This window comes from Theropithecus gelada, chromosome 9 (genome assembly GCF_003255815.1).
Source record: "Theropithecus gelada isolate Dixy chromosome 9, Tgel_1.0, whole genome shotgun sequence".
Taxonomy (NCBI): domain Eukaryota; kingdom Metazoa; phylum Chordata; class Mammalia; order Primates; family Cercopithecidae; genus Theropithecus; species Theropithecus gelada.
The window spans coordinates 7,963,976-8,036,064 of NC_037677.1; the positions used below are offsets into that span (position 1 = coordinate 7,963,976).

Sequence of the window (72,089 nt, forward strand, 5' to 3'; positions counted from 1 at the left end):
CCTGTGTTTTCTTTAATTCCTTTGGGACCGGGCCATAGGCAAAAATGCTCCTTTTAGCTTGTGTTTCATTGCTAGTCTACACTCTTGCTTTTCCTATCTATCATCTATTATCTATCTATCTGTCTATCTGTCTATCTATCAATCATCTATCTAATCTCTTTATCTCTATCTATCCATCCTTCCACCCATCTATCAATTATCTATTAATCAGTTATCTATAATCTATCTAATCTATCTATTATCTCTATCTATCCATCCCTCCACCCATCTATCAATCATCTGTCTATCTATTATCTATCTATCTATCTATCTATCTATCTATCTATCTGTCTGTCTGTCTGTCTGTCTGTCTGTCTGTCTATCTATCTATCTATCTTTCCATCATCTATCATCTATCTATCTAATCTATTATCTACATCTATCTGTCCATCCATCCACCCATCTATCAATTATCTATCTATCTCTCTATCTCTCTATCTATCTATCTATCTATCTATCTATCTATCTATCTATATCTATCTATCTATCTTAGAGGCGGGATGTTGCTAGGATGCCCAGGCTGGACTCAAATTCCTGGGCTCAAGCAATCCTCCTGCCTTAGCTTCTCTCTTGGTAGTATCCTGTGGTCAATGACCGAGTTTCCTACATGTGAAAAGGACTTGAGGACCAAATGCTATTAGGGAGCTGGTGAAAGTTATGAAGTACATGCACAGAATCATGACTTTCGATGGAAGGAATGTATTTTTGTTGGCATTTGCATGTCATCCGGTGTTGCTATAGGAAGGAAGAAATGACTTCCTGCTCCAGGTGGCTCTGCTCGCCCCCATCTTTTAGTCTGCCCTAGCTGTTGTGCTTGCCTTCACTGTCTTCAGGAAGGTTGCTTTTCTCTGTAGAGCTTTTGCACTAATGATGTTCCCTAGAAGGTGGTCATTTAGGCATTGCCTGGTCATGTTACCATAGACATGAGACTAGTTAGGACACATGTACAGAAAAAATATGAATTTTCAACCCCAATATTTTTTTTTTGAGACAGAATCTTACTCTGTCACCCAGGCTGGAGGGCAGTGGTGTGATCTTGGCTCACTGCAACCTCTGCCTCCCAGGTTCAAGCGATTCTTATGCCTCAGCCTCCCAAGTAGCTGGGATTACAGGTGCCCACCATCACCCTTGGCTAAATTTTGTATTTTTAGTAGACACAGGGTTTTACCATGTTGGCCAGGCTGGCCTCAAACTCCTGACCTCAGGTGATTTGCCCACCTTGGTCTCCCAAAGTGCTGGGATTACAGGCATGAGCCACAGCACCAGCCCAACCCAAGTCTTTAAAACAAAGCTGAGAGATAGCTAATGGGTTAGTGAGAAGATACTTAGATGATGGTAGAGCTATGCATTTCCAAAGAAAGTCTTCAGGAACTCCATTTCACTCCTAGGTGCATTCTTACTCTGAAATCCAGATACATAAAAAAGAACTAGCTGGGTGCAGTGGCTCACCTGTAATCTCAGCACTATGGCAGGCTAAGGCAAGAGGATGGCTTGAGCCCAGGAGTTCAAGACCAGCCTGGGCAACAGAGTGATACCCTGTCTCTACAAACAAACACAAAAATTAGGCATGATGGCACTTGCCTGTAGTCCCCGCTACTTGGGAAACTGAGGTGGAAGGATTTCTTGAACCTGGGAGGTCAAGGCTGTAATGAGGCATGTTCGTGCCACTGCACTATAGCCTGGGCAACAGAACAAGACCTTGTCTCAAAAAAAAAAAAAAAAAAAAAAAAAAAAGGCACTGGACCACAAGAAATGAACATGAAATCTTGCCTTATTTTTGTTTTTTTTGTAGGTGCTGCCTGACATACATGAAAATGAATGAAGGGGAGTTTGACTCTGAAGTCAGCCTCAGGCTTTGGGCATTGCATGGCTCCATCTACACCAAACACCACAGTGAATGTGGGAAGTTAATGCAGATGAATTACCGAGAAGTGGCTCTAGTGTGCTCCAGTCAGTGGTCGGAGCTATTTTAGTTGTTTTAGTGATTGAATCAAATGACCCCATTTGCTTGCATTGTTTGATTGCTGGTTAGTCTGGAAATTGTCAATTTTATAGGGAATTAACAAGTCTTAACAGGAACTACGGTAATAGGCAAACCAAATGGATGTAATATTTCAGATAAGGAATTTGAGTATTGCAACATGATTTTTCACAAGATCCATCAAGGAATGTTATATAGAAATTTAAAAAATTTTACTTTAAAATGGACATAGGACAAAACACAAATGTTTATTTGCTTAAAGTGCAAACAACTGTCTTCTATATTAAACAAGAGGGAGGCTAAGAGGTTTTCCAAGGAACCAAAGAAGTCACACATGTAAGAGTTTGTATCATTATATAATTGAAAATAGGAGAGTTTATTCTATTTGAGTTGAGATTTTGGTCTAGCAGTCTTGTTAATACTTATTTTGTTTCTATGCTTTCTCACCATAGGGCTGATACTATGCAAATAAAAAGAAGCAACCCAGGAAATCAAAGAAATCTACTCTATCTCCCAGCATCTAATTTCTAAATGTTTTAATATTTCTGTCAAGACTGTTTGCTTAAGCAAATGAGTGGATGGTGATTTCCTTGAATGAGATGATGACAGGAAGATAGGCTAAGATGGGAAAATCAAAAGTTGTCATTTATTTCTTTTCTTTCCTTTTTTTTTTTGAGAAGGGATCACACTCTGTCACCCACACTGGAGTGCAGTGGTGGTGAACCTCTGCCTCTTGGATTCAAGCAATTCTCATGCCTCAGCCTCCTGAGTAGCTGGGACCTTACACCCCGATGCCTGGCTAATTTTTGTTTTATTTTGTAGAGACAGGGTTTTGCCATGTTGGCCAGGCTGGTCTCGAACTCCTGACCTCAGGTGACCCACCTGCCTCAGCCTCCCAAAGTGCTGGGATTACAGGTGTGAGTCACTGTGGTTGGCCTTTTTTTTTTTTTTTTTTTTTTTTTTTAGAGACAGGGTCTTGCTACGTTGCCCAACCTAGAGTGCAGTGGCTCTTCATAGGTGTGATCATGGCGCATTGGAACCTTCAACTCTTGGGCCCATGAGATCCTCCCACTGCAGCCACGAGAAGTAATTGGGACTATAAGTGCAAGCCACTGTGAGCAGCTCGTGAGTTGTCATTTGAACACATTAATCTTGAGTGTGTTTAAGACATCCAATTGGAATTGGATAGGAAGCGGGGGCTAGAGATCTGATTTTGGGAGCCATCACCATGTAGGTGATATTGAAAACGAAAACTCTGTATCAGAACACCCAGGAAGAGATGTGGTAAAGGAAAGAACACCTAGGACTCGTCTGACTTCAGTCTTCTTCTTCAGATAGCATAACATACCTCCTGTGACTACAAGGATGCAAGATGGAGAAACACAGCTCTAGAGGCCTGGGCTTACCCTGCCTGGTCTTGTTCAGTCTCTTTCGAGGCCATTTGTCAGAGTGAGCTCACGATAGAATCTCCAAGTGTGTCAATGACAGGGGGCTCTTTTGGACGGCAAAATGCTATGGGAATAAGAGCAGGGAGAGCCCAGGGGAGTGCAAGGAGGCAGAAAAGCAGCAGGTTGTGCTACTCTGTGGACAAGAGGAAGTGAATGAATCTGGGAGACAGACCAAAGTGGAGTTACAGAAATCTTGACCCTGAGTTCTCACGTAGCAACCTGAATCGCAGTCCAGGACCACTCTGAGACTCCTGAATGACAAGTAATCAATCCACAAGATACTGATTTATTTACTGGGCACCTGGTGGATGTTCAGGTATTGAGTCTTTCCTGGTTCCACCAGAAGAGTTTTGAGAACAAAATAGACACCCTCATTCGTGCTTTGGCAAAAAAAAGGTTCATTTCTTTTTCTGTCTTCTATTTTTTTCGTTGATTTTTTTTTTTTTTTTTAAATAAGAGATGGAGGTTTCGCTATGTTGACCAGGCCGGTCTCAAACTCCTGATCTCAACTGATCCTCCCATCTCGGCCTCCCAAAGTGCTGGGATTACAGGCATGAACCATCGCATCCCACCTCATTTCTTGAATATATTGTGGGATTCCAGTTGTCCTAGAATTGGAGAAGGCCAGAGAAGGACAAACACAAATATGGAAGTGTAATTTTGGTGACATTTGGCCCGCTCATCAAAGGGATATGTTTCTGAAGTTCAGAGCGTCAACACTAGAGTATTTGCATTGTGTTTTAGATGGTTCTGATGTTACCATGCAGATATATTGCTGTTTTTTCTTTTAACAGCTGAATTGAGAATATTTTGTTGCTTACGAGGAACATAAAACTCTTAAGATCACTATTAAGATTAAATGCTTAAGCACTTACCTGTTCACCAAACTCATTCTGTTAGCTTCCTTCAGACACGTAGTAGGTGCACAATGTATGTAGGGTGAACAAAGTAATGACAAGCTAGGTTGGTCAAAATCATTTTGTTTGGACAGAGTCTTTGCCTGAAAATGTTAGAAAACATAACAATATTGGGATGAAGCAATGTAAAAGAAAAAAAAACCAGAAAATAGCACAGAAACATATTAAATGAAGAAACTAACACTGTAAATCCCAGCATTCTGGGAGGCCAGTTGGGGAGGATTGCTTCAGGACCAGCCTGGGCAACATAGTGAGACCCCTTCCCTGAAAAAAAAATTAGCCAGGAGTGGTGGCACACACCTGCAGCCCAGCCTACTTGAGAGGCTGAAATGAGGGGATTACTTGAGCCCAGGAGACTGAGGTTGGCATGAGCTATAATCATGCTACTGCACTCTAGCCTGGGTGACAGAGGGAGAACTTGTCTCAAAAAAAAAAAAAAGTTTCTTTTCTTTTTCCATTTTTTTTTCCTTCTTCACAAACAGCATTCCCATTAAGCCTAAGTGCAGGGAAAACTGCACATTATATCACGGTGAATTCCAGAAGAAGATTCCCCAGAACAGAAAGGGTAGAATGGGAGAATTGGCTAGCCATGTTTCTGTGAGGCTGGGAAGCCTTTCTGGAGAAGTCCAGATTTTAGGAGCTTCTTGAATAAACATCCAGTGCACTTTATTTTGATTTCTGATCTGGTGACTGGTTTCCAAGAATTGGGTCAGGTTATCCCGCCACGCACTTCTCTCCTTGGACATACTCATATCTGTTTCCTTGTTGGGTTCTTCCGTTGATCAGATGTAAGTCCTCTGTTTTCACTCTAATCACACATCTTGAATTTCTGCTCTCCTTGCACCGTATCCTGTTTTCTGTTTCTACTTTATGATGACCAGTTCTTTATTGCCCAGTGGCCATTCAGGTTTCATGTGTGCCAACGTGTGGCAATAACGCCGGCTGAAATTTACCTAGTACCCTATCTCAGAAGAGATCAAAGTACTTTTACAAACAGTATCTTGCTAATCTTCCATACACCACTGTAGAGTAAATAGGAAACAGCTATTATTATCCTTATTTTACACATGAGGAAATGGGAGCTCAAAGTGGTGACATCGTTGGCTCTGTGGTACAAGTACACAGTGGGCTAGGTGTGGTGCCATGCGTGTTCATTGGTAGGTTCTTGTGACTTTCTAGTCAGATAGTCTTTCTTGATAAAGCTGTATAGAGAGACAAGAACATCAGAGCTTGTTTTCCTTTTTTCCCATTAGATTCGTACTACATTTTTTTGTAGTCTTTGGCCTATTGCCTTAGGTGGTGTTTATTTTTCAGGGGAGCTGTTTATAGTATGAGCTTGGACTCGAATATTGCTGAGATGTGAGCAAGTTGCATGTCAGAATCGAATCCACAGCTACGACTTATTTTTGGTTTGGGAGATCTCTGAGAAAAGCGTGATTCTTCGTCAGAAAGTGATTCTCTTGAGAGGCAGGAATGGGAGAAATTGTCTCTCATAGTTCCCCGTACCTTTATGCTTTTTGGACTCGTAATAGCACTTTGGGGTGAATTTCAGTGGGTGAATACCCTTGTGACAGAGATATTTAATGGGAAATTGTGATCCTGAGCTTTCTGTTGGCAATGGGTTGTAGCTTATCAAATCACTGGCTTGTTTGTTATGGCTGCTTAATTACGTTTTTGGAGAAATTCAGGACCTGCTTTGCCTGAGGACTTTTAAAACAGTGCGAAAAGTCGAAGGAGCTTTATCTTGAAATGTTTTATTGGACGTTCTGAAACACCCTTATGCAAGAATGATGAAGGCCAGGTATGTGTAGGGTAAGGCGTGGTCTTCATACAGTTGCCAAGCGAGACTTGCTTTTTTCTTTTTTTAAGTTTTGTTGAGACTTGGGCAATCATGATCTGGTTTTCTTCCAGGTCAGTCTGCAACGTACTCCCTGAATAATCTTGCAGTCTCTTGGGGCTGTGGCACTTCACTTGGACTATGTAGATCTGATAACACATTCAGACTGAGCTGTCATTCTCGAGTAAGAGGGCACAGTCATGTATCCCCAAGAGGTCTGTGGGGATGGTACTCAACATTGGCTACTCCAAGAATGGGGAGTACTGAATTTTCCAACTCTTCCATGAGCCATTGGTAGGCTGCTTTTACAAATCTGGGATCATGTCAGCTGGATTTCAGATAACTGGATTGATTATCCAGTAAAATAGATAAAAAGTGAACTGGGGAGAAAGTGAGTGTGTCAATCGGCTCTGTAGTTGGCTATGAAAGGCTAGTAACAGAATGGAAATATCACAGCGGCTTTACCACTCTCCTGGGCGAGCTGCTTAGGTTCCAAAGCCTCAGTTTCTTCTTTCATAAGTGGAAATTCCTGTGCTTCTTATTGGGCAGGAAATGTGAGGATTAGATGATACTACATGTGAAAGTCCCTCGTACACTGATAAAGCTCTGTGGAGATCACTGATGATATCTGTAAAATAGGATTAAAGATATCCAGTTGGTAGAATTGTTGCAAAGACTAAATGAGGTAACTTATATAATGCTCCTAGCATATTGCTTTACACATGGCAATAAACAACATGTAGCCTCCCCAACAACTTCTTTTTTTTTTCCTTTTCAAAACTCTGATGTTTATTATTTTTACCCTCATTTTGACTGTTCTTTGAACTCTAGGAGAAGCTAGAATTTGTAGTTCAGTCCTTGACTTGGGTTTCTCCTTCCGTGGGTTCGTTTCCTTTGGTTTCCTGCATTGGATCAGGCCTCGGTTCTCACATACGGATATTCAGGGCTTCAGTTCCTATGCTGCTGGATCTCCTGGCTCCAGAGTTTCCCTATCAGGTACCAGTGCCTCCTGGCAGAGCCGTCACCGCTGAGATCAATCACTCTTTCTTCTACGATCTCATGATGCATACAGAGACTTTTAGAATGTAGCCCTTATTTTATCTTGTCTAATTTTTTTTTTTTTTTTGGAGACATGGTCTCACCATCACCCAGGCTGGAGTTCAGTGGTGCAATCTCGGCTCACTGCAGCCTCGGCCTCCTGAGCTCAAGCGATCCTTCTCCATCAGCCTCCCAAGTAACTGGGATTACAGACGCGCACCACCATGCTCGGCTAATTTTTTTGTATTTTTTGTAGAGACAGAGTTCCATCATGTTGTCCAGGTGAATTCCTGTGCTCCAGCGATCCTCCCACTCCAGCCTCCCAAAGTGCTGGGATTATAGGTGTGAGCCACTGTGCCTGGTCTATCCTATCTAACGTGTATCTAATCTCTAACTTTATATTGTAAACTCCATGATGGCAGGGACTATGTTTATTTTTAAACGACACACGGCATCTAGCTTAGTTTCTGGCACACAACAGGCATGCAATACAAATGAATGGGTAAATGCAGGAGTGAATGAAACTAGCAACTATCAACCCCCTCAATGTGGTTGCTTGTAGATATCACTTTCTGGGATATTCGGCTAAAGCCAGTGACAGGCTCTATTTATGTTTTTCAGTCATGCAATCTGTTGGTGGCTAAGGGAGGGTCTCATCACAAAGATCTCTTGAAACGGTAATATTCCGATCACCTGCTATTTTGAATAGTGTCCCATAACTTCTGTTCCGGTGACTCATTATGACTTAGTCTCTATCCCGCCAGAAAAGTTAGTTTCATTCGTTGAAAAAAAATGAGTCCAATTGGTGACTCAGATCCGTCCGACTAGTTACTTGGTTGCATGTAGGTGAAAAGAACTGGTCGACTGAGTTTTCCATTTTTGAACTGGTGGTTTTGATCTTGGCATAGGTAGACTCCATGTGACTCGAAGTGGCAGGATTAGAAAGAAGCAGGAGGACACTTGAATTATACATCCAACCCAGCCACCACCTGGCCTTAGGCAGGTTATGCAAATTTCCTTGTGAGATATTTCCTGAAATAGAAAAGGGAAGTGGTGGATGGGATAATAGCAATACTGAGAATCTGTGCCCCGCTGTGGGTATAAGGTGTACCTCTTGCTCAGGGACATGGTAAAATACTCTGAAGTGCTGCAGTGCTGTGAAAGGAACGGGGCTCTGTTTCTCACCTCTTTACTCCTTAACTTGCACTCGCGTACTCCCCCTGCTTGCCACTTTCGCTGGGTTCCAGGACCACTAGGCTACTTAAAGTACTTAGAAAGAATCTTTATCTGAGGCTGGTCCGAGTGCAGGGGTGTTTACAACCAGTTGATCACAACCAGTTGCAGATCTCTTTTCTTTTCTTTTTTCTTTTCTTTTCTCTTTTCTTTTCTTTACTTTTCTTCTTTTCTTTCTTTTTTTTTTGATTTCAGACAGGATCTTGCTCTGTTGCCCAGGATGGAGTGCAGTGGCACGATCACAGATCACTGAGGCCTCAACCTCCTGACCTCAAGCTGTCCTCCTGCGTCAGCCTCCCTAGTAGCTGAGACTACAGGCATTCGCCACCATGCTTGGCTGGTTTTTTAATTTTTAGTAGAGATGAAGTCTCACTGTGTAACCCAAGCTGGTCTTGAACTCCTGAGGTTAAGGGATCCTCCCACCTTGGCCTCACCAAGTGCTGGGGTTAGAGGCGTGAGCCACCGCACCCTGCCCATTACAGGTTTCTTTGTTCCTTCTTTATGCCTACTGTATCACTTGACTAGCCAAAAAACAAAACAAAACAAAAACAAACAGCAAAGAAATGAACTTTATTTGAAAAATAATGTATGTGACGGAGTAATATTGTGTCCTTATTTAGGAAAAAATATCTTTATTTGAAAGCTTTTCTTTTCTTTTTTTTTTTTTTTTTTTCCATTTTTTTGAGACAGAATCTCATTCTGTTGCCCAGGCTGGAGTACAGTGGCGCGATCTCGGCTCACTGCAACCTCTGCCTCCCAGGTTCAAGTGATTCTAGTGCCTCAGCTTCCCAAGTGGCTGGGACTATAGGCATGTGCCATCGCACCCAGCTAATTTTTGTGTTTTTTGTAGAGACGAGGTTTCACCATGTTGGCCAGGTTGGTCTCGAACTCCTGACCTCAGATGATTCGCCCCCCTTGGTCTCCCAAAGTGCTGGGATTCTAGGAGTGAGCCACTGTGCCCAGCTGGAAGCTCTTATTGTCTGATATGCCACCATTATGACAAGTATGCCAGGGTGCTGTGCTTACAAAAGCATTATTATACATAATGTATTGCTGAAGACCCTGTTTTGAATGCTCACAGATAACTGTCATTTAAACTGCCGTAGTTAGTAGATAGCTTGAGGAAAAAAGGAAGGAAGAGAAACAAAAATGAAAACAAAGATTCACCCATGTTTTGGTTTTTTAGAGACTTAAGCTCTGAGCTTTCATCTCGGAGAATAAGCCATTTTGGAGGTTCCCTCCAGCCTTCTTCTCTTCCCTTCCCCAATCTTTTTTTTTTCTTCTACTCTATTTCTTCCCTTCATCTTTTTCTCCTCCTGTTATCTTTCTTTTTCCTTCTCTTGGGGTAATTGGAGAGGGAGGATGTGGTCAGAATTGATGAGGTGAGAACGATTCCAGTTCCCTTTTTCCTCCACCTCAAACCCTTAGCAGATGTGAAGCTTAATCACATCATCTCAGCCCAGACCACGAATGGAAACTCCAGAAACCTCAGTCTAGGGACATTATGGCCACAACCACACTCTCAGTGGCAGAATCATTCTAGAAAGCATTCTGACCATAAATGTCGGTCACATCGGTTAGAAATTCATCTACAGAGCAGCAAAGAAGGCACCACAAGAATTTGCCGGTGTTCGTTGATCACAACGGCATGGGAATAAACCATCCTGATCTGGTAGAGGAGCAGAGTCCTCAAAGCCGAGAGTCTTAGCGTGCTGTTATTCACTACTGTTTCCGTCCACTCCTTGCTTTCTAGTTTGAGTGCCGTTGTTTGTGTGGTGACACCAAAAAGGGAAACTGTGTACTTGGGAAGGGACCGGTCTTAGAAATAATGATATTTCTTAGCTCAGTGTAACTTGCGTGGTGACTTGGATCCTATAATCTTGAAGAAGGTGATCACTGTGTAGTTTTCTAATTGACCAAAAGACAGGAAGATGATGAGGACAGAAGGCCGTGAGATGTGCCTGTGTAATACACCAGCTTATCATTGAGATTTGGGTTCATTTTCATCACTTTTATTCATACTAATTTCCAAGCTCAGGGCAGCTTATGCTCATTTCCAAGAGAGAGCATTGCTTCTGACGTGATCATGTCTAGAACCAAGAAACTGGTCTCATCAACATCCTCACAGGAGATCAGTGATCTGGCAATGTATTTTGGTATCGGTTGATCTGGGCATTGAACGTATATTGATTTGGATCAGAGAGCTGTAGTGTAATTCATTCTTGGAGAGACCTCAGGTGACAGATGGAGAAACAGTGTCACCAAAGGATACTCTTTACGACGACTTGCTTTTCATTCCTGAAAGCAAGTTTGAGCTTGATGGTAAGGCTCCTAATTTTATAAAACAAGGAATTTGCAATAGATTAGGTCATTTCCAACCATGGTTGAGGAATTCAATTTAATGCAACTAACATTAGAATACTGCAATAGGAAAGAATAGAAAAATGTCAAAGTTCCTCAAATGTAAGAACAGTATATAGGCTCTTTCTTGAGATTTTTCACTCCGTCACATACATACCCATAGGTAGGTACTAAATCAATATTGACTTTCTTATGGTGGAAAAACGTTGTGGGTTACCATGACAGGTGATTACTTTATTCTCTCTAGATCATTAGAGCCATGAGGAAGACAATTTCAGTTAGAGGACCAAGTTTGTCCTTGGTTTATTTAGTACAATATGTTCCTTTCTACAGAAGAAGAGAAACAGCACTTAAAAATAACGTTCTTTTCTTTTACTGAAAGAAATATACGCTTATCTTAGAAACCATAGAGAATATAGATAAGCACAAAGAAAAATAAATAAAAAATTTCTCTCACAACCTGGAGATAACTATGTATAAGCAGGTTTTGATGTGCATCCTCTCACTTTTTTAGGATGTGTGTGTGTGTGTGTATGTGTTAGATGGGATTAGAGTACATATAATTTCGTAAACTGTGCTTTTCAAATAACCATGTATTATGAGCATATGAAGTATATGTTTCTAAAATGCCACTTAAAATGGTGGAATTGGTGGGGCCCTGTGGCTCACGCCTGTAATCTCAGCACTTTGGGAGGCCGAGGCAGGTGGATCACCTGAGGTCAGGAGTTCGAGACCAGCCTGGCCAACATGGTGAAACCCCATCTCTACCAAAAATACAAAAATTAGCCAGGTGTGGTGGCAGGTGCCTGTAATCCCAGCTACTCTGGAGGCTGAGGCAGGAGAATAGCTTGAACCTGGGAGGCGGAGGTTGCAGTGAGCCGAGATTGCGCCATCGCACTCCAGCCTGGGGGACAAGAACGAGACTCCGTCTCAAATAAATAAATAAAATAAAATAAAATAAAAATAAAATGGTGGAATTGCACTCAGTTTAGGTACTTTTTAAAGGCAATCGACACGTGGAGACGTGAAGTGTGGATTTAGAGGACGTCGCCAGCCGTTGTGGCACCTGGTTCTTGTGAATGGAAAATGTCAAGATGGGTCCAAAGACAGACAGAAGCAGCAGCACGAGTGCTCTTAGGGAGAGGGTCATGTTTTGGGAAAACCAAAATCTGACATACCATAACAGGAGTAAAAGAGATAATACTTCCTATTCTCTCACACTTTGATGTGGAAGAGCCCGTAGATACCAAGAAGTGCCAAAAAATGTATTTTCTACGTTGTTTATCACCCAGGCTGGAATGCGATCACAGCTCACTGCAGCCTCACACTCCCGGGCTCAAGCAATCCTCCTACCTCAGCCTCCTGAGTAGCTGGGACTACAGGCATGCACCACCATGCCTGCCTAATATTTTCTATTAGTTTTTTTTTTGTAGAGATGGGGTCTCACTATGTTGCCCAGGCTGGTCTCAAACTTCTGGGTTCAAGCAATCTTCCTGCCTTGGCCTCCCGAAATGTTGGGATTACAGGCATAAGCCCCTGTGCCCAGTCAAGAAATTTATTTTTCATTCAGGTGGACACAAAGTGAACTCCAAGGACATGAACAACTTACTTCAAATGGGGTAAAAGTTATACTGGATTTTAGAACCTTCTTAGGCTGTTTGTCACAAGCACATGACCCATACGGTTTTATAATGTTTCAAAGCTCTCTCTCTCTCTCTTTTTTTTTTTTGAAACAGAGTCTCACTCTATTACCCAGGCTGGAGTGCAGTGGTGCGATCTCAGTTCACTGCAACCTCTGTCTCCTGGGTTCAAGTGAGTCTCCTGCCTGAGCCTCCTGAGTAGCTGGGATCACAGGTGTGCATCACCGTGCCCAGCTATTGTTTTTGTATTTTTAGTAGAGACAGGGTTTCATTCACCACGTTGGCCAGGCTGGTCTCGAACTCCCTACCTCAAACGATCCACCCACTTCGGCCTCCCAAAGTTCTGGGATTACAGGTGTGAGCCACTGCGCCCATCCCAAAGCTCTTCTCAAGAAATGATCTCATTTGGACTTCATGAGAGCCCTGGATGGAGAAGTAGGGTAGTCATTGTTATATGTATTTTACAGACAACTATACTGAGACTGGGTGAGATGAGGTATTGTTCTTCCACCATCATCAAGATGCAGATAAAGTCATTGAATATAGAGTCCATGGCTTCTGGTTCCTGGTGTGGCTTTCACTGTGTGGCACCAGCCATCAAACCCATTTTCACCATCATCTGTGAACGCCATTTGGCTCTGCATTGGGATTTTTGGCTCTTCGAGGAAAACAGTAAGACTTAGTTGAATGAGACCTCGACCTCTTATTTCTAGGAGCTTCTAATCTGAGATAAACAATTGTTGTGATTATCTAGAGAATGACAATGAAGAATTCTTAGCTTTTGAAATGGAGCTGAGGGAAAATAACACACGAGTGAAACTTCTTTATAAAACTGTGGTGTTTGTCTGCTTTGTGGTTGATGTTTCCTTATAACAACAACGTCGAATGCCTCATGCAATCAATGCTCCCCCGATGGGAGGGATTAAGGCTGGACCTCTCTAAAGAGTGCCGCTTTCCAAAGAAGAGAGGGCATTTCCACTGGGGTAGTTTCATAGTCCCATGAATAGAATCTTCTTCTTATTTAAGGACCTCCCTAACGCATCTGTAGAAATGGACAGAATATTGAAACCCCACCAGAAGAGTAACCTCTGCTTTTTTCATGCTTTCAGTGTGCTCACTTGCTTTTTTTTGGGTTCTCAAATGATGCAATCTGATAGTGCAGCAGCTTCCTGTTTGAGGGTTAATTATTTCTTTTTATGTCTATATTTAAGATGCTTAAATTTGTGATTCATTCTTTATAATTAGATCTAATGCTTAGAATATATCCACATACATCACATTAACATTTTTCCTTTAAGGGTGATTATTTTCCCCTCTGAGCCGTTGCCAGTGGATGTAGATCATGAAAACAGGTTGATAAATGCGGCCGTCTCAGCGCAATCTGAAATTTGCAGTTGTTGTGGCCATGAGTCAAGACAGCGCCAGCTCTGTCCACGTGGGAAATCGCCATTCCCCCAAGGTTGCTTCACATCTGTGTCCCTGGACGATGCACACCTTTTGAGTTGAACTAGGGCTCTGTTGTAGTCCAATGGCTCTGTTTTGGGTAATAATCCAGCTCTCAAAAGTTCCACCTTTTTGGCTTCTTTGCCTCAAAAGGGAAACCAAGAAATGACTTACAGGGTGGGAAGGAGAGCAGAAAATACAGTGTCTCCCATGGGAGGGAAGGGCCGGGAAGAGTTGGAAGTTCATTTGAGGTGGCGAAAAACCATGTTCCCCCTTTCTCCTTCCTTGGCTCTGTTCAAATAAGCAGAAGCTTTACCAAGTTCTCAGAACTGAGCCCGTTTCTATTTCATCCGTGCCTGTTGTTCCAGAATCAGCGGATCCTTGCGACGGAGAAAGTGGCACTTTCTATTCCCCAGCAGCGAGACCGTGATGAGGGAAGGAAGAGAGCGAGAAGAAAAGGAGAGAAGCAGGAACCAGGAGGAGAAAAAAAGAGGAAGTGACCAGGAGTGGGAAGGAAGGAGGTGAAGAGGCTGAGAGAGAGACGGAGCCGCGCGCCTCGGAGGGAACACCTTGCCTTCTTGGCCTTGCCAGCAGCTTCATGGCTGTCCCTTTCGTGCCTGGGACTTCCTCTTCTCCAGACACTGAGTTGCTGTCTCACTGGTAACAATAAGTTAATTGAACAGCCTGTGGACAGATGAGCACACAGTGGCTCTCAGCTCTGGACTGTTTGTTCTACTTGTACGTGAGAAAGTCTGAAATAGCTCCTATCTCTTAAGAGCGCATGTGCTTGCACACAGATGTGCATGGACACACACACGTGCATGCACACACTCATGCATGCAGACACACACGTGCGTGCACACACTCATGCATGCGGACACACATAAGTGCACACACACGTGCACACACGCACCACCACCTTTCTTTCTTTCTTTTCTTTTCTTTTTTTTTTTTTTTTTAGATAGAGTCTTGCTCTGTCGCCCAGGCTGGAGTACAGTGGTATGATCTTGGCTCACGTCAACCTCTCCCTCCTGGATTCAAGTGATTCTCCTGCGTCAGCCTCCTGAGTAGTTGGGATTACAGGTGTGCACCACCACACCTGGCTAATATTTTGTGTTTTTAGTAGAGATGGGCTTTTCCCATGTTGTCCAGGCTGGTCTCGAACTCCTGACCTCAGGTGATCCACCTGCCTCTGCCTCCTGAAGTGCTTGGATTACAGGCGAGAGCCAGTGTACCCGGCCTTCGCACCACCTTACACCAGGCCCCTTCTCTGTCCTCTGTGTGATCTCAGGCTTTCACAATTCAGCCTTTCCAATGCTTTCAGAAGTCATGGTGTATTTCTAAGTGAGCAGTATTTCCATTTGAGCTGTTAGGATACTTCATGAGGGATAAAGACTCAGAATTTGTGCCACTGAAGATCTGGTTATAAAGGAGGAATGGATGTACTCTACTGCAATGCTGAAATGAATTAATTACGTCCTGAGGCTCAAATCTCTCTCTTTTCATCTGTTTTTGTGTGTTTCACCCTCTGTACAGTGCTGAAGTGTAAACCCATCTCTCCTTGGACACATGTTGCACCCTTACCACTTCTTTTCATTTGCATCACATAGCACTTCCCAGGCAAGTTCCACTGTTTTGCAGGTGGACAGAGGATGAGGGCTTTCAGCTATGAGTGGCAGAGCCCACTACGTTCGGTCTTCATCTCTTTCTTTGTCCTGATGCCCTGTCACAAAGCAACATATCCCAGGCTGGGCCTGTGTGCATTACCTGTTTGACTGATTTGACTGAATGGACGGGTCAACTGCTCTGTGGTTTAGTAAAGATAAGACAAAGCAACGGTCCCAGAGAAAACATGACCATCCAATAGATTAAAATGAAACAAACTCTTCTGTGTCCTATAGCCTCCTTTTCCCTCCCCTTATCCTAACATAGAAGACCGGGGCTGGATGGCCCAGTATGCCCCACCCTCCACACACCTGTGGAGCTTGTTCCACCTGGGCAAGGGTTGGGGACTCCACCATTGCCTCTCCCAGGCAAACAATGAGTGCAAGATGTGCCAGGAATTGCTGGCCCCCTTGCCCCTGTGTGGTCACCTTAGGAAGGCTGAATTGATGATCAGGGAGGCCCGGAGGTTATGTGTGAAGAGTTCAGGGCAAGGGCATCTCACCTTAGCAGTTAGTAGGAGGCCATTCATGTACACGATGTAGTTGCTAAGGGACTTGTAACCACTTCCATATTCCTCCTTCAGTCAAAGGTCACCTCCCTCTTACCCAGAAAAGTCTCAAGGCAGTGAAAATAGAGTTGAATTAATGCCTCGGTAAACTCCAATGCACAGGAGACTCATCTCAGAAGCTTGTTACAGGGTGCAGGTTGGGTGTGGTGGCTGATGCCTGTAATCTCAGCACTTTGGGAAGCCAAAGCAGGAGGATTGCTTGGGTCCAGGGGTTTGAGACCAGCCTGGGCAACATACAAAGACTCCATCTCTACAAAGGGGAAAAGAAAAGAAAAAAAAAAAAAGAAAAATGCACCGGGCATGGTGGGGTGCGCCTGTAGTCCCAGCTATTTGGGAGGCTGAGGTGGGAGGATCGCTTGAGCCTAGGAGGTTGAGGCTGCAGTGAGCTATGATTGTACCACTGTACTCCAGCCTGGGTAGCAGAGCAAGACCTCATCTCAAAAAAAAAAAAAAAAAAAAAAAAAAAGTAGAGTGTTAGGATCCGCCTTACCCTGATGTGTTCTGAGCCAGCAGGTCTTGGGTTTGGCTGAAGAATCTGCATTTTGAGTAAGGCCTTTTGGACATTCTGATGCATGTGGACACAAGACCTCATTTTGGGAACCATTGGAAAGAAGTTTTTTGCTCTTGGAGCCAGCATTTCCCAAATGCTTCCCTCAGACAATCAGCAAACCCCAACACAATGAACCCCAAGGAAGCACTGTACATCGTATTAGGTCCTGATGAGAGAGACAGAGAAATGTCAACTCTGCTCTTTGCCCCCTGAGAAGTAGCCCCTTTGAAGTGTCTGTGCAGCCCTCACAGGACAGCAGAAGACAATGACTGCGTTGAAGGAAGCTCCTAAATCAAGGAGAATGGTGGGAGGGAAAGAGCATGCTTCACTGATCCCACGCCATTGAGATCTGGAGTCAAATCCAGTGCCGACTAAGCCCTGACTTCTTGATACCACTCACGCAGTGGAATAATGAGATGGTGGTTTGACTCACCAGCTGTCTAGAAAGCTTTATCACATCCTAAAGTAGAGACGCCGCTTAGTAAGGTGGGTTTCAAACAAAGAGGATCTTCTGGCCTCAGGACACTCCTGGGGAAATGTGGGGTGAAGGAGCAGGGCATGGGACCCCATGCGCCCTCAGCGTCAGTACAGGAATTCAGGGACGGTGAAAGCCTCGTCCTGTGGGAACTGGTGTGGCCTGGGTTTTCTTCCAGTTGCTTCGGAAGGAAATGCTGGAGCCTCGGGGGAAAGGTCACCCAGGCAGTACGTCAGTGCTCCCACCTGAGGGAAGACAGGAGCTGGGGTGGGGACAGGGAAAGATTTGTCAGTGGCATTGGAATCTTTGCTTCTTGAGGCCAAGTTCTCCCTTAGGAGCCAGGGATGGGTGGAAAAGCAGTCACTGTTGGCAAGGAGGTGTGGGAGGCCTGCGTGTGTCCCAGGAGGACAGGACACTGGGAGAGCTTGTCCTTGGAGGGGCAAGACTGAGGCCACTGCTGCTCTTCAGGCTGACGCATGGTGGAGGAAAGCCCCTGGAGGAGAAGAAACAAGGCCAAGGCCAGTGAAAGGCAGGCAAGAGCCAAGACCTGTTCTACCTACTTCAGGAAGCTTCCTGGGAAGGAGGCTGGGTGCAAGAAGGGGAGACTGGGTACAAAAGCTTGAGCTCATTTCTGTTTCTTGCAACTTAAAAACAAGCTGTGTTTCTACCCACAGTGGAGTCTGGTGTTGCCTTCCCAGCTCTGTGCCCATGAGAAGGGACAGAGAGACTGAGGGAGAGTGGCCACCACTGGAAGGGTCCCGGGGTGGGGCTGGGCTGAAAGCTGCTTCTGGAGCACAAGTGATCCCAGGCCAGGTGAGAAAGGAATGCAGGTGGCTTCTGGGACTTGTGAGCCAATGTGGCTGGGGAGGTGCCCAGTCTCTCTTTGGGGCTCTGCAAGTCTTTGTAGCGCAGTGACTGGCATTTGCCTCATCTCACCAAAAGCTGCCACCAGAGTGACAGAAAGAGTCCTAGCGAGTGTCCACGCATAGGTTCCCTCTCCTTGTACCTGGACAAAGTGAGGACCATCTTTGGAGCAAGAAGCACATTTTTAAGAACCAGCCACAAACTAGGTCAGTTTCAGGGGTGGAGTGTCGCAATGCTTCCAGTGAGAGGCACATGGGTGTTGTCACTAGGGAGGGGCGAACAGGTTCCGGAAAAATGCCCCCCACCCCACCCCCATCCCTACCTCCACTCTGCTTAACTTTCTTGTTTCATATTAGAGCTAAGCAGTGGTTCTTTTTTTTTAAGGATTTTTTTTTTTTTTTTTTAATGAGTGAGACTGTTTTTCCCCTTGCACCCCTTTTGATTTGGTTTTCAGGAGTAGTTTGGAGTTTAGCAACCATGGCTTCTAACTCTTTGGACTCTGATGCCTGTGAGGCTTCTCAGATGGTGATTTAGAGTCAAGGAACATGCAGTGCTGGGGCTGGAAAGGGCCTCGCAGATCACCCTTGACTGACGGCAGAGCTGAGACACTGAGGTTTGCCCACCGTCTGGGAACGAAGTCGCTGCCTCTATGTTAAGCTGCTTCAGAGAAATGACTATAGACATCTTTCTGAAAACCCTTCAGAGAAGCAGATCCATCATTTTCTGAGACAGGGCGCTTCAGCGTTAACCATTTCTGAAGCTCAGGAAGTGGTTTTTATTTTATTTTATTTTTCAAAGAGTGTAGGGGCCTGGGGAAGAGGGTTGTTCCAACTTGTTCCAATATAATTGTAGGAAGATTTGACGTTGCCATCTTTTTGGCCAAGGAGCTGGGACCAGAGAAGTGTGGCAAGGCTATGTTTTTCCAGAACTTTCAGGATTTGAGTCTGGTGAGTTTCAGAGCTGGTTATAAATCAAACTTATAAATCAAACTTATAAACAAAATGTATAATCATCTCTAGCTTGTAGACATGTGTACCAGGCAAACTATCATCTCTTCCTGCTTTGAATGCCCATTACATTTTCCGTGTATCACTTTTGTAGTATACATATATATATATACACACACAACACACACACACACACATATATATATATATATATATATATATATATATATTTTGAGATGGGGTCTCACTCTATCACCCCACCTGGAGTACAGTGGTATGATCACAGCTCACTGCAGTCTTGACCTGCTGGGCTCAAGCCATCCTCTTCCCTCAGCCTCCTGAGTATCTGGGATTGCAGGCTCATGCCACCATGCTGGGCTAGTTTTTGTAGAGGTGGGATTTTGCCATGCTTCCCAGGCTGGTATTGAACTCCTGGGCTCAAGCGATCCTCCCACCTCAGCCTCCCAAATTGAGAGGATTAGATGCATGAGCCACTGAGCCTTGGTTTTGTGATATTTCTAATACTTGTTACTTTGCTACAGTCATTCATTTAATACATCATCGCTTCTGTACTGAATGTGAAGAGCTCTGAAGGCCTGAACTGTGTCCGGTCAATGCCTTGCACTTGGTAGGTCTTTGAAACACGATGTTGGGTCAATGATGCTCCCCACCATGGCAGAGGCCATCGTTTGTAACCTGGCATCCACCAGTGATAGATGAACCTCATTTTGGAGGTCACGAGTCTCTATCATTGTTGTTTAGTTTCTTTTACATCTCTTTGCACAGAAAATGCAATTTAAAATACAAATGAATGGGTCACATTTTTAAAAGATTTTTTAATGGAGGCAATATTGCAAAAAACATGTTAATAGGCTATCAGTGTTGAGGTATCAAGATTCCAGCCTAAGAGGACACAGGGGTTGACTTACAGAACACTTGCCCTTACTCCATGCCTCCCGAAGGGGTTCTGAATGTGTGGGGCTGGGGGATGTGGGGACAGGAAGCCTGTCTCAGGTTCAGAGGGTTAATGACGTCATCCTCTTGGAGGCAAATTTCTGTGGGAGGTACTGCCCTGCATCCAAAGAACCTAGCCATGATAGGTTTGAAATCTATTTGGGCTCGGAGGGAAGTACGACCTGTCAACATCTCCTTTCTATCGTCATTCATCTGATTTCTTTTTTTATTGTAAGCCATGAAAAAAGGATGCTTCAGTGTTTCCTTTCAGGAAGAAGAATCGGAATTTCATGGTAGGAAGTGAGCAGTCCTTTGAGCTTGCTGGCAGCCTCTGACCATGAGCTGCATTCAAAAATGCTTCCCAGGTCTAGGTCTGCATTTTTTAATGACGAAGTGACCTCCGTCTATTTCCTTCCAAGATGGTGCCCAAAGGCCTGGGGGCTTTGAGTCAGGGAGTCAGCATTCTGACAAACAGGTCCTAGCTGAGCTGAGCTGAGCGTGTACACTGTAATGGCCACCTGGAAGGGACTCGAAGAGGACACAACGTTCAGATCAGTTTCCAAAGCTGTAGGTGCTTTTGGCTCCTGGGATCTGGGTTGGTGCTTAAGTCCTCAGAAATGTCTGTCACAGGCCACACTTGGCCTTACTGAGCCCATGGCTGGCCCCTCAGTGACATGGACCCCAACAGCGTATCTGTTTGCTCATTTGTTTGGGGAGAGGAGGTTTGGTATGAGGGGCAGTTGGCGGAAAACAAAGAGCAAGAAGACAATTTCCATTCAATTCCTAGTGGAACAATGAATTACTTGGGAGTGAATTGATGTGGGGAAAATACCAAATATTTTAAAGCAAAAGGAGTCACCGAAAGATCATTAAATCTACCTTTATTCTGCTACACAGAAAGATTATGAAGAAATGCCTCTTTGTGGCCGTTCGCGTTTAGAAATTCCTTGAAGTTGCCTGGAAGTTACCACTGCAGCAAGTCACAGCTGCTACGAGTTATTTCCGGGAGGTGTGCCTTTCTGCTGAGGCCCCAGCTCTGTAGTTTTGAAAGTTTTCCATTTGTAGACAGATGCTCCATTAGTTCTCTATGCTTCTGTTAAAACTCAGGAAAAACAAAGGGACCTCATTCTTTTTGTAACAAAACACAAGTCGTTCTGATTATGATTGCTTCTATTCCTGCAAAATCACGCTGATTCTTGATAAAATGCGGCAATCACACAGTATGGTTCATTCTGCTTCACGAAGGGCTTGCAAACCTTTACGCATGAAAGCCCACCATGCTGTAGCAGGCTGGGTAGATGGGGAAAAGATCAGAAGCAGAAGTTGTTCTGGTTTGTTGGCTGAAATGGAAAGGTCTGTATAGTTGGATTCTCATATGCAAGATTGTAGAGTCACTTTTCCTTCTCATCAGGCGTCCTCATGATGCAAGAGAGCATTTTCTGTAGCAGTGTCAACAAAGGGAACATCAGCAGATAGTGCTGTTCTGAGATGTTTTCTCAAGGCCTGAGCTGGATTTGCTCTTAAGCACCTCCAGTTCTCTCTCCTGCCACAAGAACTAGTAAACCCAATAAACGTTTGTCCGGTTCCAGACTGTACACAGCCAGTGCTGTATAAAGGCACGGAGAGAGACAAAGTGGGTTACATCTAGTCCAAGCTCCCTGGGTGCCTGTTGGGAAGTAAGATTCTCATACAAGAAGACTAACATGGTCACAGAAAGGACAGAGTCACTATATATACTGAGGACCCAGTGGATGACACAGACAGACTGCTGTCAGAGTTCAGAGAAAACCAAACTGCAACTCGGTAGGACTTGATGGTCCAGAAGCCTTGGTTCCGGAGGAAAGAAGCCCACCCTTTAGCTAGAGGTGTGATCTTCTCTTTCACTTCTTTCTCTTCTCTGGGTTCATAAACATATATGAGGATCTGGATTGTAACTTGCCTTTAACTTGCAGTGCATGCTAGAAAATGGAAGTGCTTACCTTGACCACTCTTGAGTAAATGCTGCCTTAGTTAGAAAACGGACGTTTTCTTAGGGATTGCTAGGAATAGGTCCAAAATCACACATGGAAAATCAGTGTTCTCTAGCACCAAAGTCAGTCAGGAGGGTTGTAAAGAAAAAGTATGGGGTCTGCAGGCCTCTACTTCTGTCTCTGTCCCAGACTGGAAGTTTCATTTTAAGCAAATGGTCATCTTTGAACAACAATGACAATGATGACAATAATGACAAAAGTCTAAATAAAAGAATATCTTGTTGTAACGATTGTTGTACGATGGGAAATACTAGGATCCCATTATCCTCAAAGAACTTCTCGGTTCTTTCCTGTTGGATTCTCCAACTTTATCCGTCGGTTTTTTTCTTTTTTTTCTGTCAATCATTTGGGCTTGTAAAAGGCAGAGGGCTTTGGAATGAGACAGTTTGGGTTTGTAATTTGGCTCTGCCACTTAGTAACTGTGGACTTGGGTGAGTCACTCGCCATCTGGGACCCTCAGTTTCCCCATCCAGACATGATGGTAATATGCCTACTTCTTAGGATTGCTGGAAGATTCACTGAGATTGATCCTTGTGAAATGCATAGCAGAGAACTGGCATGTGCTGAGGACTCAATAATAGCATCTCTTGTGCTTTAAGGATCTGTTTCATGGCTGTGACCAGCTTTAGGGGATCCACGCTGGTGGTCTGCTGTCCTGAAGAAAAGTGGGAATGTACTTCCCCACCTCTGCAAGGCTGGGGCAACCCTGGCCTGCAAGAGTGGCTCGAAGGGTGTCAGTCCCGTTTGCTTTAGATGCCCTCGTTTTTGGTGATTGGATATTGGTCACACTGATTTCATGCTGCACCTGGGGTGCTTGGTTTATCCCATCTACCAACTGATGTTTGGTAGCAGAAAGGACACAGCCCAAGCCAGGCACAGCAAAGAATCAGGGGTGATAAATCTGGACTATTGAAAGTGCTGGAACTGGGCAGTTGGACCTCATCCTATGACGTCCTACCTCCCTCTTCTTTGAGAGGTCTGGCTTAGTACTCCCAAGGGAGAAATGGGGAGTGAAGCCTTGCAACTAGGGGTGGAGGTGAGATGCCTAAGTGTATACAGGCAATGTGGCTGGAACCTCTGTACCCCTCCTGGCTCTATCACTTCCCAGTTAGGCCATCCTGAGCCCGTTATCTCACCTCTTGGTGCCCTGGTTTGCTCATCTCTAAAATGAGAAGAATCATACCTACTTCATGAGGTTGCTATTGGATTAAAGGACTTAATAGACACAAAGCAATAAACAGTTCCCAGCACATGATAAATAAATGTTAACGCACCGATGCTCAATAAATGTTAACTATTTTAATTCATTATCCAACTCACTGACATTCGAGTGGAATTACAGTCAGTTCCCCGAGGAAGGCAGCTGGTTTTCTGTCCCTGTGGCCATTGGCTATTACAAATTTTAATAAAGATACCATTCCCTCCCCTTGTACTAGATTTTCCTCCGTCATTACAGCTTCCCGCCACTGACACATCATTGCTGTGATTAGTAGGTGTAGGAAAAACGTTGTGGTCTGGTCTATGTCGTGAAAATATTTGCGGGAGGCCCCTTTGATTAGCTTTGTTATTGCTTTTAATGCACTACACATGGCCAGTAACACCTGTTTGGAAAGAGGCCATATTGCCTTTCAAGACAGATGATCACAAACTAGCTTTCATTCATTTGTGGAGTCAAGGAATCCCAGCAAACGTTCCTAAGAACGGCCACTAGATATTCGCTGGTATTCTCCCTGTGACCGCCAACGTTCCTTATAATCTTTCCCTGCTCTATACATTCTGCCCTGGGTCTCTCAATGATGCAGATATAAAATAACATCTGAATTTTAATAGTTTTGATTTTATTTTTATCAAAGTTGCACATGTACATAATTTAGAGAGTCAGATTATGAAGCTTATGAAAAATGGTGATCCCTTGCCCAAAACCCTCCTACACTTTCCTAATCTCCAGAGAATATCACCTTTTTTTTCTGATGAAGTCTCACTATGTTGTCCAGGCTGGTCTTGAACTCCAGGGCTCAAGGGACACTCTTGCCTCAGCCTCCTGAGTAGCTGGGACTGCAGGCATGCTATTCAACAATTTTAATTGTTCCTTTGGTATTAACCTCGGTTATCTCTAAGTAACATGTTTTGAGTGCTATTTCTTGAATTTCACCATTAGGCATTTTCTATTTTCTTTCCACTGCTGGAGATGAAACTTACTTTCTCTTTCACCAAATCTGCCCCTCAGGTACCTCTGATTACCTCTCAACATTCACTCCCCGCTCCCCATTCTCCCACTACGGTTATGTAGTAAATGTGGTCATGCTATTTTATGTTAGTGTTAATCACAACCAAGACTTTAAAAACACTATGATTACCCTGTTTTCTTACAAAGTTTTCACTTTCTTGGAGTTAATAATTGTCTTATATTTATTTAGTTTTTAAAAATAATGATCAGGGCTAGGCGCAGTGGCTCAAGCTTGTAATCCCAGCACTTTGGGAGGCTGAGGTGAGTGGATCACCTGAGGTCAGGAGTTTGAGACCAGCATGGCCAACATGGTGAAACCCTGTCTCTACTAAAAATACAAAAATTAGCCAGGTGTGGTGGCACACACCTGTAATCCCAGCTACTCAGGAGGCTGAGGCAAGACAATAGCTTGAACCCGGGAGACGGAGGTTGAAGTGAGCTGAGCTAGCACCATTGCCCTCCAGCCTGGGTGACAGAGGGAAACTCTGTCTCAAATATAAATAAAATAAAATCAAGATAAATAAGCCCTAAACGTCTGCTTGTTTTAGTCTCTGCTCCATGTGTTCAGATTCATCTGGTGTGCAATACATTTATGTTTTGGAAAGTTCCTTGCGTGTGATTGATAACCTGGTGATTGCTCTCTGGCCTTGAAATCTCCCTTCCCCTCATCCTAAAGATACTCCTTGGCCTTTAAGGGGTTGGAGCCCTGTTTCCTGGTTCCTGTGTCTTCATATCTTCCCCCTCCTTTCCTCACTTCACTTGCTGGAGAACCTCCCCTGGTTTTCTGTTTTCTCCCCTCAATATTTCAGTATCTTGTCTTTGTCTCCAGTGATTAAAGCGTCACAAAGCTCTATCTTGGTGTATGTCTCTTTTCATTCATTCTCTGGGGCCACTCAAGCTTTTACAATCTGGAAACCCACGTGCTTAAATTCTGAGAAAATTTCTTGAATAATGTATTTGATAATCTCCCTCCACCTTTCTTTTTTCTTTGTTTTGGAGTTCTAAAACAGATCTCTAATTTTTTTTTTTTTTTTTTTTTTTTCTGCCCAGGCTGGAGTACGGTGGTGCAATCATAGCTTACTGCAGACTCGACCTCCTGGACTCAAGGAATACTTGCATGACCCTTGAGTGCTAAGTGTAGTTACTATCTAAGCAATCTCTGCAAGTTGACTGGTCTTCACGAGATGAACGTTCCATGCAGTAGAAGGGTGGAAATGGTCCCTCTTCTCTTAACCTTTTCGCCTAATCTATCAATTCAAGCTTCTGCTAATTCAACAAGCAGTTGGAGGTGGCGGGAGACCCTAGACAGTGTTTCTCTTTATAATACCCATACTGCTCAAGTCTCTTAAACTTTCCAAAGATAGTACTTACTCAAAGCCAGTTTTCACCTTAGATCTGGAAGTGTTTATAAAAATGGTTTCGTTCACATTTATAGATGATATACAAAGGCCAAAACTGTGAACTGGCTTGCCCAAGGTCACACAGGCAATATGAGGGACAAGACCTTAATTCCAGCCACAAATGGAAAAAAAGCAGTTTTGTCTATTTTTAAGGACAGTTTGGCCGATTATAGACTGCTTGGAATCTTTATAAGTGCATAGGTCCTTCTGTTTCTGTCTATGGCTAGGGAAACGGAGAGCTGTTTATTTTTAGTTTGGAAAAGTGACAATGTAGGCTGGGCACAGTGTCTCATGCCTGTAATTCCAGCATTTTGGGAGGCCAAGGTGCCAAGGTGGGGGGATTACTGGAGCCCAGGATTTCGAGACCAGCCTGGGCAACATAGTGAGACTCTGTCTCTACTAAAAATAAAGAAAATGAGCGTGATGTGGTGACACATGCCTGTGGTCCCAGCTACTTGGGAGGTTGAAGCAAGAAGATCACTTACTTCATCCCAGGAGTTCGAGGCTGCAGTGAGCTATGATCTTGCCTCTGCACTTCAACCTGGGTGACAGAGCAAGACCTTGTCTCAAAAAAGTAAAAATAAAAATAAGAAAAGTGAAGATGTGAATAGGATATAAAATCATACATAAAAGTTGAATCCCAGGCCAGGTGCAGTGGCTCACGCCTGTAATCTCAGCACTTGGGAGGCTGAGATGGGATGATTGAGTGAGCCTGGGAGTTTGAGACCAGCCTCGGCAACAGAGCAAGGCCTCATTTCAATTTTTTTTTAAAAATGAAAAAATAAAAAAAATTGAAATTAGGTAACAAAGAAAAATATATAGAAAATAATTAGAAGTAAATGAGAGAGAGAGGGAGAGAGAGAGAGAGAGAAAGGATTTTCTAGCTCACTTTCAGCTTACATCCTTATGAGCAAGGCATATCTCCCTGGGAGCCAGGTTCAGAGGACAGCAGTTGTACTTAGTATCACGAGTAGCGGTTGCTCAAATGTGGAAACCATAAAGAAGATCCTTAGTTGGAAAACTCTGATTTTCAGATGAAAACCATCGCTGCCTTCCTCCTGTTTCAGCTAGGTGCCTTAGCGTGCCCGCTGATGTTGAGGAGGGGACAAAAGCCCTCCCTGGTCACCCTCTTAGGCAGCAGATGCACCTGCAAGATGGTAGCATTCCTCTTAGGGTTTATGGTCCTCCTTCCTCCTACTTGGGGGCCAGTGAGCAGGCTAAAGAACGAAAATGAGCAGAACAGTCAGACCCTCGTTGATCTGGGGTCTGAAGCAATCTGCAGCCTCAGAGCTATGGCAAAATGCACAAGGTCTGACTGAAGTACTTAGTGCAGTTAGCTGACCAAACCACCAATGTGGTTGGGAAAAGAAACTGAGTTGGATGGACTTGCTCGATTCATAAAACTGGTTCGAGCCTGTGGGGGCGCAGCCCTTATCTCGCTGTTTCTAACTGCACTTACCAGCAGGGATGACTTTGATTTGTATAATATAAGAAAAAAGCAGCTCAATAAAAACGCACTTGGTTCTGTGTCTTTACATGAGCGGCTAACAAATTAGCACAAGGGAAGCTTTTGCAAATGAGAGATTAAATTTCCTTGTTTATGTTGGAAATCTCCCCTCCGTCTCTGTCAGCAAATGTGCTATAACATTCTTTCCGTGCTGGGCAGCTTTCAGTTCGTTTGTTATTTTTACTTCTTTTGTTCTTGCTGTTAGGCTTCAGAGTGACCATCTCTGTAGGGTAGATAGAAACTCTTGTCTGGGCTTAGGGAAGGCTTCCTGGGAGGCGGTGGGGGGTGGGAGTGGAATGGCGAGAAGATTGGCAGACAACCGACAGGATGCTCAGTGCCAGGAGTGGCGTTGGAGTGGAGTTTATTTTTTCTAAGCATAAGTATGCCCCAAACATTGCATGGGATGTACTTATACTAAAAAAAGTACCCTTGTTTATCTGACATTCAAATGGGACTGAGGGCCTGTGTTTTTATTTGTGAAATTCAGGGAGCCACAGAGCCTCTTTGGTGAGGGGAGGAAGGGCCTGTGGGGCTGAGACATTCCCAGGGCTGTAGGGAGGGAGCTGCTCTTCCCATTGTCCTTTTCTTTCCCTAGACAGAAAGAAGACTAGGTTTTTTTTTTTTAAATTTAAATTATTTTTTATTTTTTATTTTTGTGGGGACAGGGTCTTGCTGTTGCTCAGGCTGCTCCCAAACTCTTAGCTTCAAGAAATTCTCTCACCTTGGCCTCCCAAAGTTTTAGGATGACAGACATGAACCACTGCACCTGGCCTTAGACTAGGTTTTAACTTAAAGCCTGCCACTTACTTGTTTTAGGGACCAGGTGAGGACAGTGGGTCATTGCCTTGGGCACAAACCCAGTAACAAAGATAAATAATATTTGAATGCAACATAAGACAAATTGGAAAATGAACACTTCTGTCTTTATTTAAAAATGTCATAATTTGTTCATCGTTAATCTTTGGTGTGGTGGCATGCACCTGTAATCCTAGTTATTTGTAAGTCTGAGGCAGGAAGAGTGCTTGAGCCCAAGAGTGCAAGGTTGTAGTGAGCTGTGATTGTGCCACTGCACTCCAGACTGGGCGACAGAGTAAGACCCCAACTAAAAAAAAAAAAATGCTCCAATGTTATATTAGTCGATTGTTGTATGTGGACGAGGTAAACATTTTTTAGCAATACAAATACTTGGAATCTTTAGTGTGATAGTTTTGTTTGTATTTGTGTTCTGTGATATTTAGAAATCCTGGATAGCTATGGTTTATGCATTCAACTCATGGTTGGTACATGTAAACCCAGTGTTTTAGACTTGCCACATGGAATAAATGGAGCCAAATGTCAGTCAGTTATATTACCCATTTGGCTGAGAAAGACATGCGCTGTTCATATAATAATCAGTGTACACAACACACATGCATGTGCACGCGTGCGCGTGCATGTGTGCACACACACACACACACACATACATACTCTTTCTCTCTCTGCCTCCAATACATAAAGATTTAAAAGCAGAGATTAGGCTACTCTGGGCACTTATCCTAAAATGTAGAAGTACCACCTTATGGGGTAGTCCGGCTCTGCGAGGACTAAAAATAACTTTATTTTTATAAAAATAAAAAAGCAACCAATACACATAAATACAAAATAAAAGTAGAGAGTAGAAGAATAAAAATACGGGAGGGGAGCTTAAGAAAGTGGGTGTGGGATGCTTAAAAAATACAGAAGAAAGAAAACTTGGGACAGCACTGGCATTAGTTGAATGAATGAATGGAACGAATGAATGCAATGAATGAATGAGGGAGGGAGGGAGGAAACAAAGACAGCCCTGGGCTCCATGAAGCACATGGCAAGGAATACGATGTGGGGGTAGATCCCAGTGGAACCAGGCAGTGATCGCTCAATAGCCTCTCCTCTGTTGGGTGGTGGCTGAAGGACTCCTAACCCCTAGCCCAGTGCTCCGGTAGTGATGAAAAACTCGCATTCTAGTTACTGCCTTTATTTTTGCATCATTTAATACCTCATGGTATTCTGAAGAAAAGTGACCAACCGCCCCATTTAGAAATTAGAGCTATCTCAAAAATAAATCCGATGTACAGTATTTTAGCAGATGATGTGTGTTGAATTTAGAAGTTTGTAAATGAACAAGAGTAGGAGTCTCTTAATGAACAATTTCACCTACATGAGTTTATCCTGAGAAAATCTTGAATTTGAGCAAAGAGTAACTGACGTTGATGTTTTCTGTAGAGGTGTTTCCAGCCTCAAAGACTGCAACTACCTAAACACAATAATTGAATTGTTAACTAAATTATGAAACAATTATACAATGAAATTGTGTATAGCAATTAAACAGTCACATTGTAAAACAATATTTAACAATGTGGGGAAATGTCCATTTCATAGATTGTTAGATGAAGATATTACATAAGAATGAATGAAGTATGATCATTAAAAAACATGATCATGTATCTATGCATATCATCTATCTAATTGTATATAATCTTTATATACATCTAGTCTGTATAGAATTGTGTGAAAAGCGATATAAAGGAAAGAAAAACCTAGGTTCTACGAAAAAATGTTGAGAGCAGCAGTTTCATTGGATGGTGGGATTTTAGATGATTTCATTTTCCTTCTTCACAGTTTTCACTGTTTTTGTTTTTTGTAATGAACTTGTTACTTTCACAGTTATAGATAAATTAAAAGTATTCACTTTTAAAGGAAAAAGTCCAGATTATAAAATAATTATGTGGAAAATGGTCTTACCACATGTGTAGCTATGTGTGTCTGTCATGCCTAAAAAAAATGGATCATAAATAAATGTAACAAAATGTATACAGTTTCCACAGGTGATAAAATTGCGGGTGATAAATACTTTTTTTATATTTTACAATTGTTTTGGCCAAAAACGTATAATACTTTGGAAAGCAGAAAGAAAATACAATAAAAAGAATTGGCCAGGCACAGTGACTCATGCTATAATCCTAGCACTTTGGGAGACCAAGGTGGGCAGATCACCTGAGGTCAGGAGTTCGAGACCAGCCTCGCCAACATGGTGAAACTCCGTCTCTACTAAAAATACAAAAATTAACCAGGTGTGGTAGTGGGCGCCTATAATCCCAGCTACTCAGGAAGCTGAGGCAGGAGAATGGCTTGAACCTGGGAGGCAGAGGTTGCAGTGAGCCGAGATTGCGCCATTGCAGTCTAGCCTGGGTGACAGAAGGAAAATCTGTCCTAAAAAAAAAAAAAAAAAAAAAAGAGAAAGTACAATAAAAGGAATCTATGAATAACCTGGATAAAGGAAGGTATTTAAATTACATGTAATAATATTCTTTCAGTATCTTTTTGTGAAAGACGCTTAAGATGCAATTTCTTTCTTTTTTGAATAGGGTCTCACTCTGTCGCCCAAGCTGGAGTGCAGTGGTGTGATCACAGCTCCCAACAGTCTCAACCTCCTGGGCTCAAATGACGTTCCCGCCTCAGTCTCTCAAGTATCTGGGACTACAGTTGTATGCCACTACGCCCAGTTATTTTTTTTGCATTTTTTGTAGAGAAGGAATTTCTGCATGTTGCCCAGGCTGGTCTTGAGCTCTTGGGCTCAAGTGATCCACCCGCCTGGGCCTCCCAAAGTGCTAGGATTACAGGCATGAGCCACTGTGCCCTGCCTCAAGATGCAATTTCAAATGAAAGTTACTTATAAGAGATAATGCAAACTCTTGGAGTTATTGTTACACATGGATCCCTGCAGACACTTCTGCTTACTGCCTTTCTGCCAGGTGTTTCTCCATCTCATAGATAGTGGCGAGATAAATTTGCTGAAGCACACAGATACAATCATGCCACATCCCTGTTCAAAAACCTATCAATTCCTGTTACAATCAGAATAAACTCCAGCCTTTTTTTCCCATCGTGAAGTTCCTTCACTGTCTCGTGGCAATCTGTTTTCCTGTCTATCCTTCCAGACTCCACACTATGCATGGATTCATCAACCCATATTTAATGAATTCTTGTTACGTGTAGGACACCATGCGAGGTGCTGACATACATAGTTTATTCTCGTCCAACTAGACAACTCAGCTTTCTCATCTGTGATTTGTGGTTAGTCATCTCTGTGTTTTCTCTTAGGCTGTTTTCTTTTTACGAATGTTCTTTCTTCCACTTGTGCTTTTCAAATTCCACCCTTTCTGTAAGTCCCAGCCCAGGTGGCACCTACTAGTTCCAGTTGGTGATGGCTATATTTTTCTGAAGAATTCCTTCTTTGTACATTTCTTACAGCTCTCCTCCACACACTGTATTTTACTCCAGCAGGCAGAGATTTTGAGTCACACAGGGACTAACCGGCTTGGGCCAGGACAGGGCTGGGGGATGGCAGGGTGGAGATAAGGAGCTCCCCAGAGAGGAGCGAATATCAGAATCGTGGTGGGCAGGACTTATGGTGGTTTAAAACAGACTATTAAAAATAACCATTACCAGGGCGGGCACGAAGGCTCAGGCCTGTAATCCCAGCACTTTAGGAGGCCAAGGTGGGCAGATTGCCTGAGGTCAGGAGTTCAAGACCAGCCTGGCCAACATGGTGAAACCCCGTCTCTACTAAAAATACAAAAATTAGCCGGTCTTGGTGGCGGGTGCCTATAATTCCAGCTACTTGGGAGGCTGAGGCAGGAGAATTGCTTGAACCCTGGAGTGGAGGTTGCAGTGAGCTGAGATTATGCCACTGCACTCCAGCCTGGGCGACAGAGCAAGACTCTGTCTCAGAAAAAAAAAAAAAAAAGAAATAACAATAAAAGAGAAAAATTACCTCCTGCTTATTTTTTAGGTTAGTATGACATTTATTTGGACCTTTTAAGTGACAGTATCAAAAGGGGCATGGATTAAAAATGGTGAGCCACACTGCTTGACGGGATTGTGTGAGAGTCTCTATAGCTGCTGATTGAATGAATGAATTAAAAAAGAATACCTGAAAATTACTTTCTCCACCAGTTGCAGTGGCTCACGCCTGTAATCCCACCACTTTGGGAAGCTGAGGCCAGCAGATAACAAGGTCAAGAGTTCGAGGCCAGCCTGGCCAACATGGTGAAACCCTGTCTCTACTAAAAATACAAAAAATAGCCAGGCATTGTGGCTCACGTCTGTAATCCCAGCTACTTGGAAGGCTGAGGTGGAGAATTGCTTGAACCCGGGAGGCAGAGGTTGCAGTGAGCCAAGATCACACCACTGCATTCCAGCCTGGGTGACAGAGTGAGACTCTGTCTCAAAAACAAACAACAACAACAACAAAAAATCCCCCCACTTTTTCCAGAGTTAACATGAGGCCTCCCTCTTGCTGTTGGACATTCTATGGGTTTTCACAAATGCATAATGACATGCATGCATCCACCATTGTAGCTTCATACAAAATGGTTTCATTGGTCTGAAAATTCTTTGTGCGTAGACTATTCATCCCTCCCTCTCCCCAAACCCCTGGCCACCACTGATTTTTTTTTTTGTTTTGTTTCCGAGACAGGGTCTCACTCTGTCGCCCAGGCTGGAATGCAATGGTGTGACCATAGCTCACTGTAGTCTTGAACTCCTGGGCTCAAGCAATCCTCCTGCCTCCTCCTGTAGCTTTTTTGATTTTCAGTAGAGACGGGGTCTTGCTATGTTGTGCAGGCTGTTCTCAAACTTCTGCACTCTAGCGGTCCTCCTGCCTCGGCCTCCCAAAGTGCTGGGATTACAGGCGTGAGCCACTGTGCCTGACCTACCACTAATCTTTTCACTATCTCTATAGCTTTGGTTTTTCCAGAATATCATATAATTGGAATCATATAATATGTAGCCTTTTAAAGACTGGCGTCCTTCACTAAGTAATATGTATTTAAGCTTCCTCCACAACTTTTGGGGTTTGATAGCTCGTTTCTTTTTCAAGCTGAATAACATTCCTTTGTTTGGATGTACCAGAGTATATTTATCCACTCACCTACTGGAGGACATCTTGGCTGCTTAGAGATTTTGTCAATCATGAATAAACCTGCTGTAAACATCCATCTGCAGGTCTCTGGGTAGACGCCCGTTTTCAACTCCTTTGGACAATTACCGAGGAGCACAATTGCTGGGTCATATGGCAAGAGTAGGTTTAGTTTCGTAAGAGATCGCCAAACTGTCTCCCAAAGGGGCTGCACCATGTTGCATTCCCACCAGCCATGGATGGAGAGATCCTGTTGCTTCACATCTCCTCCTGCATTTCGAGCTTTCAGTGTTCTGGATTTTGGCCATCCTTGTAGGTGTAATAGATATGGAGTGGGAACTCACTGTTGTTTAATTTATGTATGCCTGATGTTGTATGATGAGAAATATCTTTTCATATGCTTATTTGACATCTGTAGCTCTTCTTCAGTGACATGTCTATCCAGATTTTTTGCCCATTGAAAAATTGGACTTTTTGTTTTCTTATTAAAAAAGTATTTTTGACCACAGTTTGCCCGTGTGTAATGGGAAGTGAGTTCCAACCAATGCTCCAGCGATCTAAAGATGACACTGTCCGACACCAACTCAGGTAGAGGTGACACTATCCAACGCCAGCTCAGCAATCAAAAGTGACACTGTCCGACACCAACTCAGGGTAGAGGTAACATTGTCCAACAGCGACCCAGGTAGAAGTGACACTGTCCAACACCAACTCAGGCAGAGGTGACACTGTCCAACACTGACCCAAGTACAGGTGATACTGTCCAACACCAATGCAGAGAGAGGTGATACTGTCCAGTGCTGAACCAGTAGAGGTGACACTGTCCATTGCATTACTGAGCCAGGTAGAAGTGACACTGACACTGACCCCGTAGAGGTGATACTGTCTGTGAACTGATTTGCTGAAAATGACAACTTCTTCCAAAGCAGCATTTTGAGAAGTTAATAATAATGATAATTTTTGATTTCCACCACAACTTAGCTCTTTTTCACTCCCTGTCCTTGGTGAGACCGTGTAGCTGGGTGGAAACCCAAAGGCTGAATGCACCTTCCTCAGAGGTGGGCGTTGAATGATGTCCACATTGAATGACTGTGGCCCCAGACTCTCTCTCTTACTGCTCCATTTGCCTGGGCTCCCCTCTACCCTTCTGTCTGCCAGAATAGGGACCTTCTTCTGAACTTTCCATCCTGTCCTTCTGCTGTCAAAGTGCCTCTCACAGGGTCTTCATGACTGTCATCCTTCCTGTGAGACCCAGGTTCAGTAGCCACCAAAAGCAGGTTAGATTCTGGGACTCTGTCTTGTTTACTTTTGTATCCTCAATGTCTAGTAGACATGAAATCAATCTAAATTAAATCTAACTTAAAAGAATATCTGCAACAGATATTTATGGCACATCTGTGTGCTTGGAATTGTGCTATTGGCTTTGCTTCACAAAGACTCCGAAGATTCCTACCCACTAGGATTCTACATTCTTACAGGAAGTAATGACTATTTGAACAGATGAGTGTGAATTAAAATTGCAGAGGGAGAAGATGGATCCTTATGTTAATTTATTCACAATATTCCCATGAATTTGCAAGATTGAAATGTACCTACATCTCTATATCTTTTTGTGGCTTGAGAGCTCATTTCCTTGTAGCACAGATATATGTTATATATCTGTCTAATATCTATATCTGTTTATCATATCTATCTATCATCTATCTGTCTATCTAGCTATCTATCCATTTATCTTCTATAACTGTCTGTCTATCATGTCTGTCTGTTTAATATTTTGTACTTTCCCACACCATGATCTCTGCCTCGAGGTGGACAGGTAGAAAGTCAGAAGGTGCCCTCTCAGCTCCCTTTCCAGCTAGGATTTTAGCAGCTGGATATGGCCACATGTGAGGCTTGGATTTAGATGTGAGGCTCAGAAGCTGGAGATGGGCACAGATTCTGTTTTGCTGGGGAGGGTGGTGGAGGCACTGAGCCTCTCTGGAAAGTGCTGTGGCAGACCCAGTGTTCTGGGACTGTACCTGCAAGCAGTTTGCAGAGGGAGGGCAATTTGCAGACTGCTTTTGGCTGGATAGTTTTCAAGCCTAATTCTTTGGCTCTCCAGGACCTTCTGTGAGTTTCCTAATAGTCTTTACTAAATTTTCTGCTTAGGCTAGTTAAGAGTGTGTGCAACACAGAGCCCTGGTGAATGCAGACCTCTCTCCTGGGTGTACCCTCAGCCCCGTTCTTTCCCCCAATTCCATGCTGTATTTAGTCAGGAATGACCGGGCAGAGATGACCTCAGTCAGCTGTGAATACTGCCAGGGCTGTCTCTCTAGTGGGAATTAGAGGTCTCCCAGCCTTGCAAAGCAGCAACCCCCATCAGAAAGGCAACTTACTGAGTTTGGGATGAAATCCAACTTTTCATATAGGTAATTATGCCAGAATTCAGGTCAACCTCTAGGCTGGGTTGACTCATATTCCGTGATATATAGGAAGTAAAACACTGTTTGAGCTGCCACTGTAGCATTTCCCGTGGAGCTTTAAAATGTCTTTTAATTATTTGTACATTTCTATTGAACTGCGAATGATTCTGCTCTTCTGAGTACCACGCTTTGCCTGCTTGAAAAATAAATACACCAAACAACTACGGATGAAGGACTGTAGTTAAAGGATGGAATGTTGTCATGAACACTTTGAGAATGGTGACAGTTGGCATTTTCCCAAAGTAAACTCAAAGGTTCAAACTATTCAAAAGGCTGAGGTGGCCAAACTTGTCTACTGTACTCCAAGATCATCTAACAAGATCATGACTAAATCCTGGCCAGGAAAACATTGACTTTAGTAATTTTGTTGGTTCTGGGTTTTCAGTGTTGAAATCTTCCTTGCCCTGTTCATTCTCTTTTCCCAATGCCTCTAGAACTATCTGAGATATGGGTTGGGTGTGGTGAACACAATTCTTTTGTTAGCCTTTGTCAGAAACATGAGGGGAAGAAAACGTACATACAATCAACATAAAGTCAGGCAGTGGCACCTGGGAGCCAAAATCCCCTCTATCATCAAATTCTCCCTTTTTGTTGGTGACCTTGCTCATGGGAACGAAGCTGCAGGAAACTTCTTGGTTTAGCTCTTCTACTCTGGTTTCTTTCACAGGCAATTACACTTCCGGGTTTCAGTTTCCTGAGAGTTCACCTCTGCTGTTCTTACTTTCATTATTTCCAAATCTGAAAGTCAGTCATCCTATCTCTGGTACACCCTCAGTTACATCTAGGAATCCCTAGGTTGTTTTGAAAGCTCGAACACACACTTTATAACTTAATAGCCGGGAGAAAGGGGAAACATCACAGTCAATATTTTACCTTTTCCATGACACCATCTTGTACTCCCTTGTCTTCTTTCCACCAATCCTTCTGCCCCCATCAATCAAGGGTACTTCCTGTGTCATCCAGATGGCACTTCCTGTGCCATACATAAGCTCTTGCCAGGGATAAGTTTTGGCTGAATTGTCAGCTTGTTGATTATAGCACAGCTTAATTATAGCTGTGTGACATTAGTCATAAATGGCTCCAGGGCCAGACAGTGGGCTTGTGTAACCTTTGAGGGTGCACTTTACAAGTAGGTTTTGAGGAATAAATACAAAGTAGAGTAGGTTTTGAAGAGTAAATATCGGATACCTCAGCTTTAAGAAGTACCCTAGACATGCTTCTGGCCCACGGTGAGGTCAGCTCTGTGGATGACTCAGAAACCTTTACCTTGTAAAGGGCCATGGTGAGGCATAGATGTTTGATATAAAATATAAAACTTTGGTGTATTAGTCCATTCTCACATTGCTATAAAGAAATACCTGAGACTACGTAATTTATAAAGAAAAAGGTTTTATTGGCTCCTGGCTCCACGGGCTGTACAGGAAGCATGATGGCTTCTGCCTCAGGAAAATTCCAATCATGGTGGAAGGTGAAGGGAGAGCAGGCACTTCCCATGGCCAGAACAGCAGGAGAGAGAGGGATGAGGTGCCACACACTTCTAAACAACCAGATCCCATGAGAATTCACTATCACGAGAACAGCACCAGTGAGATGGGGCTAAACCATTCCTGACAAATCCCACCCCATGATCCAATTACCTCCCACCAGGCTCCATCTCCAACACCTCCAACACTGGGGATCACAATTTGAGATGAAATTTGGGTGGGGACACAGATTCAAACCATTGGATTTGGTAACTTCTTCTGTGAGAACAGCCACTCTATACTCTTATCACTGGACATCTGTGACTTCAGACCAATCAAACCATAAGCACATCCAACCAATCAGAACCCAGGAGATCCCTGATGCCCACCACGGGGTCACTCAGAAGGTTGTTTATGCAACCATCAGAGTACAGTAAGCAGATTGTAGAGCACTGATGTGGCCCTGTGTCAACAACACATCTTAGTGCTTATCAGCACTTTCAAGCATCTCTGGCTTTCTTCTGCTGTGTTATTAGTAGTCCATCTTGTCCCCACCTTGTTAGTGTTCCATTGCCTTGATTTTTTCCTACCATGTAAACTTCAGGACAATGTTTCTAAGCCAAAGGGGCTATCCACATGGTAAAAGCGATTGATCACTAATTAATCGTAATACAAATATTGTGCCTACTTAAAAAAATGTAAGTGGAATTTATTTAAGAATTTGAGTGCTGCAGTGTTTCCAGTTTCAAGATGGCCGCCTGAGCTGTTTAGTGAAACTTCTTCCACCTTTCTCCATCCCTCTAGGTGTTTTTTTTTTTTTTTTTCTGAACCTGGATGTGACGTATTAAAGGACCCGACGGAAATAGAATCGAAGGCATTCTAAAATGGCTGACCTTACACTGAAGGGGGCGCACAGCATCGGCTGCACCAGGCCTCAATATCTGGTGGAGAAGATCATTCGAATGTGAATCTATGAGTTCAAGTACTGGACAGAGGAGTGCTTTGGACTTATGGCTGAACTTGTAGTCCATAAAGTCATGGAGTTAATGTGTGTGGGTGGCGTCCATAGTGGCAACATAAAACCAACACCTTTCTGTGTTTAATCTTGAAGATGCTTCAAGTTCAATCCGAGAAAGGTATCATTGTAGAGTTTATCAAAAATGGAGATTTCAAGTATGTTCGCGTGTTCGGGGCACTTTACATGAGGCTGACGGGCACTGCAATTGATTGCTACAAGTACTTGGAGCCTTTGTACAATGACTATCGAAAAGTCAAGAGCCAGAACCAAAATGGGGGTTTGAAATGATGCATGTAGGTGAGTTTATGGATGAACTAGTGCTCAGAGAGAGAGTCCGTGGTATCATTCTGCCCTGGCTACAGAAACGCTAGGTATTAGAAGAAGCTGAGCAACTGGAGCCTCGAGTTAGTGCTCTGGAAGAGGACATGGACAGCGTGGAGTCCAGTGAAGAGGAAGAAGAGGAGGATGAGAAGTCGGAACGAGTGCCATCACCTGATCATCGCCAGAGAAGCTACGGAGAGTTGGACAGCCCCGTTGCTCTCCCACACTGCGCTACAGAAGGAGAAGAAGTCTGTCTCCCAGAAGGCGGAATCGATCTCCCAAAAGGAGAAGCCTCTTCCCCCGCCAAGAAAGGCATCGGAGCAAGAGTCCCGGACGTCACCACAGCAGATTCTGAGATAGGCGGCACAGATCCTGTTCCAAGTCCCCAGGTTCTCACCACAGTCAGAGATACAGGAGCCACTCAAAGTCTCCCAAAAAGTCTAAGAAGAGTCACAAGAAGAGCTGGAGAGGGAATGAGTAATGGACTCAGTTTGGTTTTAGTCCACATAGGCTCCTGTGGGTATGAGGATGTCTATGTGGAAGGATTAAGATCTCCCCAGGCAGCTATATTTTAGTTTTTTCTTGTCACGTTTCTCAACCTTTATTTTCAATGAAGGAGGTGCTGAGTTTTGTATCTCTTTTTAATCATAATCAACAACAGTTTCTGACCCAACTAATTTTGACCGTATTCAAACTTATGAGGGTAGAAAGGATCTGAAGGTTGGGGATATGAATGACAAGGATAGGATGTGGCCACCTGATGACCCTTTCCCTTTTTATTAAACCAGACACACCTGTAAAAGAAAAAAAAAAGAATATGAAAAGGGCAAAAACCTAATTAGGTTATGCACAAAGGGTAAAGACAGGCGTCTTGAAGAATGCAGTTTCTCTCCTGTAGGCTTTTGCCTGGGGCCTTGCCACCTCTTGATCTGCTTGTGTGGTGTTTTCTTTTCTCCTTAATCTCCAAAGGATGCATCTTCATGCTCTGGACAGGAAAGGGGCCAGCAGTAGGGTGAATGTTGGAGAAAGCCAGAAAGGGGAAGGGGAGTTCTTTCAAGTCAACACAGGATGGGCTTACACACAATGGAAATGAAGCTCCCCACTGCCACTAACAAGATTATTTCTCACCATGTTTAACCACCAAAGGGGTCTATGCAAAAGCTGGTATTGATGCAGTTCTGAGTGGGTTCTGCTTTCATTGACATGACTTCCATGCTTTTCCAAATACTGCATCTTTCTTTTTCTTCCTGGATCCAGGGTTAGCCATCAGGATGCGACTGTGTGGGCAACCTTAATATTTCTCAAAGTGACAAGTCTTTCTTTCCCTCCATCCCTCCCTTCCTTCCTTCCTTCCTTCCTTCCTTCCTTCCTTCCTTCCTTCCTTCCTTCCTTTCTTCCTTTCTTTCTTTCTTTCTTTCTTTCTTTCTTTCTTTCTTTCTTTCTTTCTTTCTTTCTTTCTTTCTTTCTTTCTTTCTTTCTTTCTTTCTTTTTCCTTCCTTCCTTCCTTCCTTCCTTCCTTCCTTCCTTCCTTCCTTCCTTCCTTCCTTCCTTCCTTCCTTCCTTCCTTCCTTCCTTTCTTTCTTTCTTTCTTTCTTTCTTTCTTTCTTTCTTTCTTTCTTTCTTTCTTTCTTTCTTTCTTTCTTTCTTTCTTTCCTCTCTCTCTTCTTCTTCTCTTGTCTTTCTCTCTTTTTTTTTCTCTTTCTCTTTTTTTTGAGAGATGGAGTCTTGCTCTGTTGCTAGGTTAGAGTGCAGTGGCGCAATGTCAGTTCACGGCAATCTCTGCCTCCCAGTTTCTGCCTCAGTTTCCCAAGTAGCTGGGACTACAGGTGGATGCCACCATGCCCGGTTAATTTTTGTATTTTTAGTAGAGACGGGGTTTCACCATGTTGGCCAGATGGTGTCGATCTCTTGACCTCGTGATCTGCCTGCCACGGCCTCCCAAAGAGCTGGGATTACAGGCATAAGCCACCATGCCCGGTCTCTGTTTCTGACATAGAAGCAGTGGAGTTGCCGGTGAGGAGAACACAAAGGTAGATCAAAAACATTGACACTTGCCTATTGGTTTTTCAATATTACCCACCTTTTCTTTTTTGAAAAATAATGGACTTAGATGTTTTCTTGGGGGTCTCTATATGAGTTTTTCTCTTTACAGATTCACCAATGAGAGCTTATGAACACACTCAAGTTTGTCCAGTTTTCTCCTACCATGTTATTAACAGTCCATCTCTTCCTCACCTTTGTTACTGTTTCATTGCCTTGATTTTTTTGGTCCAACTTAAACTCCAGGACAAGCCAAAGGGGTTATCCAAAGGTCTCTGTTTTACTACCTTTTTTGTTTCTTTGTTTTTTGAAGGATTATCCTCGCAATCAACCAACAAACCAATTGCCTGAACCAATGGGAGGTAAGTGCCAAGTGGCACAAAGAGAGCAGAATATTCCAAAGGCTCCCGTGTACCTGCAAGTCTGGTGGCCAGATATGATAAGTAAGTGCTTCTTTGTTTGTTAGCCTTCCAGAGAGAGCTGTCCCCACAGCAGTCATTGGGAGTGTACTTGAGAGGATTTTAAGTAAATACCACCATGAGGCCAATGTGTGCGAACTGTCAATTTGTATTTCTATGATGTGTGATTGTGCTGAAGCAGGCATCATGAATCATTCAGAATTACCCTTATGGAGAGCCTCTAATTCTGCCTGGAGGATTAGAGAAACAGGGTTCAAATGCCATTCATCAGCCCTGTCTTTTAGGGAGCACTAGTAAAGTCATCCTGTGCCTGCCCTACAGTTGAAGCACTCCATTTCCAAGTCTCAGAGAAAGGTCACCTAAAGGTAATGGAATATTTTTGTCAAGGTAGCGCAGTCCTGCTCCCTCAGCTGGCTTGAGAAAATACTCTCTGGGACAGAAGATGGGGAGGAGGGGAAACTCTTAGGGAGAAGAGAGACAATGGTTCATTGCTCTGGGCATTCCTGAAAAAGGTCTTCCTGAATCATAGGTATTAATGCTGCTTTTAAGGGTATTCCTACTGAAATGCAATGTTAAAATCTTCTCAAAGGAGAGTACATTCACCATCAAGTGGATGCTAAACAGACGAATAGGAGACGTTTTTTCAACAAGTAGTTTGCAATTCCCTTCCTTTTGTGTCTTCTCGGTTCAGGCCTTTGGACAGTATCTGTATCTTTTTGGTGCTTGGCAACCTTAATTATTCTGTTAATCACTCTGGGTGTTTGATTTGATTTATATTTAAATACTGAAGCAACTTTTACAGAACAGTGGACATTATGGAATCATTAAGAATGAGAATAAGAAGTTCAATGTAAAGAATGTATATACCCAAAGGAATATAAATCATTCTATTATAAAGACACATGGACAGATGTGCTCATTGCAGCATTATTCACAATAGCAAACTAAATGCCAATCAGTGATAGACTGGATAAAAAAATGTGGTACATATATACCATGGAATACTATGCAGCCATAAAAAAAGAATGAGATTATGTCCTCTGCAGAAACATGGATGAAACTGGTGGCCATTATTCTTAGCAAACTAACGCAGAAACAGAAAACCCAATATTGCATGTTTTCCCTTATAAGTGGGAGCTAAATGGTGAGAACACATGGACACACACTAGGGCCTGTTGGAGAGTAGAAGGTGGGAGGAAGGAGAGGATCAGGAAAAATAACTAATGGGTACTAGGCTTAATACCTGTGTGATGAAATACTCTGTACAACAAACCTCCATGACAAAAGTTTACTTAACAAACCTGTACTTGTACCCCTGAACTTAAACTAAAACTTAAAAAAATGAATGAAATAAGGCCAGGAGATCAAGACCATCCTGGCTAACACGGTGAAACCCCGTCTCTACTAAAAAGTACAAAAAACTAGCCAGGCGAGGTGGCGGGCGCCTGTAGTCCCAGCTACTGGGGAGGCTGAGGCAGGAGAATGGCGTGAACCCGGGAGGCGGAGCTTGTAGTGAGCTGAGATTCGGCCACTGCACTCCAGCCTGGGTGACAGAGCGAGACTCTGTCTCAAAAAAAAAAAAAAAAAAAAAAGAAATAGCGTAGGTTTGGATTTTAATATTTGCTGTTGGCTTCAGTGACTTGCACCAACTATTTTGTAATTGTTGTGAAGATATTTGCATCATGGCAGACAACTTTTGGCACAGTGGATCACTCCTGGACATGCTTTTACTCTTGGCCTCTCACATGGCGTCCTGCTCTGGCTCTCCTCCTATCCCATCTCCCTGGCTTCTCCATGTTGGAATGCCCTAAGCCTCTTCTCTTGGGCCCCTTCTGGTCTCTCTCTCTCTCTCTCTTTTTTTTTTTTTTGAGGCGGAGTCTTGCTTTGTCACCCAGGCTAGGGTGCAACAGCATGATCTCGGCTCACTGAAACCTCCGCTTCCCGAGTTCAAGTGATTCTCATGCCTCAGCCTCCCGAGTAGCTGGGATTACAGGCACCCACCACCGTACCTGGCTAATTTTTGTATTTTTAGTAGAGACAGGGTTTCACCATCTTGGCCAGGGTCTCAAACTCCTGACCTCAAGTGATCCGTCCACCTCAGCCTCCCAAAGTGCTGGGATTATAGGTGTGAGCCACTGCACCCAGCCCCTTATGTTCTCTATCCATACTTGCGCATTAGTGATTCATCTTGCCATATGCACTTAAGCATCATCTAGACACTGGTGACTCCAAAATTTACGATTCCAGACTGGACCTTTCTTTTGAACTCTAAACTCATATTTTGACCTGCTTCCTCAAGATTCCCACTTGGGTTTTCAAATTTAACCTGTCTAAAACTGACAGCCAAATGATCACCTCTCCAAACCTACTCCCACTACAGCTTTCCCCGTCTCAGCTCATGGAAATGCTACTATTTTCATTTCCTGACCAAAATTCATTTATACCCCTAGCACAGATCTGTCTCACGAACTCCACACTCATACATTCAGTTGCCACCTCGACTTCTCTACCTGTGTGTCTCACAATCATCACAAACTTCTATCCAAGGCTAACTCCTCCAAGCACACCCCAGCTGTGGCCCCCCCATGGCTCCTTGGTGGATGCTAATTTTACCTTTGTGTAGGTCAAAAATCATGGAGTTATCCTTGACTTTTTTCTTTCTTCCACATCCACATTCAAACTGTCAGGAGATCCTGTTGACTAAGCCTTCAGAGCTTATATACACCTTTATTGCTTCTCACTCCTCCTCCCTGCTTCTCACTATATCACCTTTCTCATGGTAGTGCCTATCATGTTTTTTTTTTTTTTTTTTTTTTGAGGCTATTTCAGGACACATAGAAATTATGTAAAATTTATTTTATTTACTGAGACAGAGTCTCGCTCTGTTGCCCAGGCTGGAATGCAGTGGCATGATCTTGGCTCACTGCAACCTCTGCCTCCCAGGCACAAATTATTCTCCTGAGTAGCTAGGACTACAGGTGTGTGCCACCGCGCCTGACTGATTTTTGTATTTTTTTGTAGAGATGGGGTTTCGTCATGTTGCCCAGACTGGTCTCAAACTCCTGGGCTCAAGCGATCTGCCAGCCTCAGCCTCCCAAAGTATTGGGATTACAGGCATGAGCCACTGTGCCCAGCTGATATTTCAAAGATCTTTATTTTTAGTCTTTTCACTCTTTATGGTGTCTTCTGATGAACTGAAGTTCTTCACTGCAGTGTGGTTGAATTTAACAACTGTATTTTTTATGGTTTGTTTTTATATGTCATATTTTAAAAAGTATTGTTTATCTTGAGGTCATTAAGATATTTGCCTATTTTTCCTTTTATGAGTTGTATTGTTTTGCCTTATAAATTTAGATATTTTTATCAACCTGGAATTGGCATTTGTGTATAGTGTATTTCTTAATTTCCAAATACCCAAGAGTTTTCCGGTTAACTTTTCATTTTTGACTTGCAGCTTAATTACATTGTGGTGAGATAATGCAAATCTCTATGATAATCTTTGAAACTTGTTGAAACTTGCTTTATAGTTCAGCATATGGTCAATCTGTGCACAAGTTTGCAAAGAACATATATTCCATGGTAACTGGGTGAAGCGTCCTACATGTGTCTATTAGGTAAGACTTATTGATTATGTTGTTCAAAACTTTCTCATTCATTCCTATTCTTACGTGCTAGATATGTCAGTTATTGAATGAGTTATTGAATGAGTTGTGTGAAAAATCTTTCACTATGATTCTGGATTGTCTTTTCTTATAATTTTGTCAGTTTTTGCATTATGTATTTTAAGACTGTGCTATGAGGTGCAAACAGATATGCAATTGTTATATCTTCTTTGTGACTTTATTTTCTCATATTTATGAAGAGATCTTTTTTAAAAAAATTATTATATATTATACCATATATTTTGCTTTTGGCCAATACTTAAATACATTTTGTTTTCCATCCCTTTATTTTTCACCTCTCTATATCTTGTTTTAGATGTGCTGTTTGCAAACGGCTTATTGTCAAATTTAATTTCATTTTATCTGCTTGTATTAGTCTGTTCTCATGCTGCTAATAAAGACATATCAGAGACAGGGTAATTTATAAAGGAAAGAGGTTTAATTGACTCACAGTTCCACATGGCTGGGATGCCTCACAATCATGGCGGAAGGCAAAGGGGAAGCAAGACATGTCTTACATGGCAGCAGACAAGACAGCTTGTGTAGGTGAACTCCCATTTATAAACCCATCAGATCTCATGAGACTTATTCAGTGCCACGGGAACAGTATGGGGGAAATTGGTGCCATGATTCAATTATCTCCACCTGGCCCTGCCCTTGACACATGGGGGTTATTACAATTCAAGGTGAGATTTGAGTGGGGACACAGAGCCAAATCATATCACTGGTATACCAATCTTTGCCTTTTAATGAGAAGCATTTTGTCTAAGAATTATAAATGTAATTGCCCATGTATATGTATTTAAATCTTTTATAGTATTTTTTATTTTCTATTTGTCCCTTCTTTCTCTTATTTCTTGCCTTTTTTCTCATTCTATTTTTTTCCTCTACTTGGAATTTGTGTATGTTATTTCCATTTTGTCACTAGCCTAGAAATTAAGACGTGCTTATTAGTTTAACAATGCCTAAGTTAAATGATATCTTCATTTTCCTCTCAGAGGTACAAGACCTTAGAATACAGCAACTGCAATTATATTTCTCCTAATTTATCTGATATCATTGTCTTGTATTTTAATTCTATTTTTTATACCTCTCAGGACATTTTAATTGCCTGGTGTTGTCTTAGTTTTGATTTCCCACATTGTAATATAGTCCATCTTGAAGCTTAGAGATTCTTTCTTGTAGTCTGGAATTACTTTTTTTTTCCTGAAGTACAATCTTTAGATTTTTTTTTTTGTGGGGTCTGTTGGTGGCAAACTGTCTGGTTTTGCATGTCTGAAAATGTGCTTGTTTTGTCCTCATTCTTGGATGATATTTTTGCTGGGTATAGAATTCTAATTTGATAGTCTTTTTCTTTTTCCCCAGCACATCAAGGATGTAATTTCAATGTCTTCTCTTGCTGCAGTTGAGAAGCTAGCTGTTGCTTTGTCACTCCCTTGAGGATTATCTATCATTTCTTTTTGGCTACCTTAAAAATCTTTTTTCTTTGATATTTTGCATATTCACTATGATATGTGTAGCTGTGGAATTATTTTTATGTATCTTGCTTTAGATTCACTTGTCTTCTTAAATTGGAGTGATGTCTTTTATCAGTTCTGCAAAGTTCTTCTCAATTATCTCTTTTAAATATTGTGTCTTCTACATTACTTTTCTTTCTTCCTCTAGAACTCTGATTAGACCCTAAAAATTGGGAACATTGTTAGTCCTCTGTCTTATCTCCATCTTTCTTATTCTCTCTTGTCTCTGTAACTTTATCTCTCTTGTTTCAGTCTGAATATTTTCTTCAGAATCATCTTTCAGTTCATTAATTCTTTCTTCACCTCTGTCTACTCTGTTCTTATACCTGTCTTTTGATTTAATCTTAACTATTCTTATTTTTATTTCTAACAGGTTTATTTAATTATTCAAATCTGTGTAATAATTCTTTATACATTTTTAGGCCCTCCAAATATTTTCAATTTTGTCCTTTCTTAATTAGACATAGTAAACTTAATTATTTAATATTCTGCTTCTGATAATTGCAATATCTGAAAACTTCCATGATCTTTGTCTTCTGACTGCTGTGCCTTCTGTTTCTCCATCAAGTGTTTAGTGACTGTTTCCCTCTGAGCTGCTCATGATCCATGGAATCTTATTTTTGGTAATTCTTTGATGTGGGGGGTGAAGGAGAGTCTCTTCAGAGAGTATTTATATATGCTTACTGTACTTTATTGATCTTGGGATTACTTTAAATACATTCTCAATATGAGATATTTAAAAAAATTTATTCCTCTCTCTCTATCTCAATATTTAGATACAATAAATTCAAACTACAAATCCACATTGGGGCTAGCCTGTCACAAGAACTCAGGGTCTGGTGTTCCCATTCTTCCTAGCCTCTGCTCTGGAGAAAAGGTTGTTATCCCCCCTTGTAGACCTTTAGGGGGAATTTATTTCCAGCTCATTGTTACAATGAGAGTATAACCCTCTGAGTTTTAATCTGTAGATAAGAAAGTGTCCACCTTGGGCAGGTCCTGGCCTTCATCTCCCATATCTTTTACCCCACACAGATTTGCCGCTCATTGATTCTTTTAAGGAGATGACATTTCTTTTCATGCAGAATTTTAGTTGTTTTCAGCAAGGGGGTCATTTGAGGAGACCAGTGCATCATGTTTCCAGCGTGTACGCATTTCATTTTTAAATAGTGGCAATTATAGGACATAATACCTCTCCCAGAGCTTTTACTCTCTTATTTCAAAAATCCTTATTAGCATATCTGTCCCACTCTATACATATATATATATAAAACTTTATATATGTGTGTGTATATATATATATGGAGGTAACTTTATATATATATGTACTATGTGTGTGTGTGTGTGTGTGTGTAATTTTTGCCCTGGATACAATGAGATGTGATTCTATAGATTTCAACACCTAGTAAGTACCTTTGAAGAGTTCAGTTCTGAAAATAATTTATCGATACTTAGTCCTTGCAAGTAACGTGCTGTACTTGTGACTGGGGTGTGCTGAAGAGAGATGAATGGCATCATTCCTGCCCTCTGGAAGCTCCAAATCTAGTATTGGAGATAGGCATTACAACTTTTTAAAAAGTTTTATTTTTACAGACAGGGTCTTACTCGATTGCCCAGGCTGGGGTGCAGTGGTGTGACCACAGCTCATTGCAGCCTTGAACTCTAAGGCTCAAGTAATCCTCCTGCCTCAGCCTCCCAAGTAGCTGGGACTACACCCATGGGCCACCACACCCAGCTAATTAAGAATCTTTTTTTTAGAGATTGGGTCTTGCTATGTTGCCCAGATTGGTCTCAAACTCCTGGGCTCAAGCAATCCTCCTGTCCCAGCCTCCCAAAGTGCTGAGATTACAGGCACAAGCCACTGTGCCCAGCCAACATTAACTTTTATACTGAAGAACCCAGTGATAAATGCTGTAGAGGAGGATGTACGACAAAGAACGGCAAGATTATAGGTGTGGAACAGACTGGGTGGGGGCAGGAGTGAGGGCATTTATGAGAGACGTCGTAGCTGTTTGAGCAAAGACATGGAAATGGGAAGATGCAGGACATGCTGGGAAAATGCTGAGTGTCCTGAGTGGGTGAACCAGAGTATAGGTGTGTATGCTTGTGGCCATGTGTGTGAGCATGTGGGCAGCAACTGTGATGCTGAGGAGATGGTGATGGGCATCACAATAAAAAGAAAGGCTAGAAAGGAGTGTATTAGGCACAGTTCTCGGGAAGCAGAACTTGGAGAATGTGTGTGTGAGTGTGAGTGTGTGTGTGAGTGTGTGTGTCAGTGTGTGTGTTGGCTCAAGTGATTGTGGATGCCTTGTGAGTCCAAAATCTGATGAGGGAGGTCTGCAAACTGGAGACTGAGGGAAGAGCTGTCATTTGAGCATGAAGGCTGTGTGCTAGAAAACCAGGGAGAACTCCTGATGCCGATGCAGTCCGAAGGTGTCTGTGGAGAAGCTCCTCTTGCTTGAGCAAGTTCAGTCTTTTTGTTCTATTCTGGTCTTCAACTGATAAGATGAGGCCCACCCACATTAGGGAGGGTGATCTGCTTTAATCAAAGTCCACTGATTTAACTATTAATCTCCCTCCAAAACACCCTCCCAGAAACATTCAGAATATTATTTGACTGAATATCCAGGCACCATGGCCAGGTGAAGTGGACACATAAGATGAACTGTCATAGGTAGGTTGTAGCAAAACTGTAGAAGAGTTTAAATGCCATTATGAAGAGATGGGATCCTCTCCTCTATTCAGTTGAAAGATGGAACTATTTTGAGTAGGACGATAACCCAGGTAAATGTACCAAGGGTGGGCAGGAGGGCAGAGAAAAATACTCCAAAGAGTGAGACATTGTCCTTGGGAAAGGATGGAATGGATTTTGTCTACTGTTAGTTTTGGGTCTGTGGATGAATGATTTCATTCCTAGAGTTTGTTTTCTTATTTGAAAAATGAGAACGAAAACAAGCTGAATGTGGTAGTGCACGTCTATAGTCCCAGCTACTTGGGAGGCTGAGGCAGGAGGATTGTTTGAGTCTGGGAAATCGAGGCTGTAGTCAGCTATGATCATGCTACTATACTCCAGCCTGGGTGACAGAGCGAGACCCCATCTCTAAAACAAGCAACAAACAAACAAAACAAAATGAGAACAAAACCGGGATTTGCTTCACAGCGTTGTGAACACCTTATTGAACAATGTATGCTCACTGCCTGCCTGTGCCTTCCCGCTCCGATGAGCTAGCAGATGTGGATTGAGAATGACTCTGTAGTAGACAGCCTTCAAGGTGGCCCCCAGGGGCCCCTGCTGCCCATTGTATCAGGCCTGGTCTGCAAGACCAACAGTGTTTGGCAGAAGTAATGTGCCACTTCTGAGGTTAGGTTATAAAAGACTTGGACTTCTACCTTGAGCATTCTCCACTCATTGCCTCTCCATCCCTCTTGGATCCCTGGCTTCTGGGGAAGCAGGCTGCCACTCTAGGGAGAGGCCTTGGTGGGAAGACACTAAGGCCTCAAACCAACAGCCAGAGAGGAACTTAGAGCCAATGCCATGTGGGGGAGCTTGGAAGACACTGTTGAATTGTCACATAACGGTGTCCTGGTTGACTGCTTGATTCCACCTTCATGAGTGATCCAGATTAGCCACTTCTGGATTCTAGACCCACAGAGAAAATGTTCCTTGAGAGAAAAATGTTTGCTGTTTTAAGCTGCTAAGTCTTGGTAATTCATTATGCATCAGTGGATTGCTAGTAGAATGCCACTGGCATTCAGCAAATGCCTGCAATTTTGGAATATGTGAGGTGCAAGGAGGGAGCAGGGTCTTAGCACTTTATACTTTTCCAGGTAGAGTTGGTGCATCTCGGGGCACAGGGGAAAAGCGGCTTCAGATGGGGTGGAGTTTATGAGAAGAGAAATCTGGAAAGAAAAAGAGGAGAGTTAGGGCATGAATATTCTCTGATGACCTTGAGAACATGTGTGTGTGATACCCGAGACAAGGCTAAGGAAGTAAGGCTGTGCCCTTGACATAGTGCAAAGGAATTAAGCGGTGGGCTCACGTGCACAGTGACCCTGGGCAGCACCCCCACCATGACATACATGCACACACACACATGCATGCACATGCATGCACACGCGCCTGCACACACATGCACACACACATGCACACACACACGCATACACTTTTTTTTTTGATGGAGTCTTGCTCTGTCACCCAGTCTTGCTCTGTCACGCAGTGCTGTGATCTCCACTCACTGCGACAGCCACCTCCCAGGTTCAAGTGATTCTCCTACCTCAGCCTCCCAAGTAGCTGGGATTACAGGCATCCACCCTCATGCCCGGCTACGTTTTTTGTAGTTTTATTAGAGACAAGGTTTCTCCTTATTGGCCAGGCTGTTTTTGAACTCTGGAACTTGAGCGATCTGCCCACCTTGGCCTCCCAAAGTGTTAAGATTACAGGCATGAGCCACCGCGCCCGGCCACATGCACACACTCTGAATGATCATCCTAGGCTTCCGCTTGCCTGTACTGAACTTGTGTGTGAACTAGAGCAAGGTTCTCTTCTGGACAATTTAGAACAAGGAACCACCCCTAGGCATCCTTGTCCCTACAGGCACATGGCTTGGCAAGGAGACTACACCCTTGTGTGGGGAAAAAGCATCCCTTCTTCCACATGGACACATGCCAGTGCCAAGGCTCTGGGCTTGGGAAACAAAACACAGGCTGGATCTCAGACTGCACTTTCCCCTCTGTCAGCTGCCTTGTGCAATGCACACACCAGACAACTGTACTAGAGCTTGCAGCCACCTGAACGCTTCTGTAAAAAGCTGCTAGACATTTGTACGAGTTTGGTTGAGGGGAGGCAGGAGGGCTAGGGGTTTCTAGCATCAGAATCAGTAACGAGTAATTCTGTTTTGTGGAGTTGTGGCTCGTTATGGACTCCAGACAGTAAGGAGTGTCCATGCCCTGATGATTACCTGTGTGGGACAACAGTGATGATTCTCGTGTTTTCCTGTCCCCTGAGGATGGCATGCAGACACACCGCGGGGCTGCAGGAGGCCAGCCATCCAGGTACGTGTGAATAGCAGCCAAGTGTTCACCCCATGCTGCTCTCTGCCTTGAAGAAATCCAAGGTGCCTTCCAATTTTTAAAATCAAAATGCCAACTTTCTGTTCTTGCCTTTCCTGCAGGTTCCTCGGTTAGTATATAAAGCTTAGACAAAGAAGCTCTTAGTGTCTTTACGGTTTTGAACCAAACAAACAAACCCATAAATATAAGGGCCAAAGATCATTGTAGGATGCCACCAACTTACTTAAAGGTCAGGTATCTGGTTCATGGCTGGTCACATAACATTCAGTGGTGAGAGTGCAGGGAATGTCATTCAAGACTCACATGTTCATTCATCCACCATGGACTAAGGCCAATCACGTGTCATGCCTAGTGGTAGAAGTAGGTATCTAAATAGATATTTCTAATACAAAACCCTCTTATTGAGAAGCTTTCTCATGTGTCTTGGCCACTAGAAAAGCATGGTGGGTCTAGAGAAAGAAAAATACTTTTCTTCTTTCAAAGAGAACACGTTAACCTGTTTTATATTTGTAATCATTTGGCAGCTGGTATCTAGGTTGAGGGTAGCTGACTTACGTAAGATGAGCGATAAAGAAAATGCATTAAAAGGAATTTGTGCAGATTTCCACTTTGTAGTGAGTGGCAAGAAACCAAACCAAAACACAACAAAACAAAAACTCCACGAGTATAACTAGCAGCAAAAAGTTTGGGATTCCAGTGGTATTTGTAGTCTTTTGAATTAATCTACAGGTAAAGGACTTGAACCACTAGGTCAAAAGTGACTGGGCATAGCGGAATACAGAAATGGGCACCAAGGACAAAGACGGCCCAAGGTCTTACACAGATCAGGAGCGCCAGCAAACTTTGAGTCACTCTGAGAATTTTGAAAGGAAATGTGAAGTAGTGGCCCTGAGGATAGGATTAAATGTAATCATCATATGTTTTATGGAAGGGTAAATGGCAAAAACATAGTGTGGGCAAGAAAGGCTGATTTCATGTACAATGCACATTCTCTGAAGTAATATTTAGAAGCCAGAAAAAATGGATACGTCCTGGGAAAGGGAATGTAATAAAACCCCACATCAACAGCAAATTATTTTGTCACATGGAGTTGATGCACCATGAAAAATGGATGAGAAGTGCGGTACCTCCTGTTGCAATTGTGTAGAACATGTGGGCAGCTACAAAGCAGAGCTGTCTCCCAGGAGAATGTGCAGCGTTAGGTTACAGCCATGGCCGGGCCAATGCGGGGACAGCTCCTGCAGGCTCGGCGCAGTGGAAGGTGGGGGGTGGGCCCCGGGTGGGGGAAGTGGGAGTGCATAGGGAGAGGCCTCTGGCAAGGAGCTTTCTGGGACTGCCTGGTGGAGAGTTTATACCTGGTTATACCAGGAAATGCCCTATCTGTCTTCTGCTGATTCACCATTTGAACTTTAAAATTTGACAATTACACGGGCAACAACTTCACATTCATTTTGGTCACTTTTATAAATTTAGGTAAAGTCACTCTTTGGGGGCCTATTGCCCAGGACAAAGAAAGTAGGTTAACAGAATGTGGGAGATGCTTTTGAGCACATGCTCCTTCCTGCTTTGTACAGATTCTCCTGTTTGGCCAGGCACGGTGGCTCGCACTTGTAATCCCAGTACTTTGGGAGGCTGGAACAGGAGGATTGCTTACTTCCAGGAGTTTGAGACCATCTTGGGCAACATCGTGAGACCCTGTCTCTACAAAAAATAAAAAAATTAGCCAGATGTGGTATGCATGCCTGTGGTCCTGGTTACTCAGGAGGCTGAGGTGGGAGGATGACTTGAGCCCAGGAGGTGGAGGTTGTAGTGAGCTGTGATCATGTCACTGAACTCAGCCTGGGTGACAGGGAGATCATGTCTTGAAAAATCAAAAAGAAGATTCTCCTGGTAGATCTGGGTCTGGGATAGTCTACATTTATTGCCACAATTTCTGTTCCTTCTTTTTCTTTTTATTTGTTTTTTGAGTTGGAGTCTCACTTTATCACCCAGGCTGGAGCGCAGGGGCATGATCTCAGTTCACTGCAACCTCGGCCTGCCAGGTTCAAGCAATTCTCCTGCCTCAGCCTCCCAAGTAGCTGGGACTACAGGCATGCACTGCCATACCCAGCTAATTTTTTTTGTACTTTTTAGTAGAGATGGGGTTTTACCAGGTTGCCCAGGCTGGTCTCAAACTCCTGACCTCAAGTGATCTGCCCACCTCAGCCTCCCAAAGTGCTGGAATTACAGGCCTGAGCCACCACACCCAGCCTGTTCCTTTTTTTTTTTTTTTTTTAAAGCACACACGCACACACACATACACACACACAATGCATAATAATTATGCAAAATAAACTTAAACAAACTCAAAATGTCTAATTTTGTCATCAACTATTAAGTGCTGTTAGTCATGATTTAATCTAATCTTACGTTCAGACTCGACAAAAGCAACTCTTTCTTTCTCAGCTCTAAATTCCTATTCTGGAAATGGACCCCAAATCTGAGATGGTAGCAAACCCGGTGTCCAAAGCCCCATTGGGATTTGTCTTCTCTTTCTAGTCATTCATCTGTCTTGGTCTCACATAGACTCTCCTTTGCTTTGGCTGTTCTATCTAGTTAAGAGACAAGCTTGAGTCGACTTGACTGTTAAGTGTCTTCACCCAGGATAAAAATCTATCTTCTTTTGATCTTTAAGTATCTTCTCTGAAGATGCATGTCAGGTAACAGGGCTCCTTTATATAGCAAGTGCTATATGAAGCCTATTTTGTACTCCTTCCTTCCTGTAGCGTTTTTCTGAATATATATTTTTTTCAATCAGAAAACTTTGAGCCAGATTTATTCTATACCATTTCACTTTTCTTTCCATGATAATCAATGGATTATAGAGAGAAAGATGTTGATTTAAAAATGGTGACAATGGCCAGACACAGTGGCTCACACTTGTAGTCACAGCATTTTTGGAGGCCGAGGCAGGTGGATCACTTGAGGTCAAGAGTTCAAGACCAGCCTGGCCAACAGGACAAAACTCCGTCTCTACTAAAAATACAAAAATTAGCCAAGTGTGGTGGTGCACACCTGTAATTCCAGCTACTCAGGAGGCTGAGATATGAGAATTGCTTGAACCGGGAGGCAGAAGCTGCAGTGAGTTGAGATTGTACCACTGCACTCCAGCCTGGGCAACAGAGAGAGACTCCATCTCAAAAAAAAAAGTTGTGGAATTGTGGTATGGAGATGATAACTGAGATTTTTAACTTGTTTTCTGACTCCTATTAGGGGGCATTTTAAGAAGAAAGAGGCTATAACTTGCTTCCTTTTATGTTCCCTAGAAAACATAACACATTAAACAAACTGTACATACTTTTAAAACATGGCATTCCCCAGACCAGTGTTTCTCAGCACTGACTATACAGAAGTATTTGTCTAGGAAGCTTTAAAATACATTGATGCTCAAATCTTACCCTATAGCAATTAATTCAGGTGTGGTTTTCTTTGTATTTATCCTGCTTGGAATTTGTTGAGCTGTTTGACTCTATAGATTGACATCTTTCATCAGTTTTATAAAATTTTCAGTTGTGATTCTTTCAAATATTGTTTTTTACCCTTTTTCTTCTGTTTCTGAGGTTGCAATTATACATTTGTTAGATCATTTGACTATATCTCATGTGTCCTTTGTTTTCTGTTATTTTTTTTTTCTCTGCGTACTTATTTAAAAAATATTTTGAAGTTCATCTGTTTTTGAGTTTGCTAATCCTGGGTTCTAACTTGCCAGTCTGATATTAAACCTAACCAATGAATTCTTACTTCCAGATATTTTAATTTTTAATTGTAGAGCATCCTTTGATTCTTTTTTATATAGAATAAATATTATTTTATTTAACATATTAACAGCATTTATTTAAAATGCTAGTTCCAACATGTGGATCATCTCTGTTGCTTCAAATGGCTGTTTATTTTCTTCCTCTGATAATTAGCCATTTTTCTGCTTCTTCTCATGTCATGTAACTTTTTACTTTATGCTGGACACTGTGCATAAAAGGACAGTAGAGAATAAAGTTTGTATTTCTTTGGCCCAGAAAGAATTTGTTCTTTGAGGATTTAGTCAGGGATAAGACATTAGCCAAACAGTTTATCTCTGGTTTAAAATGCTTTAGGCCAGGTGCTGTGGCTCACACCTGTCATCCCAGCATTTTGGGATGCCGAGGCAGTAGGATCCCTTGAGTACATGAGTTTGAGACCAGCCTGGGAAACATAATAAAACCCCACCTCTACAAATAATAAAAAAATTAGCTGGGCATGGTGATATGTGCCTGTAGTCTCCATTACTCAGCAGGCTGAAGTGGGAAGATTGCTTGAGCATGGGAGGTTGAGGCTGCATTGAGCTGTAATCGTGCCATTGTACTCCATCCTGGATGACGGAGTGAGACCCTGTCTCAAAATAAATAAATGAATAAAATTAAAAAATATAATTTTAGGGTGGAGAAGACACTGTATAGTTTTGTGTTACTAGCCTGGCAGATCCCTGCCTTCCCCATTTCTGCCTGCCAGGACTACAGGGTAACTTGTCTTCCTTTCAACAGTTTTGAATTTTGCTGTCTAGTCTGTAGCTCCCTGCTTCTCCCAACTTTGACAAATACCTATGAAAGAGACTGGCTGTGTTTTTGCAGCAGATGCTCTTCCTTGATGGCAACTTTGTGTTTGCATTACTGTGACACTACAGTTTGAAGGGACTTCAAATAGTTGATGGAAAAATTGAATGAAAAGGTAAAAATAAAAGCTGTAAACTTCATTTCTCAACATAAGCTCCATCAAATTCAGACACTTTTGTAAGTAATGATACCAGCCATTAGTCCACCCCTAAAGGACCGAAGGTCCTGGGAATTTGACCAAGTCAGTGCACTTTTTTTTTCACCTTATTAGTTGAAGAAAAATGAGTTCCATTTAAAGTTTTTTTTTTAAAGACAAACAAACAAACACACAAAAGTCACAAGGAGCCAAATCAGGACTGTAAGTTGGATGCCTAATGCTTTTCATTGCAATTCTCACAAAATTCCCCTTGTTTGATGAGATAAATGAGCAAGAGCATTGTTGTGGTGGAGGACTCTCTGGTGGAGTTTTCCTGGGCATTTTTCTGGTTAAGCTTTGGCTAACTTTCTCAAAACACTCTCATAATAAGCAGGTGTTACAACTTTTGGCTTTCCGGAAAGTTAACAAGTGAAATACCTTGAGCATCCCAAAAAACTGTTGCCATGATCTTTGCTCTTGGCTGGGCTGCTTTTGCTTTGACTCGGCCACTTCTACTTCTCAGTAGCAATAGCTTTGGTTGTGCTTTGTCTTCAGGATGGTACTGGGAAAGCCGTGTTTCACCTCTTGTTACAAATCTTCAAAATGCTTTAGGATCTTGATCCCACTTGTTTAAAATTTCCATTGAAAGCGCCTGCTCCTGTATGCAGGTGAGCTGCATGCAACAATTCTGGCACCCACTAAGTAGAAGTTTGCTCAGCTTTAATTTTTCAGTCAGAATTGTGTAAGCAGAACCAGTTAAGATGTCTGTGGTGTTGGCTATTATTTCTGCTTTTAATTGTCTGTCCTCTTCAATTAGAGCACAAAGAAGATGCATTTTTCCCTTGCAAATTGATGTGGATGATCTGATGCTGCTGGTTTCATCTTCAACATTGCTTCCTCCCTTCTTAAAACAAGTTATCCATTTGTAAACTGAGAATTTATTCGGGACACTGTATTCACAAACTGCTTTTAAAGCCGCAGTGATTTCACCATTCTTTTTCCCAAACTTCGCAGTCAGTTTGATGTTTGTTCTTGCTTTAATTTTTGCAGAATTCATTTGATAGGGGGTCTTTTCAAACTGATGTCTCGTCCTTCTTAGGCTCTGAATCTAGATCCTGTTAGATATGGTATAACAAGTTACTATGAGTATATTTTGTTGCAAAACTTTTTTGAAATTCATGCATGGATTTTTCATAATACACAGCTTGCATGAAGTTTTTGAGGGCCCCTCATGTATTTCTGTCTCTTATTTCAAGGATTTCAAATATTCCACGTGCCCCTCCACCAGCAAGTGAACCACAGGGGAAAGGAGTATTGTGCACTTAGGACTTGTGAGGTTTCCACATTGTCATTTCAGCCTCACACAACCTCCAACAGCTTTCCAGTTTTTCTTTCTTACAGTAATATCCTTGTATTGAGGCCAGGTTGAGCCTCATCTTGCCCTCAGAATAGGCAACCATTAACAGGGTAGAAAACAGCCAGTGACTGCCCACTGAACTTGGAAGGGCTCTTCTGTCTTGGGTTGGGTTCATTTAGTCCCCTTTGCTTTCACAGCTTTCTGATGTCTTGGACAATATGGTTTTAGTGATTTATCTGGCTTCTGAAAGTTGTTGCAGCTGGAACAGTGTTCTTTTGTTTCCTACTGCATCTTACCTGGAAGCTCAGTCTAATTAAACCAGACTCTCTCATTGCAAACATTAACTCTGTTAGGTAAATCTTATAAAAGTAGGAAGGGATAGCATAGGAAATAAATAAAAGATGTTATGATTTGGGAAATATGATACTTGAAAGAGTAAGCTCTTTTATTGTACAGCCTTACCCTCTAAAGAAAGGTCTTACTCAGCTATATCCTTACTCTCTGTGGCTATTCATTAGTCCAGTGAAGGTGATGTCTTCATTGCAAAGTAACTAATTGTGCAGCTTAAATAACTTAGAACACATAGCTGAGAAGTCATTACTGAAAAGACTACAAGTGAGAACTGTGAAAACATACAACCATTAAATATACAATAAAAAGTTTCCACGGCATGAACACACATCATGAGATCTCTCTTCACATGCACTTATTCTTTTTCCCTTGTAAACTCTTGCACTGTGCATCATAGGTGCATATCATTATGAGTAGAATATGTATAATTTAAAAAGTATTTTAGTCCTATGTCTTCAAATATATAATAAACCTGCTTGGATATGGACCAAATATGGTAGTGCCCAGAGCAGCACTGATAAGACTCTTTTTTGATTAATTGATTGGTTGATATTTTCCACTGGCATTTGGTTGATGTATTTAGGCAAAGAGAAAATCCATATTTGATTTACAGAGCCTAAATACAAGTTGTGAATTTAGAGCAATCACATACACAAAAATTACAGTTATCTGTCATTCATGGGCAATAACTGTATAAAAGACTCAAATTTGGCCAGATGAGGTGGCTCACACTTGTGATCCAAGGACTTTGAGAGGCCAAGTGGGGAGGATTGCTTGAGCCCAGGAGTTTAAGACCAGCCTGGGCAATATATTGAGACCCTGTCTCTATAAAAAGTAAAAATAATTTAGTTAGGTATGGTTGTGTGAGCCTGCAGTCCCAATTACTTTGGAGGCTGAAGTGGGAGGCTCCCTTAAGCCAAAGAATTTGAGGCTGTAGTGAGCTATGATGGTGCCACTGTACTCCAGCCTGGGCAACAGAGCAAGACCCTATTTCTAATAACAACAACAAAGACTCAAATTTGCTACTTTGTTTTATATTATCAAAATTGTTTAAAATTGGAGTAGGTAGTAGAATATCTTTTTGAGGAAGTGTTTGGATAGTGTCTTAAATTATTTACTGGTTCTGTTGGAAGGCTGTACTATCGACTGATTTCTTTTTTTTTTCTTTTTGAGATGGAGTCTCGCTCTTGTCATCCAGGCTGGAGTGCAGTGGTACGATCTCAGCTCACTGCAGCCTCCACCTCCCGGGTTCAAGTGATTTTCCTGCCTCAGCCACCTGAGTAGCTGTGATTACAGGTACCTGGCACCACACCTGGCTAATTTTTGTACTTTTAGTAGAGATGGGGTTTCACCATGTTAGCCATGCTAGTCTTGAACTCCTGACCTCTGGTGATCCACCCGTCTTGGCCTCCCAAAGTGCTGGGACTCCAGGCATGGGCCACCTCACCCAGCCCAACTGTTTCATTTTACAAAGATTTCTCTCTATCTCACGCCCCTTACTTCATCTTCATTCAATGAGTTAAACCAAGGCTTTTTTCCCCTGCAGTCTGGAGTGCAGTGGTGCAATCATGGCTCACTACAGCCTCGACCTCCTGGACTCAAGTGATCCTCCCACCTCAGCCTCCTGAGTAGCTAGGACTACAGATGTGCACCATGATACCCGGCTAGTTTGTCTTCATTTTGTAGAGACAGAGTCTCATTGTGTTACCTAGGCTGGTCTCGAACTCCTGGGCTCAAGCAATCCACCTACTTTTGTCTCCTGAAGTGCTGGGATTATAGGTGTGAGCCACAGTGCCTGGCCAACAAAGGCTAATGAGAGCTAAGAATAGAGCCACACAGAAAATGGGCATGAGCATGGTTTACCAAGCCTTTGCATCAAATTCATACAATCATATACCAACATGAAGAAAAAATGATGGACAGAACTCCAGATCTGGGAAGACTAATAATCCGTAGATTAAGGTCCCCTTGAGTCATTTACATTAAATGTGTATATTATTACAGAGAACATGCTTAAGATTTCGATTAATTCAAACTTAATCTAAGCCTAAAGAGCATAATCTTTCCTGGGATTTTACATCTGAGTAGCGGATCACTTTTGTGTCGAACTCGCAAAACACATCATTATCATTTGAATACAAGGATGGCATTTTTATTCTGGGTGAATGTATATGAAGATACGAAGATATGGGAAAGACCTACTGAGTAATTTGAGACTATCTAATTAATTTTTGATTTACTGGATAATCCATCATTTTTGGCTGGTATACTGCCAGGGGAATTTTCTACTAAAAACGTGGTACATTTCTTTGATTCTCACTTGCTTCCTATAATCTTAAGTAGCTATCTAATGTAGACAGACCAAAGTGGGGAGTCTACATAAGACTACAGATAACTTGAGTGAAATTATGTACCTTGTTACAAATTATGTAATGCAAATTTCGTATTATGTACGGTGTACATAAATGAAAAAATTTACCCAGGGACAGAATATATTGAATCCCAGTGTATCCAATTACTCCATGTAAATTGACATGTTAAAAGTGCAATTCCTTATGGTTTAACATTCCGTTTCATCTTTTGACCACATTTTTCTGGACCCTATGATGCCATTAATTAAAAAAAGCAACTCCAACCAGGTGCGGTGGTTCATGCCTGTAATCCCAGCCCTTTGGGAGGCTGAGGCAGGTGGATCACGAGGTCAGGAGATTGAGACCATCCTGGCCAACATGGTGAAAACCCGTTTCTACTAAAAATACAAAGATCAGGCCGGGCGCGGTGGCTCACGCCTGTAATCCCAGCACTTTGGGAGGCCGAGGCGGGCGGATCACAAGGTCAGGAGATCGAGACCACAGTGAAACCCCGTCTCTACTAAAAATACAAAAAACTAGCCGGGCGCGGTGGCGGGCGCCTGTAGTCCCAGCTACTCAGGAGGCTGAGCTTGCAGTGAGCCGAGATCGCGCCACTGCACTCCAACCTGGGCGCCAGCGTGAGACTCCGTCTCAAAAAAAAAAAAAAAAAAAAAATACAAAGATCAGCTGGGCATGGTGGTATGTGCCTGTAATCCCAGCTACTTGGGAGGCTGAGGCGGGAGAATCACTTGAACTGGGGAGTCGGAAGTTGCAGTAAGCTGAGATCATGCCACTACAGCCCAGAGCCTGGCCACAGAGTGAAACTCCGTCAAAAAAAAAAAAAAAAAAAAAAGCAACTCCGTCTCAGGTGGCTTCACTCTAAGTTATGTCTTTGTGGATACTCTAGGTTTATGTCATTGCTTGAAGCTGTCCTCATGCGGACTTTTCTGCTGGGGAGAGCGGAGTGCTTCAGTTTGGACTGTAACTGGCAGGTGGTAGGTGCCGTGCTGCCATCCAATAGTCTTCATGAATGTTACAGACACGGTCCTGGTGTTGATTTAATGGAGGTCCCTCTTTTCACAGATGGTAACACAGACACAGAGAAGCAAAGCCGCTTCCTCAGTGTTCCACAGCTCACTGGTGTCCAAGTCAAGCTTAGAATTAGGGTGTTGGGGTTCTGGCCATGCTATATTTCTGCAATTTTTCCCCTTCATCATCATGATTTTGGTTTAATCTTGTTTTGTAATGTCGAAGCAATTCTTTTTTAAACCAAAAGATATTCTGTTTATTACTTAAAGTGATATTTGGGTCCCCAGTCTTTTAAAAATGTTTTATTTTAAGTTCTAGGGTACATATGCAGGATGTGCAGGTTTGTTACATGGGTAAACGTGTGCCATGGTGGTTTGCTGTACCTATCAACCCATCACCTAGGTATTAAGCCCGGCATGCATTCGTTATTTTTCCTAATGCTCTCCCTTCCCATCCCACCCCCAGACAGGCCCCAATGTGTGTTGTTCCCCTCCCTGTGCCCATGTGTTCTCATTGTTCAGCTCCCACTCATAGGTGAGAACATGCGGTGTTTGGTTTTCTGTTCTTGTGTTAGTTTGCTGAGGATACTGGCTTCCAGCTTTATCCATGTCCCTACAAAGGATATGATCTTATTCCTCTTTATGACCGCATAGTATTCCATGGTGTATATGTGCCCCATTTTCTTTATCCAGTCTGTTGTTGATGGGCATTTGGATTGATTCCATGTCTTTCCTATTGTGAATATCCGCATAAAGATACATATGCATGCATGTGTCTTTGTCATAGAGTGATTTACATTCCTTTGGGTATATACCCAGTAATGGGATTGCTGGATCAAATGGTATTTCTGGTTCTAGATCTTTGAGGAATCACCACATCGTCTTCCACAATGGTTGAACTAATTTACATTCCCACCAACAGTGTAAAAGTGAAGCAATTATTAATGCCATTACATCTGAAAATTTTGCGCATGTACATAATAAAAATAAGCACCCTCCTTAAATGAAAAGGTCACTTTTTACGCAGAATCAGAACAACTGGGACAGCAAGGCCTTCAGTGATTCCCTTCTGTAAACCTTCCATAGGTGAATGACACTCTCCTCATTTTACTTGCTTTGAATTGTTCGACTGAAATCTTGACCTACAAACATATTATATGTCAAGTGGCTAGAAAAACAGCAGGGGGGAAATCAGCTTTATTGCATTTTCTGTTAGGAGAATATCCTTAAATTATATCGAATTCTTGCCTTGTAAAGCACCATATGGCTCTTTTGCGTTCGTGGTGGCTGCTTTACCATACAGGCTCCTTGGAAAGTAATTAAATTGAACAGACACTGCCCTTGATTTAAAGTCAGAAGGGGAAGCAGTTAATTGAATAGAAATGACAGTTCTTTTTTTTTTTTTTTTCTAAAGGCTAGGCCAAGCTTAGAGAAAACAAAAATATCAAAAGGGAATTGCCCTAAACAGTCAAGATGAATGATTTGCTTGGTGGATACGATTTATTCTCTTTCACTCGAACCCTTTCTCTCCAGGCAGGCAACAGTGGGACTTTGGGATTCCTCGTCACCTTGGTACAGAGGCTCTCAAACCTTTTCTCACTGGATTTTTCTGGTCCATTTTCAGGTTGGAGGGTGAGGGTGACAGAAGCTGGGAAATGAAAGATGGGATTGTTTTCTTGTCATCCTGTACCCCTGCCACCTGGCGATGGTGTTTCTGGTGAGTGGAGATACATAATGGCTATCTCAATGCAACATGCTCCTTATTTCCTGGGGGTCAGGCACCAGGAGGACCAGGAGGGTAGAAGATCTGTTGAAATGTGACCCTATGTGGAATAGGGATGAGAGTCCCTGAGCTTGTAGAGGGGTCTGAGGAAATGACTTCAAGGGAAAGTTCACAGAACTCTGAAATCAATAGCTAAAAGTAAAAATGCTCATTTTCAAGAACAAAGTATTATTTAAATGCTCCCGGGGAGGTGAATGAAGAGAAGGAGCTAATCCTTGTCAAGTGATGGATATAAAACAAAAACCCAAAGTGGAAAAAAAATCAAATTTCAATGCTAAAATCTACCGCCACGTACAGAGAGAGCTGGAAGCTCCTAGGACATTTGTATTGAATTCTTCATAGCTTGCCCTATTCAATTAGCTTTTGCTTTTAAATGACATCCTTTTCATTTCTAGCTAAATCCTTAACCTTATGCACATCGCAGGAGAGTTACCTGGAACTCGATGGATCCGTACAGAGAAGACTGAGTTGGGGCGTCAGTGAAGACAGTGTTTCTCCATGCTCCCATTATTCTTCCGGAACTGTTAGGAGTGGAAATCATTTCACCTTTGCACTTAGAATAAAGCAACTCAGCGTTCACAGTAAACTGCGTCCTGCATACTCTTAGGTAAGCAAGTGCTTCTGCCGCCGAGTCCAGTTTTCTAGTCTGCAGGTCAGGGAGCAGGTTTGCGTAACCCTGGGGAAGGTGAATGCGGAGGAGCAGGGAGAGGCAATCAGGAGAGATTCAGGTAAGTCTTGGCTTGGCTTTGAATGAACTGTCTTTTAGGGGATGCCAACTTCCCTCTTGAGGCCACAGTTCCCTTATTGCTGTAAAGTGAAGGCATCAGGGCTGATGATCTCTCAGCTCCTTTTAGCCTTGACATGGCTGTGTGCCAGGCCTCTTCACACCTACCCAGTGTATGTAAATGGTGGAATCACACACCAGCTTACACAACCAGGCACTGGCTGATTGAAGGGGGTGATCTGAGATGGGCCTAGGTTTAAGCTGGGATCACAGGCTTCCAGTGGAGGCGAATTATTTTTAAGCAGCTCCTGTGTTTTAGGGACAATTACGCAAAATGGGAGACTTCTTCCCTGCAAAAGGGAATTGACTTGCGATTTCAAAGCACCAAAAAAGTTGACATTTTTGTTCAGGAGGGGTTGATAACTTTTCCATACAAAACGTTTGCAAGTTACAGTCTTTCTAAGTTCCTTAATCATAAAATAAAGATATTGGCTTGGGGATTTAAGCACTACCTCCCAATGTGCATTTTGCGGTGAAAGTTCAAGAACTAACAACAAATGTCTGGGGATGGGGCGGGGGGAAGGACCCTGCTTATAAACGAGGCCATGTGGATATCATTACTACTGGGCTTCTGAAAAATTTTAATATGCTAATAGTACATTTCAAACTTTTAAGGTGGGAATGTAGTATTTACTTAACTCGTTTAATTAGAATTCATTTAATTATAGTTAATCCTTCCCCCACAAACTCATTATGATTATTATTTTTTGAGGGGGGGGTTAAAGGCAAAGGTTTATTAAATAGAATGCAAAGACATCAACCATAAAAGAAAATAACATTTTACTAAAATCAAAAATTTTTCCCCAAAAGACATCTTTGAGAAAATGAAAAGATAAGCTACTGACTGGGAAAAAATATTTTATATAAATAGCATATTTTACTCTGTTCCTATCTTCATCTATCCCTCTGCTTTCTTTTTTTTCTTTCCAAGTTTTATTTTGGGTTCAAGGGAATTCATTGTTATTATTATTATCTTAAGTCACCAGTGTTCTGAGGAGGGGAGTTAGGGGAACATTGCTTCAGGGAGTCCATGCTTTCAATCTTCACTTACTCTCCTGAAGAGCTGTCCCCGTCATGTCTCAGCAAGGGTGTTTCAACTTAGACATATTGAAGAACTTTCCGTTGTGAAATTGTGTCACAGTTGAATGAGGAGGACTGTAGGATTTTTCCTTTCCCAGGATTTTTGTTCCATCGTCCACGAACCGTGGTTTCTGTTCTCATTCAATCAACTTTCCTAAGGTTCTTGTTAAACACTCTGATTTGTGAATGAAAAAAAAGTGCTCTTTCAAACAAAGAGCAATTAGAAAAAGTGTCATCAACACTCACGTCAAACCAAGCATGGTTTTCTGCAACAATTGGGAGTACTATTTGGAGGTTTTGTTCTTTCTTTTTATTTTACATTGTGGCCAAGAAGTCGGTATTAGCATTTTCATGCAATCTGCGGGTGGTGTTGCTTATCTCTGCTGTTACCTAACCCTCATTACTCATTAGGATGTGGTGTTCTTATTGTGTGGCCTCAAACATTTCTCAGACAACAGAATTGGATGTAATATTTGGTAGTAGAGTATTCAAGCTTACCAAAAACTTTTTGCATTTGTGGATTTTTTAAATAAAGGTATATGCTACTTTCACTGGGTTTTGTTAAAATGTTTCTTCTGTTTTGGCAGGTTTCGGTTTGAAGACAATCTAGTTGTTTGAAAAATATAGGTTAGCATACCACCTAGGAAAGTCCCTCCCCAAAGCACAGTAGACAGAACAGGAAGTCACAAGTGGCTGGCAGAGATTGCTGCTCCTAGCTTCTCAGTGTTCTCCCAGCATCCGCATCTTTTCTGATTGGTGTGAAATCCACAGTGGATAATGAATAGGGAGAGGCAGCACTGATTTGCTCTCCTTGGGTTTCTAGATTAGGGTAATTTTCATTGAGGTCATTGCTTGCTATTGTACATTTCTGGTAAGCAGAGTTTTGTATATTACCCCATGATTATGACTCTCGCACTGGGGTGGTGGCCGTTATTTATTTTTGAATGAATGAATAAATGGATTGTACAAAGCTTGGTATCCTGAAAAGATGTGCACGTGAACTCCAGCTCCATCAATAACCAGCTCCCTGTCTCTGGAGAGCACAGCTTTTCTTGGCTGTAGTTTCTCCACTAGCTTAGATTACGGATACTCTCCTGGTAAAGTTGACTCTATTTCTCATAGAATATAGCAGAGTCTTACAGCAGAGTTATGACTCAGTTTCTATACCATTCTTATCCCTGGATTTGTCAGAATTCCCAGCAGAAAAAAGAACAGAACTCGATCTGGCACCTTCTTTCTGTACCAGTCTTTACTCCGGACTCCAATCTTTCTCTCTTCGACTACCATGTAACTCACCCCGCCCTCTCCCGGCCATAAAAATATCCCAGAAAACAAAAATATTTCAAAAACATCTAAATACTAAAAAGAATATGTCATTTACTATTAGCTTACTGCATTCCAAATTTTCATGCTCTGTTTTACTGAATCCACACAACAATTGTGTTGTAGTCGTGATTATTCCCATTAAATGACATAATGAGGCTAAAGGGGTTGTCCTGGACACAAAGCCACACAACTAGAAAGTGTGGGAGCTAGGATTAGAACCCAAGGCTCTACTTTGGGAGGCTGAGGTGGGCGGATCACCTGAGTTCAAGAGTTCAAGACCAGCCTGGCCAACATGGTGAAACCTCGTCTTTACTAAAGACACAAAAACGAGCCAGACGTGGTGGCACATGCCTGTAATCTCAGCTACTCGGGAGGCTGAGGCAGGAGAATCACTTGAACCCGGGAGGCGGAGGCTGCAGTGAGCCGAAACTGCCATTGCACTCCAGCCTGGGCAACAGAGCTACACTCTGTCTCCAAAATAAATAAATAAATAAATAAATATAAATAAATAAAAAAGAAAACCCAAAGCTTTTTGTCTTCAAAGCCTGTACTGTCTCCTTACAAGAAAAGTGAGAGCCTTGGACCAGCCCTGAGGTTCCTTTTGGCTCTCTAATTCTCTGTGCCTAAACTTGTTGCCATTGTCTTCCCTACTTTGTATCTTACTTTGTTTTTTTTTTTTTTTTTTTTTTTTTGAGACGGAGTCTCGCTCTGCCGCCCGGGCTGGAGTGCAATGGCCGGATCTCAGCTCACTGCAAGCTCCGCCTCCCGGGTTCACGCCATTCTCCTGCCTCAGCCTCCCAAGTAGCTGGGACTACAGGCACCTGCCACCTCGCCCGGCTAGTTTTTTGTATTTTTTAGTAGAGACGGGGTTTCACCATGTTAGCCAGGATGGTCTCGATCTCCTGACCTCGTGATCCACCCGTCTCGGCCTCCCAAAGTGCTGGGATTACAGGCTTGAGCCACCGCGCCCGGCCCTGTATCTTACTTTGTATTTCACCACCTCTGATTTCTTTTTAGCACCCCTAATTTTATAGCCCCAAAGCAATAGCAATCGCGTGTTCTGATGTGGCAGATATTGAGAAGTGTATTTGTTGAGTCTGGGTTTGGGCCAGATGTCACCATGGTGTTTCTGCAGCCTCCTGCAAGCTGGGGGCTGTGTTTTATCTTTTCATATCTAGTGAGGTCAGTTTTATTATTATTGCTACTGTGCAGGCAAAGAAAATGAGGCAAAGAGAGGCCGCACAGCTACTAAATAACAAAGCCAGTCTTAAATCTAGGTCTTTTGTCTGGAAGTCAAGTGTTATTTGCATTCAGTGCTGGCACAGAGTAGGCATTTAACAAATATCCATTGAATGAATGAATGAATGGCAGGATCATATCTTAATTTTTATTTGTTTGTTCATTTATTTTTTCTGAGATCGAGTCTCTCTCTGTTGCCCAGGCTGGAGTGCAGTGGTGCCATCTCAGCTCACTGCAACTTCTGTCTCGGCTTCAAGCAATTCTCCTGCCTCAGCCTTCTGAGTAAGTGGGACTACAAGTGTGCACAACCATGCCCTGCTAATTTTTGTATTTTTGGTGGAGATGGGGTTTCACCGTGTTCGCCAGGCTGATCTTGAACTCCTGACCTTAGGTGATCTGCCCGCCTTAGCCTCCCAAAGTGCTGAGATTACAGGCATGAAACACGGTGTTTGGCATGATGTCTTACTTTGTTTTCTGTGCTCTTAAAACACAAAATGTAATTCCTACACAAGGTGTAATCTCTTCATCCCTGTAATTTCAGTACTGTGGGAGGCCAAGATGGGAGAATTGCTTGAGGTCAGGAGTTCAAGACCAGCCTGGATAACATAGAGAGACCCCCATCTCTACTAAAATTAAAAACCATTAGCTAGGCATGGTGGTGTGTGCCTGTAATCTCAGCTACTCGGGACGCTGAGGTGGGAGAATCGCTCCAACCCAGGAGGTCAAGGCTGCAGTGAGCTGTGATTGTGCCACTGCACTCCAGCCTAGGTGACAGAGCGAGACCCTGTCTCACAAACAAACAAACAAAAAAGAAAGAAAGAAAGATTTCTTGAATCACAATAATGATACACCTCCTTTTATATGCTTCTCCCAGTGTGGAACTTATTTCCCCATGATTATTTATTTGCTGATTTTTAAATAAGACGTCTCCTTAGTGATGGTTTTTCTTTTCCTACTGATCTATACCAATATGAAAACATTGCTTTCTCTTCCTTCTTCAGGGCCTCTATGGAATGATGAGAAAGCTGCCTAATTCTTCTTTGCCTCAATATTCTTCCCCAGAAAACAGAGAAAATCAGAGTGGCTTTCAGGTGAGATAATGTGTATAAACTGTAAAGCAAGCACAAATGTTTGTTATTATTTTTTATCCATTGTGCTTTCATAAGAAATGCCTTGAGCAACAGGATATGCATTTGGAGCAGTTTTTTTTTTTTTTTTTTCCAGCGAGGATGAAGGGGAAATTTCCTCGGTTCATCTCTTGTTGTTGTCAGCATTATCATAACTATTATCAACGAACATTTATTGAGTACTTATCCTCAGTAGGGCAGGGTATAAGATCTGCTGAGAAGCATAAGATGTCATCTCTGTAGCAGAGAGATTTATAATTTAATTAGGAAGACCACATATGCTAATGGATTAAATAACAATGCAGAGTATCCTAAGATAAATGCCCAGTGAATACTTTGTTTTATTTTGTTTTGTCTTCTGAGACAGGGTCTGTTGCCCAGACTAGAGTGCGGTGGTGCAATCATGACTCACTATAGCCTCGACCTCCTGGGCTCAAGTGATCCTCCCATTTCAGCCTTTCAAGTAGCTGGGACTACAGGTATGCACCACCATGCTTGGCTAATTGATTTTATTTTGTTTTGTAGAGACACAGTCTCGCTTTGTGGGCCCCATCTGTTGTCAGATTCCTGGCTTCAAGTGATCCTTCCTCCTCGGCCTCTCAAACTGCTGGGATTACAGGCATGAGCCCCTGTGCCCGGACACCAAGTGAATACTATGGCTACTAAAACCTACAAGAAGTCAGAGGGGAGACCACAATGAAGACAGTATAATGAGATGCTGATCTTGAAGGATGATCGAGTAGCATTTGGTAGTCAGTGACCCAGTGGTGCGTCTGTTGGCCAACAATTAGGGAGCAGTTAGCTATGGAAAAGAGACGCATTGCAAGGCCCAGGTACTCTAGCCATCTGAACTAGCTAGTGATAGCACCTTATCATGATGGGTTTTCAATCCATCTGCTTTTTTTTTTTTTTTGGATCCAGGAGACATTGATAGTATAAGGCCTAAGGAAAATTTGTTAAAAAAAGTTGTTGTTTGTCATAATATTTATTGTAGTTACTGAGATAAGGCTAGATACTTGAGATACGTACATCTTTGTATCAACAAAGGCTGAAGGAGAAAATTAGTTTGGGGTTTTGTAATCTTGAAAATGACAGCCAGTAAAATAAGATTCACATATCATCTCCAGAATTGTTTATATCTGACTTTTATTTCACAATGTGTTCCACGCCCTGTATCTCAACCTACTGGCTCATCTTCGCAATGAACAACTCACTCATTTTACACTTCTGGCCAGTAGCCCTGCTGGCAGCTCTTCTCCAGGTTGCCAGCTGACCATTTTGCACAGATTCTCTGGAATGCGACCCTGACCTTGCAATTAATTAGCTTTGGGTCTTGGTGCGAGTCACTTTCTGTTTGCAGGACTCAACCTCCCAGTTTAGACTGTGAAATAGCTGGGTTAGACCGATGTATTTCAAATCTCTTTTAGTAGCTAAACCATTTCCTCCTGCAGAATATTCTATGGAATCACAATTTATAATAGTAGAGTTTTCTTTCTCCTTTTTTTTTTTTTTTTTAAATTGGGCAGCTCCTGAGCCAGAATAGGTACAGAGAGGCTCCCTATAACAGTAGTTTTCTGATGAAGACAGAGGTGAAACAGGGGTGAAGGAATGTGAAGTCCTGCCGATAGGCCTTTTCCTTAGTTGCTTTAATCACCAGAGCACTATGGAAGCCAGGTGGGGTGCAGTTGAATTGAAGGAACTTAAAGTCTGTTTCAGGGATAATATTTGGTTATTGGAACTCTGTTCATAGAAACAACATAATGGAATTACGTTGTTATTCTGGCATGTCATTTCACGGAATCCCATGAAAGTTTCATTTCTTTGGAAAAACTCCATGTCACGGAGACTATGGGACTTGATTTAATCTGGGAGATTACATCGTAAAAGCCTTCCCTGAGGAGATATTTGAGCTGTTTTTTGATCTAATGTATTTTGTTTATTATCTGAAGGTCGCTGGTTGTTAGGAAAGGTCTTTAGGAGGGGGAACAGCATAGGTCAAGTCCTGAGGGGAAGGGTACACTTCACAATTAAGAACCTGGGGGAAGGTCAGAGGATGGAAGACAGACGTTCAAGGCGAGAGTGCCAGGGAATGACATTGTAGGTGGATATAGAGGCCAAATCCTGCAAACCTAAAGGGCCATGCTGAAGATTTAGGTCTTTATTCTCAAAGCAAGGGGCAGACACTGGAGGGATTTTAAGGGAGGCATATGTGTTACATAGTCAGGGTAGTGTTTTCTACCTACTCTGTGGAGTATGGATTGGAGTTGGGAGAGGGCTGGGCAAGAGTGTCCAAACCCCATCTCTATGGTGGGTGGATCACCTAAGGTCAGGAGTTCCAGACCAGCCTGGCCAATATGGTGAAACCCCGTCTCTACTAAAAATACAAAAGTTAGCTGGGGCATGGTGGCAGGTACCTGCAATCCCAGCTACTTGGGAGGCCGAGGCATGAGACCACTTGCACCCAAGAGGCAGACGTCGTAGTCAGCTGAGATCTTGCCATTATACTCCAGCCTGGGAGACAGAGCAAGATTCTGTCTCAAAAACAAAAACAAAACAAAACAAAACAAAAAAAAAAAAAAAAGAGAGAGAGAGAGAAAGAAAGAGTGAGTCTGGAGAGAAAGAAGAATTAGGGTCTAAGGGAGGGGCGGAAAGGGATGTGGGCACACCGGAAGATTTTCAGGAAGTGATATTGTTGGGGCTTGGTGAATGACTTGAAATGCGTGGGCACGGAGAGAGGGAACAAAAGTGATCCCTAGGTTTCTGGCAATCTGCAATCTGCAGCTGGACAGATTGTCTTTCTATTTCCTGAAACAGAGGGGAAGACCATGTCCAGAAAGGAGAATCTGGCATTTTGGGGGAGGTCTGAGAAACAGGAAGGTTGACGGGTACATGGATCAGTACTTTGATGGATGGTTCCAGAACACCGAGAAGAGGTCTGGGCTGGAGATGTCATTTGGGAAGTCGCTGATCTATCGATATTCATCTGGCAAACAGACCACAGGCATGGCTGAGATTGCAGAGGGAAAGAGTATAGGAGGAGAGGAGAAGAGAGTCTTTTCAGAATCTCTACCATTTAATCACCCAGTCAAGCAGAATAATCTGGCAAGGGGGATGGGTCGGGTGGCGGCAGAGAGGAGGATGACTGGAGAGGATGGGGTCACTGTGTGGAAGGTTTGAGCATTAAAGCAACTACCAGGGGATTTTGTAACGTGAGATCCATGTAGCTCTGGTGGCTGTTGAGAACCTCTGCAGTTGGAGGGTGGGAATGGAAGCTGGGCTGGGCTGGAAATGGAGGTGGAAGGTCCGGAAGGGGTAAAGGGAAAAGCGGCAGTCTCTGGAGGATGTGTGTAATTGAAGCTCAGTTTCTTTAAACTCTCCAAATCCATGTGATCCATAGAGATGATGAAGAGGCTCGAGCGTTAATGGTAATGGAAGGATCTGGAAGAAGAGGAACTGTGGACTTGAAAAGAGAGAAACGAACTAATCAAGAATAGGTGCTTCCTAAGAAGGCAGGAGAGAGTGGCATCTAAGCCACAAATGGAGAATGGGCTGACGGGCGTGCCTTTGACTCCCGGAAGGTATTAGCAGAGCATCTTGTTGTGTACCTCACTGGGGCAGTCAGTTCAGTGGGCACCATATCTCAATTATTCAACCATGGCCGGGTGCAGGGGCCTACGCCTGTAATCACAGCACTTTGGGAGGATTGCTTGAGCCCAGGAGTTCAAGACCAGCCAGGGCAACATGGAGAGACCCCACTTCTACCAAAAAAAAAAAAAAAAAAAAAAAAAAAAAAAAAAGCCAGGTGTGGTGGTATGTACCTGCAGTTCCAGCTACTCGGAAGGCTGAGGTGGAAGGATTGCTTGAGCCCAGG

At 42.8% G+C, this 72,089-nt stretch overlaps 1 pseudogene; it reads left to right on the forward strand.

Annotated features, from left to right (window-relative positions):
• Positions 1-37,871: 37,871 nt before the first annotated feature.
• LOC112632147 lies at positions 37,872-38,807 on the forward strand (annotated as a pseudogene).
• Positions 38,808-72,089: the final 33,282 nt, after the last annotated feature.